The sequence below is a fragment of the Lissotriton helveticus genome, chromosome 3_1 (genome assembly GCF_964261635.1).
Source record: "Lissotriton helveticus chromosome 3_1, aLisHel1.1, whole genome shotgun sequence".
Lineage (NCBI taxonomy): Eukaryota > Metazoa > Chordata > Amphibia > Caudata > Salamandridae > Lissotriton > Lissotriton helveticus.
This window is the reverse complement of record NC_136061.1, coordinates 1229396417-1229468505: the sequence shown is the minus strand read 5'-3', so window position 1 is coordinate 1229468505 and position 72089 is coordinate 1229396417.

The following is a 72089-nucleotide window of genomic DNA, read 5'->3' as shown; positions in this document are numbered from 1 at the left end:
CTCATCCCCCGTGAGAGCTTGGTTTTGTCGAAAACGTACGAGGCGTGTAGCGTTCATATATGCGGGTGCACCTCGTGCAGCAAGCACCCGTTCACGAGTGAGCAGAGTTGGTGCATTTGAAAGCGTATATATATATATATATATGAGAAGCAGTTGTTGCCCAGATTTGTGTCGGCGCTCGTTTTTTCAAAACGTGGTGCAGTTTTTACGACTGGGCACGTCGTTTAAATATTGCATCTGATTCCCCGAGGGGAAATAAAACGCACTCACCCGTCTCAGTTATTTGACAGCGGTTTATTCAGCAACCAAAACCCAACGCGTTTCGCTTCCTTACAAAGCTTGTTCACGGGATGTCGAGTAGGTTTCTAAGTCCTCCTTTTAAACACAGCATCATGTGATTTCCTGTTTTAGCAGTTGATGCATTCTGGTTAATGTAGTGTCCACTACATTTTCATCACCAGTCCGCTTTTTTCTTTTATCATTTTGATAAATCAGGAAAGGAAAGGGGGAAGGGGGGTGAAGGATAGTGTTTGTTCTGCAGACTGTTTTTGGCTCATAGGTGAGTTTTAATCTTTTCTTTGCAATCACTTCTTTCATACTTTAGATTGCAGTCTGATGGTGTTACCTCATTATTGTTCACCAAGCAGGGTATTATTTTTCTTTGTACAGGTTAATTTCCTGGCGATTTGTGTATGGGTTGCCCTCTAGTGGGCTTATTCCATGTTTGTCAGGGATTCTTTATAAGTTACCATTTTCACAATTAGAGGTGTACATAGAGTTCTTCCGTTAGGTTAAGACCTCTGGGCTCCAGGGTTCTGAAATTTATGATGTGTTTCGACTCCTTGCGTCGTAGAATTTTCTGGCGATCGCCACCCCTTTCTGACTGCGGGACTTGTTCTATGGCACAGTATTTCAAAAGTTCCCAATTGCTTCCATGTGCCTGTTCCATGTGTTTCGCCACTGCATATGATCGGTCTTTGTTGCTTACGGCTCTTGTATGCTCAAGTATCCGCTTTTTGGCCTCGAAGGTTGTGCTCCCTATATATCTTCTTTTGCAGGGGCATTCAATCAGATAAACCACATGAGTGCTCTTACATGTCAGATGTTGTGGTATTGTCCATTTGGTCCCTTTTCGGATTTCTATCTCTTTCGTGGCCTGTGCGATTTTACATACTTTACAGTGTCTGCATGGGAAGAATCCCTTTCGTTGCAGCCAATCAGTTTTTGGTGTTTCTTTGTAGTGGCTGTTCACCAGACAATCTCCCAGATTTCTAGTACGTCTGTAAGTTATATTCGGGTGATCGCCTATGATTCGTGTTAAGGTGGGATCTGTTTTTAGTATTGGCCAATGTTTTTGTATAATTTTCGTCAGTTTGTTGTTTTCAGCACTGTGGGTGGTAATCAGCCGGATGACATCAGTATTCGTTGGTTCAGTCTCTTGTTTATGTAAGATCTTTTTACGATCTTGTGTCGCTGTTCTGTTTAGGCCTTTTTCCACTACTACCATGGGGTATGCCCTTGCTTTGAATCGAGTCACCGCATTTGCACTATGTCTTTCATACTCCTCATCCTACGACGCAAGGAGTTGAAATACATCATAAATTTCAGAACCCTGGAGCCCAGAGGTCTTAACCTAATGGAAGAACTCTATGTACACCTCTAATTGTGAAAATGGTAACTTATAAAGAATCCCTGACAAACATGGAATAAGCCCACTAGAGGGCAACCCATACACAAATCACCAGGAAATTAACCTGTACAAAGAAAAATAATACCCTGCTTGGTGAACAATAATGAGGTAACACCATCAGACTGCAATCTAAAGTATGAAAGAAGTGATTGCAAAGAAAAGATTAAAACTCACCTATGAGCCAAAAACAGTCTGCAGAACAAACACTATCCTTCACCCCCCTTCCCCCTTTCCTTTCCTGATTTATCAAAATGATAAAAGAAAAAAGCGGACTGGTGATGAAAATGTAGTGGACACTACATTAACCAGAATGCATCAACTGCTAAAACAGGAAATCACATGATGCTGTGTTTAAAAGGAGGACTTAGAAACCTGCTCGACATCCCGTGAACAAGCTTTGTAAGGAAGCGAAACGCGTTGAGTTTTGGTTGCTGAATAAACCGCTGTCAAATAACTGAGACGGGTGAGTGCGTTTTATTTCCCCTCGGGGAATCAGATGCAATATTTAAACGACGTGCCCAGTCGTAAAAACTGCACCACGTTTTGAAAAAACGAGCGCCGACACCAATCTGGGCAACAACTGCTTCTCATAAATGAAACTGAGTGTCTGGCAGCCTTCGCGATACAAATGGAATGCTGATCATTGGTGGTTAAGATACAACAACGAGAGACAGGCGCGTCTCGGACTGGAAGAGGAAAACCGGTGGCAAGTCTCTAACTCTTTAACCCGAACTCCTTGGAACCGCATGAAGTACAAGGGAATGTGTGGAATGCCTGGCCTCTCAAACATCATGATCGAGGTTCAGGACTGAGCAGAGACGTCCCCCAGGAATCAACCAGTCAACAACAAACGGCGTTATACCTGCACGACGGAACCGGTGAGATCGACAGAACCGGCAAGACACCTCTCGCATACAGTTCAAAGTGACGGCGTGTATCTAACCACAGAACCACAAGCATAAACATCGCGGAAAGAGCGCCCTAAGAGGTACGAGACCTCTTCAATCACACCCAAACCTTCACTAACTAATAAACAAGGTACCATCGTGAAGAAAATTCGCGTGGGCGAACAATCAATAGAAACATCCACGCGAACGGGGGATAAATGTGTAAGGGCCCGTCTCAAAAGACAGCGGTTAAGAATTAAAACATACAATAAATTAACATCACAACCATGGAGCAAAGAGAAGTACAGAGAATTGCAGACATAGAGGAATTATTCTCTGGTGTTACACCAACAACAACACGCAGGGAGAGAGGCCAGGCACCTTTACCAAAAAACAACAACAGAGACAAACTTAGACTTTGGGAACGCCTTTCAAAACGTGAAATTAACAAATGGTGGGAGCTACTTACTCTGAAAAAATATGTCGAAGCAAGACGGATACCCAGAGGACTGCGCCTCACACTCATGCCCAGTCATCAAGACACCACCTCTGAACTCCTACAAGACTGGGGTGAACACCTACTGAACTCGTCAATGGGGCTTATGACGATACTGATTAAACACCTGGAAAAGACTGTCAAACGGTGAATTAATAACATTGGAGAACGAAGTGGAATCACTGGTATTGGATGAAGATCTACTGAAATTAAAAGCAGACATCATTAAAAACCTAGAAAGACACGAAGGAAGGGTGAAAATGCGAAAACAATTCAAATTCCTACGTGACAAGGCAGACTTCGAGGAAGGACGTATCTTCACTTTTGGAAAGAAAACTGAAAAGGAAAAGAAATCAACTCAACGACAAGCAGAATCAGGAGATGACACATCCAGTTTTGACTCACTTTCAAGTAGAGAAATTAGTGAGACAGAAGGAGCAACAGCCCCAATAAGCACGGGCGAAAACCCCCCCAATTTTTTAATCGAAATGAGAGATGCGGTGGAAAGCCGCAAAAAGAAAATCGAACAACCACAGAGGGGAAGAGGAAGAGGAAGAGGAGGCCGAGGACGGGGAAGAGGAGACAAACGAGAAGAGGCCAAAGGGGGAACACACAACCCCACAGGAGGACACATGGTCGAGGAATCGCCTAAGACAACCACGCAAATAAATACAATGGGAGCAATTCCGCAAGAACCAAACATTATCAACCTCTCAGAAAGAGAACTGACAGAAACAGAAACAAACATCCTCACAAGAGGTCTCAACTTTTGTCCTACCTCTCATATCAACACAACTGAAGTCAGGATTGACATATACAAATATGTGAGAAAATTAAAATTGGCAAAGATCCATGCGGAGAAATCAAAGAAAGAAACAAAAAACACAAGTGCTAACCAACCTGGACAACTGCTGGTAGAAGACCTGGGTAGTTTGAACACACTAGTTACCAAGGGAGCAACCTCACTATCACAGGAGGAAGAAGCATCAAGAATCCTGGAGGAAGAGTTGCCAATCCATGGAGCCAGTGAGAGTGGCCTAAGAACAAAATCAAAATACAATCCGCAACTTGCTCCAGGTAACAAAATAGATCTCTTCCAGGAGCTGGTAGTAGATGACCTTTACAAATTACAGCCAAATAAAAACAAAACAAATCTGACGAAAATACAATTGGAACAACTGAAACAACTAGAAATGGATCCGAGTATAGAGATAAAACCTGCGGATAAAGGTGGCAACATTGTTATCATGGAGAAGACGGCATATGCAGGAGAGGCACAACGCCAACTTGGGGACAAAAACTACTATACTGAACTGGAACAAGATCCCACCAAGGAACTACAACTTGAATTACAAAAGAAGCTATCTACATGGCATGCACAGGGCCTCATAGATGACCGGGAACGCAAGTATCTGGACAATAGAAATCCAGTGACACCCACCTTTTACCACCTACCAAAGGTTCATAAGGATAAACAAAACCCTCCAGGAAGACCGATAGTGTCAGCCAAAAATTCAGTCATGGAACCGATATCAAACTACATTGATACATTTTTGGCACCCCTAGTGAAACAATTACCAGCTTATTTAAAGGACACGACGGATCTATTACAAAAACTGGAAACTGTAACATGGTCAGCCAATTATCTACTCATCACGATGGACGTGGTGTCACTATATACAAATATAGAACACCACGTAGGAACACAGGCTTGTAAATTCTTTCTCGCTAAACGGAACATTCAATATAAAGAGCACAATGCAATGCTAAATGAAATGATCCTACTCTGTCTGACCCAAAACATCTTTTTGTTCAACAAAAAAATATATAAACATACAAAAGGTTGTGCCATGGGCTTTTCTTTTTCGCCCAACTACGCGAACCTCACGATGGGATGGTTTGAACAGCATTTGGCGTGGCACACAAACAACTATCAATGGAGCAAAAAGATCATATTGTGGCTTCGATTTATCGACGACCTATTGATCATTTGGGATGGTTCAGAGGAAGACTTTCTCACATATTTTGACAAACTGAACAATACCAACACAAATTTGAAATTCACAATGGAAACCAGCACAGATAGGGTAACATTCCTGGATACAGAAATCTACATCAAAAACGGGAGTATACAAACCACCTTGCACCGAAAACAAACAGCCACCAACGCAATTCTCCATGGAGAAAGCTTCCACAACAGGAAATTAAAATGGAGCATCCCATATGGGGAATTTTTGCGCTACAGGAGAAACTGCTCAGAGGATGAGGAGTTTGAAAGACATAGTGCAAATGCGGTGACTCGATTCAAATCAAGGGCATACCCCATGGTAGTAGTGGAAAAAGGCCTAAACAGAACAACGACACAAGATCGTAAAAAGATCTTACATAAACAAGAGACTGAACCAACGAATACTGATGTCATCCGGCTGATTACCACCCACAGTGCTGAAAACAACAAACTGACGAAAATTATACAAAAACATTGGCCAATACTAAAAACAGATCCCACCTTAACACGAATCATAGGCGATCACCCGAATATAACTTACAGACGTACTAGAAATCTGGGAGATTGTCTGGTGAACAGCCACTACAAAGAAACACCAAAAACTGATTGGCTGCAACGAAAGGGATTCTTCCCATGCAGACACTGTAAAGTATGTAAAATCACACAGGCCACGAAAGAGATAGAAATCCGAAAAGGGACCAAATGGACAATACCACAACATCTGACATGTAAGAGCACTCATGTGGTTTATCTGATTGAATGCCCCTGCAAAAGAAGATATATAGGGAGCACAACCTTCGAGGCCAAAAAGCGGATACTTGAGCATACAAGAGCCGTAAGCAACAAAGACCGATCATATGCAGTGGCGAAACACATGGAACAGGCACATGGAAGCAATTGGGAACTTTTGAAATACTGTGCCATAGAACAAGTCCCGCAGTCAGAAAGGGGTGGCGATCGCCAGAAAATTCTACGACGCAAGGAGTCGAAACACATCATAAATTTCAGAACCCTGGAGCCCAGAGGTCTTAACCTAACGGAAGAACTCTATGTACACCTCTAATTGTGAAAATGGTAACTTATAAAGAATCCCTGACAAACATGAAATAAGCCCACTAGAGGGCAACCCATACACAAATCACCAGGAAATTAACCTGTACAAAGAAAAATAGTACCCTGCTTGGTGAACAATAATGAGGTAACACCATCAGACTGCAATCTAAAGTATGAAAGAAGTGATTGCAAAGAAAAGATTAAAACTCACCTATGAGCCAAAAACAGTCTGCAGAACAAACACTATCCTTCACCCCCCCTTCCCCTTTCCTTTCCTGATTTATCAAAATGATAAAAGAAAAAAGCGGACTGGTGATGAAAATGTAGTGGACACTACATTAACCAGAATGCATCAACTGCTAAAACAGGAAATCACATGATGCTGTGTTTAAAAGGAGGACTTAGAAACCTGCTCGACATCCCGTGAACAAGCTTTGTAAGGAAGCGAAACGCGTTGGGTTTTGGTTGCTGAATAAACCGCTGTCAAATAACTGAGACGGGTGAGTGCGTTTTATTTCCCCTCGGGGAATCAGATGCAATATATATATATATCTATATATCTATATATCTATATCTATATATATATATAGATATATATATATCTATATATATATATATATATATATATATAGATATAGATATATAGATATATAGATATATATGTATCAAAAGATTCCTCGCCACACGCCCAAGCGTTTCCCCGCAATTACCACAGGAGAAAAATTATGATGAGCAAAAACCCAGGTCTGGTGCAATTCTTTCAGTGCTTTATTTCGTGCATGAAATCATCAGCATGTCCGCCATATACATGTATATGTACACACACACACACACACAAATCAGTACAGGCCAGACATAGATGTAAGGCTGAAAGTTTACTCCTACTTTTGTGTCTGGCCTGTCCCAGTTTTTTGCTTCTTAAAATCTGGCCACCCTAACTTGTATGCCTCGCATACAGACAGGCATATGCGGTGCTGCTCTCATGAACACCATGGCATCCGTTTCTTGAGTGGCAGATAAAGTGACTTTGAAGACTGTCTTCTTTGTAAGCCTGTTCCCCATTTATAGATCCTTTGACATTGTTCCGCTCTTTTTCACTCATCCCCTTATTTTCTTTCGGAAATTGACTTTGATTTGATTGGAGTTGATTTACAGAACAGGATAACTTAAAACTCTAAAATTTCTTAAAGTGGAGACCTGTCAGTGCTTTATTTTGATGTCTTCCTCACAGGAACGAGAGCAAGTTTGATGCTTTTAAAGTCTACTTTCTGAGAATGGGAAGCATTTTAAAGGAACAGTGAAGTATGGCATCTGACCTTCTTACAAGGAAAAATCCTGCTTTGTCCTTATTGCATTTACAATTTGGTGAGACATACCAGAAGTGTTTCCTCAGGATGGTTAATTGGCCACTGTCTAACTCCCCTTCCCCATTAAGTATAATGTTTTTTTGTAAGGAAATGCCCTTTTTCCATGTTCACCCCCCACTTTTTTGGACTGATGCTGCTGTTTTTGTAACTCTGAGATTGCACTGAGGCCTGCTAATCAGACCTCAGTTGCAGTTTTCTAACCCCTTACAAAGTATATATCAAATTGGCTACCTCCAATTGTCACAGACTTATATGTTTATAAGTCCCTAGTAGATGGTACCCAGGGTAGCTATATCATGTAAGACAGAGTGTCCACCCAGGGCTGCAGCACTGATCATGTCGCCCTGTGTGTGACAAGATACTAAACAACTCCCAGCTTGTCACTGTAGACTGGAAGAGCAGTGGTAATACTGCTAATTTGACTTTGCCATTCAAACCAACGGCAAACAACCCACTTCCCTTGACAACATATGTAAGTCTCCCCTAAGGCAGCCCAATGGACTACTGAGATCAGTACTGTAAGGTATCAAATTAATCATGGCATTAAACCCGACTTAATGTCGGGGGGTGGAATGTAATGTCACAACTAAAGATATGCGACTTTTAGAAAGTTGCCACTCTGTGACCCAGTTCGTCCTGTGGTCTCATGGTCACTGGCTACCAGACAGCTATCTACCCTCCTGGGGAGTAGTGTGAACAACTTCCAGGCCTACAAACAATAGCAGTCTGGTACAGGTTGAGGTGTTATCTCCCCTTTGCAGAAGCCACACAGGGTGTTAGCCCAAAAGGTGAGCTTCAAAGGTGAAGCAGCCTTTGGTGTGCAAATGGAGATCACACGCTACAGGAGAGAGAGGATCAATACACAAGCTGTTTTTTCCATGGGCATGTAGCCCATAGGTAGCCACACCTCTAGGGTTGGCTACCAAGCTCCCAAGGAAGGATCCAGACTTCTTGAGAGTGGGCAGATTATTGCACTCTTGAATTTCTAGATGCTGCACATAGTCGGAAAGTCATCACCAAGAATGGTAGTGCCTGGTAACCGTTTGGCAAGTCACCACGTTATCTCCCCAGCGGCACATTCTAGGGAGAAATAGGACACTGGAACAAGGATCAAAGAAGAACTGCCCTGCTGATCCCTGTGCTTGGCAAAGAGAGGCTGCACCGCCTGCTAGACTGCACCTGCCTCACCTTGGGCTAGCGAAGAGAGAACTGTGCCTGTGGCTCCTGGCTGTGGGAAAAGTCCTCCCCAAGCCTCAGACCAAAGAGGTTACTCCAAGGGTCAGTCATCTAACCCCCTAGAACCTGCACCAGGGCCATCAAAGCTGAAGTAGCCCAACATGGAAAGTTAGTAGACACTTCTGGAGAATCACTACGGACTGCTGCTGGGAATCCCAAGAGACTAATCCTTGAAGGCCAAATGTTGCACCTGAGTCAGTCAGACACAGGAGAGTCATCTGAGTCCAGATTGATCGCCAAAGAGGGACACCCCCTCGATACAAGGATATTGATGGAACCACTGTGTATGGTGATCAGTAGCCCAACTGCAGCTGGCCTTCATCTGTCCTATAGAGGACTATAAGGGACTCCAACCTCTGTGGTGAAAGTTCCCCACCTAACCCATGGACCGAGAAATAATCAAAACGGCACCCCCACCGACCGTACAGCACCCGGAGCATCCTTAAGCATCTTTCATTTCCTGCATCAGCAGCATTAGGACCACTCCATTGAAGTCAATTAGAACAGGACTGGAAAATGATTTGGTGGCCAGGTAACTGTCCAAATACTTCTCATCGGACCCCCAGGCCTTCTCCCTGTCAGATTTGGTTGCCCAAGCTGTGCCGGAGTAGCCCAACTCAACTTTTGTAAACTTTAGAAAAGTTTAAAACTTTACTGTTGCCGGTTTTTGTTTGCTGTTAAACTGAGATGTACGTTTTCTTTAAAAATCAATATCTCTGGAACTCTCTGTTGGATTTTGCAGATCTTGGATCCTAAAAAAATCATAAAAATATTATGTATTTTTATAAATTGGTGTCAGATTTCTTTTGTGTTTTGTAGCTTTCTTATTCCATTTTGGTACTGTTAAATGCTTTACACTAGCTCTTTGTTTAAGCCTTGAGCTTAAGGTTTTACAAATGAGCCTTACTGGACACAAGACAGTTTTTGTGAATGCATTAAACAGTAAGGCGGCACATCCATGCCATATAATACACCCACATCCTCTCATTGTGCCAGTGTGAAACTCTATTATTAAAGCATCAAGCACCTCCATTCTTTCTATTGCCCCTTTTTTGGGAACGTTGAGTATTTTTCAAAATCCCCGGAAAGCGAAGAGTCCCTTGCTTGCCTAGCAGGAATCTCTAAATATGGGAAGAAATCCTTTTACAGGAAAGTGAGTCCACTGCAGCCACTGACCTGGCAGACGAGTGGGACCCCACCAGGCTCTAAATGAGACGAGCAGTTTTCTAATAATGATATAGGGAAATTGGCACCACGTAATGCCTCAAAGCGTTAATGCCACAAGACGTTAGTGACCATATGGTGACCTGTAGCTGTATACACCACATTGTGGCCTGCGGCAATAGACCAAACACAGCAACTGAGATAAATAGGTGCCTCGCAGTGAGCTGCAACAGTCACAGTGAGGAACAACACAAAATGACCTGCAGCAATATGCACCCCAAATTGACCTGCAGCGAAGAGATCCCATAATAACCTGTGTGAAGATATAGTCTCCTAAAATGATGTGCAGACATTGCCACCGCATAGGGACATGAAGCTATAGGTGCCCTATAGTGACCTTCAGCAGTAGCACCCTCAGAGTGACCTGCAGCAAGATGCACTCAACATTGACCTGGAGAAATATGTTCCACACAGTGACCTGCAACAATTGATAGATTCAGTGGTGTCAAGTGCTGAGATCTCCATAGTGGCATTTAGCAACAGCAGCCCCAGATAGTGGTGCAATGGCCCCCCTGCAGAATGAGATGAGGAGACTCTATGTTTCCATATCTCACAGATATTCATTGACATTGGGCTGAATGGTCGCCCCTTGAACGGATAGGGCCTCCGGGAGGGTGGGGCCCCGCCTGCCCCGCTTGGGGCCCCGCCTGCCCCGCTTGGGGTTGCAGGGGCATGTGTTACGCCCCTGGACCCAGAGAGATCTTCCTGCCACATGGGATCCCAATAATGAGCTGCAGCAATAAGTACCCAACATTGAAATGCAGCTATCTGTGCCCTCTGGCGACCTGTAGCAATAACCACTCCTAAGTGGCTTGAAGAAATTGGTGTCCTCGGGTTCCCATAGATGCCATCTTCTGAACATGCCCATCTGTTTCTTCCTGCCGCGGCACTGAGGCCCGACCCAAAGATGTGCCCATCACTCTCCCCTCCACCCTTTCCTTCCAATCACAGGCGCAGGGTCATAGCTTGTGAAAAGTAAAAACAAAATGGCGCGTGTGAAGTGTAGGAGCATTGATGAACACACAGTGACACACTATCACCCAACGTTCCCCCTGCCAGCAGTTCAAATCAATTAACTGTCCTAGAGCACTAACTGGGACAAGTGTTGCCAAACTTAGTGCTTCAGCGAGAGAAGAAATCAGGCCATCAGCTGTGGAAAGTAATAGCCTTCCTCTAGTACGGAGAACATGCCAGGCCTGACACGTGGAGAGCCACAAAAATAGCATAAGGTGATGACCGTCCCTCAATACTTTCACCACAAGTGCGGAATCTCTATCTCTCTCTCTCTCTCTCTCTCTCTCTCTCTCTCTCTCTCTCTCTCTCTCTTCTCTCTCTCTCTTTCTCTATCGACAGTGTCAGCCTTTCCTTGGTGTTCTCTCTCGCTCCCTCTTTCTCTCGACAGTTTCAGCCTTTCCTGGGTGTTCTCTCTTTCTCTCTCTATCTCTAACTCTCTCCCTCTCCAGTGTCAGCCTTTCCTGGGTGTTGTCTCTCTCTCTTTCTCTCTCTCTCTCTCACTCTCTCTCGACATCTCAAAATTGTCAGCCTTTCCTGGGTGTTCTCTCTCTGTCTCTCTCTCCCGACAGTGTCAGCCTTTCCTGGGTGTTCTCTCTCTCTCTCCCTCTCTCTCTTTCTCTCTTGACAGTGTCAGCCTTTCCTGGGTGTTCTCTCTCTCAACAGTGTCAGTCTTTCCTGGGTGTTCTCTTTCTCTCTCTCTCTCCCCAGAGTCAGCCTTCCCTGGGTGTTCTCTCTCTGTCTCTCTCTCTCGATAGTGTCAGCCTTTCCTGGGTGTTCTTTTTCTCTCTCTCAACAGTGTCAGCCTTTCCTGGGTATTCTCTTTCTCTCTCTCTCTCTCCCCAGTGTCAGCCTTTCCTGGGTGTTCTCTCTCTGTCTCTCTCTCTCGATAGTGTCAGCCTTTCCTGTGTGTTCTCTCTCTCTCTTGAGAGTGTCAGCCTTTCCTGGGTGTTCTCTCTCTCTCTTTCTTTCTCTCCCTCTCGACAGTGTCAGCCTTTCCTGGGTGTTCTCTCTCTCTCTCTCTCTCTCTCTCTCGACAGTGTCAGCCTTTCCTGGGTGTTATCTCTCTCTCTCCCCCTCTCTCTCTCTCTCTCTCAACAGTGTCAGCCTTTCCTGGGTGTTCTCTTTCTCTCTCTCTCTCCCCAGTGTCAGCCTTTCCTGGGTGTTCTCTCTCCCTCTCCCTCCCTCTCTCTCTCTCTTGACAGTGTCAGCCTTTCCTGGGTGTTCTCTCTCTCTCTTTCTTTCTCTCTCTCTCGACAGTGTCAGCCTTTCCTGGGTGTTCTCTCTCTCCCTCTCTCTCGACAGTGTCAGCCTTTCCTGGGTGTTCTCTCTCTCTCTCGACAGTGTCAGCCTTTCCTGGGTGTTCTCTCTCTCCCTCTCTCTCTCTTGACAGTGTCAGCCTTTCCTGTGTGCTCTTTCTCTCTCTCTCTTTTTTTTTTTTTCAAACAAACTGCAGGGCCGGCATTTCTTTTTCTAAAAATATAAGACTAACGCTTCTCGTATTAATGTATTTACACTTTTATGTACATTGAATGATTGAATGTTTTTTTGTCAAATGTTTTTTGTCAAATGTTTTTTGTCAAATGAAGCAGAAAATATGTATATGTTGTACTGTGTAGATGTAGTGTTTTTCTCATGCAATTAATGTCTTAAGTTGATGAGATTTATTAAAAAAAAGTAAATGGTTTAAATAAATCAGACCATACAAATCAAAACAAAGGTTTGGTTTGTTGCTTTAATTAAGTAGCCATCAAAAAAACTGCAGGGCCGGCATTTCTTTTTCTAAAAATCTTTCTCTCTCTCTCGACAGTGTCAGCCTTTCCTGGATGTTCTCTCTCTCCCGACAGTGCCAGCCTTTCCTGGGTGTTTTCTCTCACGACAGTGTCAGCCTTTCCTGGGTGTTCCCTCTCTCTCTCTCTCGACAGTGTCAGCCTTTCCTGGGTGTTCCCTCTCTCTCTCTCTCTCTCAACAGTGTCAGCCTTTCCTAGGTGTTCTCTCTCTCTCTCTCTCCAGTGTCAGCCTTTTCTGGGTGTTCTCTCTTTCTCTCTCTCTCTCAACAGTGTCTGCCTTTCCTGGGTGTTCTCTCTCTCTCTCTCGACAGTGTCAGCCTTTCCTGGGTGTTCCCTTTCTCTCTCTCTCGACAGTGTCAGCCTTTCCTGGGTGTTCCCTCTCTCTCTCTCGACAGTGTCAGCCTTTCCTGGGTGTTCTCTCTCTCTCTCTCTCTCTCCCGACAGTGTCAGCCTTTCCTGGGTGTTCTCTCTCTCTCTCTCTCGACAGTGTCAGCCTTTCCTGTGTTCTCTCTTTCTCTCTCTCTCTCAACAGTGTCTGCCTTTCCTGGGTGTTCTCTCTCTCTCTCTCGACAGTGTCAGCCTTTCCTGGGTGTTCCCTTTCTCTCTCTCTCGACAGTGTCAGCCTTTCCTGGGTGTTCCCTCTCTCTCTCTCGACAGTGTCAGCCTTTCCTGGGTGTTCTCTCTCTCTCTCTCTCTCTCTCTCCCGACAGTGTCAGCCTTTCCTGGGTGTTCTCTCTCTCTCTCTCTCGACAGTGTCAGCATTTCCTGGGTGTTCTCTCTCTCTCTCTCTCTCTCTCTCTCTCTCTCTCGACAGTGTCAGCATTCCCTTGGTGTTCTCGCTCTCTCTCCCTCGACAGTGTCAGCCTTTCCTGGGAGTTCTCTCTCTCTCTCTCTCTCTCGACAGTGTCAGCCTTTCCTGGGTGTTCTCTCTCTGTCTCTCTCTCTTGACAGTGTCAGCCTTTCCTGGGTGTTCTCTCTCTCTCTTTCTTTCTCTCTCTCTCTACAGTGTCAGCCTTTCCTGGGTGTTCTCTCTCTCTCTCTCTCTCTCTCTCTCTCTCTACAGTGTCAGCCTTTCCTGGGTGTTCTCTCTCTCCCTCTCTCTCTCTCTGGGTGTTCTCTCTTTCCCTCTCTCTCTCTCTTGACAGTGTCAGCCTTTCCTGGATGTTCTCTCTCTCTCTCTCTTTCTCTCTCTCTCTCTCTCTCTCTCTCGACAGTGTCAGCCTTTCCTGGGAGTTCTCTCTCTCTCTCTCTCTCTACAGTGTCAGCCTTTCCTGGGTGTTCCCATCCTCTCTCTCTCTCGACAGTGTCAGCCTTTCCTGGGTGTTCTCTCTCTCTCTCTCTTTCTCTCTCGACAGTGTCAGCCTTTCCTGGGTGTTCCCTCTCTCTCTCTCAACAGTGTCAGCCTTTCCTGGGTGTTCTCTCTCTCTCGCTCTCTTTCTCTCTCGACAGTGTCTGCCTTTCCTGGGTGTTCTCTCTCTCGACAGTGTCAGCCTTTCCTGGGTGTTCTCTTTCTCTCTCTCTGTCTCTCTCTCGCTCCCTCTCTCTCTCTCTCTCTCTCCAGTGTCAGCCTTTCCTGGGTGTTCCTTCTCTCTCTCTCTCGACAGTGTCAGCCTTTCCTGTGTGTTCTCTCTCTCTCTCTCTCGACAGTGTCAGCCTTTCCTGGGTGTTCCCTCTCTCTCTCTCTCGACAGTGTCAGCCTTTCCTGGGTGTTCCCGCTCTCTCTCTCTCGACAGTGTCAGCCTTTCCTGTGTGTTCTCTCTCTCTCTCTCTCAACAGTGTCAGAATTCCCTGGGTGTTCTCTCTCTTCCTCCCTCGACAGTGTCTGCCTTTCCTGGGAGTTCTCTCTCTCAACAGTGTCCACCTTTCCTGGGTTTTCTCTCTCTCTCTCTCTCTCCAGTGTCAGCCTTTTCTGCGTGTTCTCTCTCTCTCTCTCTCGACAGTGTCAGCCTTTTCTGCGTGTTCTCTCTCTCTCTCTCTCGACAGTGTCAGCCTTTCCTGGGTATTATCTCTCTCTCTCTCTCTCTCTCCTCTCTCTCTTGACAGTGTAAGGCCTTTCCTGGGTGTTTTCTCTCTCTCTCTGTCTCTCTCTACAGTGAGAGCCTTTCCTGGGTATACTCTCTCTCGATAGTGTAAGCCTTTCCCGGGTGTTCTCTCTCTCTCTCTCTCTCCCTCTCTTCTCTCTCTCTCTCTCTCTCTCTCTCTCTCAACAGTGCCAGCCTTTCCTGGGTGTTCTCTCTCTCTCTCTCTCGCACTCTCTCTTTCTCTCTCTCTCTCTCGCTCTCTCTCTCTATCTCTCTCAACGTTGTCAGCCTTTCCTGGGTGTTCTATCTCTCTCTCTCTTTCTCTCTCTCTCTCTCTCTCTCTCGTCAGTGTCAGCCTTTCCTGGGTGTTCAGCTCAGTTGCTGCACTTTAAGGAAAGGATCCTGGTGGTGCACTGGGGTTACACACACACACACACACGCGTAAACATAGGCACACATGCATACACGCACTCAGACATACTAATGCCTACATGTATAATCATACCACCTGCACACTTAGACAAAAATACCCACGACACTCACACACGGTTACACACATTTAAATAACAGAAATAGGCAAGAACAGATGAACACACACTCACTCTCAGGCATCTGCATGCACACACAGTTTCTTTCACACTGCAACACTCCTATACATGCATACACATGCATAAAGTACACACACACACTCAGACATGCATGCACATACCTACACACACTCACAATTTTAGTTTTACTCTCACAAATATCCAGACACTTGCAGTTACCCAAAGGCACAGTTGCACACATACAGTTACACATTCACACATGCCTGCACACAGTCAGACCCTCCCTTACCACCCACACGCCCCGCCCTGAGTTGAGTTGACAGCTTCTATTGGGTGGAGATATTGTAATCCTGAGGTTAGCATTCGATGGCTTCTGTTGTCACCATGAAGTCTGCATTCTCACAGGATCTCCTTCCTCGAGAGGGGGGCAGCCATCCTAACCATTGCTGCTTGTATATGGTTAGAATTGGGAAATCACTCATCTCCTGGCTCAGAACACTGACTCCAGACCCTCTCTGAAGCAAGAAAGACTTAGGGGCAGATTTATCATGGAGTTGCATTGCCCTTGCACTATGCAAGGGGGTGCAAGGGCAACACAACTGCTAAGTCAGATTTATCAAGCCACGCAAGGCCACCTTGAAATGGCCCTGCGTGGCTTGATACATCCAGGGTAAAGCAATGCTGCACAAATTGCTATGTTGGGTTACTCATCCTCAGGGAGACATTCCAAGGGTGCTGCGTGGGTATTCCCAGGCATCCAGCCACAGATTTTAGTGCATTCACAGATTTACCATTACTGGTGACCGAGTAATGCATCAAAATGCTACACATTCCCAGGTGGAGCTTAACCTCATCGCTGCTTGAGTTTTTCCCCTGCTGTGCTGGAGCTTAGCTGAGCTTGTCATGAGCATGGAAGGGGTTAACAAGGAGAAAATATTTTTATTTCTCCTTGTGTTTTACTTCTTTCTATGTGTGCTGTATTCAGTAGCACACACAGAAAGAGGAAAATGCCTCAAAGGATTATTTTGTGCAGAAAGTTTTCCCTTCCAGCACAAAAACAATCCTGCTTTCAATGCAGGCACCCTTGCACCACGGCACAACAGTGCCTGCATTGGCGTTAGACAGCACATTATGCACCAGTGCAAGGAAAAGACAGGAATGCAGAGTTACATATTATATATGGTCCATCCTTGCCCTCTCCCCGCTAAGGGGTAGAATCACAGTTCAGAACCCTCCTACCCCACTTGATGATGACGTTGAATAGCCTACCAAATTCTCACTATGGAACCCTGACTTTGCCGTAAAGGCGGGATATGAGTTAAAGCTCCTCTGTTTCCCTTATTTCTTCATTAAAGTTGTACTCCTGCCTCTCTAGGCCTTTTCTTTCAAATGAGTGAAGATATATTTATACCAGGGGTCAGATCTTTTGAAAAGTAGTCGAATTTGTATATTTTTTCAGGCCTAGATAATATATATGATACCAAAGTGGATTATGGACGGAGCGTTTGAGCAAATCAAACACTCACCCCCAGTCAACTGATCTGGGTTTAATCCATCATCATTATTTAGCTCATTCCACCACCCCAGTTCAGACATGGCCATATGCAAATCAGTCTGACCCTGTGCCTTTTGGGAACAGTCCAGCCCGTACTGCCAAGCCATGTCTTCCCTGGACCGGAAACAAGCATCCTGGGACCGGTTTCGGTTTCATAACCCTCATCAGCCAGGCTATCTTGAATCCAGTGACAAAATGAGCAAGGGACCAAGGGGATGATGGACGGAGCGTTTGAGCAAATCAAACACTCACCCCTAGTCTACTGATCTGGGTTTAATCCATCATCATTCTTTAGCTCACTCCACCACCCCATTTCAGACATATGCAAATCAGTCTGACCCTGTGCCTTATGGGAACAGTCCAGCCCGAACTGCCAAGCCATGTCTTCCCTGGACCGTAAACAAGCATCCTGGGACCATGAGGCACAGGGTCAGAATGATTTGCAAATGGCCATGTCTGAACTGGGGTAGTGTGATCAAATTTGGTATGTTTGGAATAGTGGTAATAAATGCTGCGTTTTGGTGTTCACAGATTTATTATCACTATTGTAGAAATGCCACTTTTAGAAATAGGCATTTCTCTGTGCTATGTGTCTTTGTGTCTGCTTGTTGTGTATTGACTGTCTGGCGTTGATGTGACAGGGGCTGGAGAGGTGCAGTTGCTCCAGAGAGTCTGGATGAGTCAGCGCTAGGCTGAATAGGCCTGGTCTGCATTTGGAGTGGTGGGAGGAGTAGCACATGCATATGAATAGGGCTGTGCCTGCCTTCCACATTGACGGCTTAGCCCTCATGGTGTGTCTGGGGTCAGGGCTTACACTTACAATGGGGAGTGTTGTGCACTTGCAAAGTGCCCCCAGGAACCAGTTTGGACTGGGTACAGAGCCCTCTACCAGAAGAGAACAAAGACTGTAGTACTATAAATATTGGGGCTGTGACCCCATGTCGGGGGAGCTTTGTGAACTCTTGAACTGACTGGAACTGCACCTGGCCAGAAGACTGCTCTGTGCCAGGAGGTACCACCACCCGGGACTACCTGCTGCCTGCTGGGTGGCTGATAGGACTGCCCCTCTGCTAGGAAACCCTGCGTGCTGGCCTGCCTGGGCCATGCTCTCTGCCCCAGTGACCTCTCAGGGCTTGGGATCCTACCCTGCAGTACTTAGACAACTTAGCACTAGCTGAGCGCTTGATTCAATTGGGGTACCTCCCCTTGCTTTGGGGAAGCTCTGACAAGAGCTCGCTCTGCTCCGTAACCCATGCGTGTGGAGCACTTAATTCTTCTGTCCTCAGAAGCACTGAGCCTACAAGGCAGGAGATACTCCATGATGGGGGCTTGAATTGGGTGTTGGAGCCTGAGATGCAGGCTCACTCTCTGAAGTGTGGCGGGTGCAGAGGAGCAAATTTGTGCCATGAAGAAAAGCACAGGGTGGAGCTGCCGCAGCTGGAAGCCAGGCAGTGGCTAAGCCTGGTTTAGGGGTGGGGCCGGCTGCTTTGACGTGTCAAGCGGGGATGAGCAAAGCCGACAAAGACTTTGCTCTGTGGAGAGAGGCCAGCCCCGCCTCCCTAGCGGAGCCCCACAGGCCATGTGAAACTCTCCCAGTAAAAGAGGGCCAGTCGCCGGCACCAGCCAGGAGGGCGGCGCCGAGAAGAGAGCTGCAACGGAGCCCGTCTGGGCCCAGTTGCCCCACAAGGAAGACGATTGGGTGGCGGCGCTGAGAGGAGGCGCCTCAGGCAACTGATAGGACACAGGGACGAGCCTTTGGGGAGAGGAGTGCTCCCACCATGCTGGAGCAGTGCGGGGGCCTCCCTCCCTTGCTCATCTATACCGGGGGCACCGAGAAGGATTGTTGGGGGATGGAGTGGAACCTTGACGGAGGTCTTCAATTCCCCGCATCAATCCAACGCATTCCTTGCCATATCACAGCTGGGCCGCATGGTTGTGGACAGCTGCACGCTTACCTGGTATCTGGTATTACCGCATTCTATGGTAATTATGGACCCCTGGCAATGTGGTCTATGTGTTATGTGCATTTGTATAACACATGCCCTGAGGTTGTGATATATGTAGGTTTGCATTGTTAGGATTTGTATAACATGCTCAGCACATGATTTACATTCTCCCTAATCTGCTTGGGTTTTAGACCCTAATGTGTGCACTGCGCAAGTGTATTACCATGGTGCACTGGCGCTGAGGTTTGTGACAAAATGTGTTATGCTGAAAGTTATCCTGCCAGTAGATACTGGTGACTCTAAATGTGATGTTTATGACAATGGCCCGATTGGCCAAGTGATTTATGTAATCCCTGTGAAGTCATGGCTAGTGCCAGTGGCATAGTGTAATATATGTGATTGTGATCTAGTGTGTTTTTATGGATAATATAAAGGCTATTTTTATACAACCTTGTGTGAATTTCTTTTTAGGTGTGCCTAGTATGTCGCTGCTGTGTGAGTGTGTTGCGCAAACACTTTACACATTGCCTCTGGGATAAGCCTGACTGCTTTGCCAAGCTACCAAGAGGCGGACAGGGGATATCTTTATTGTGTAACTCCTTTGCCCTGACTAGAGTGGTGGTTTCTGCCTGGCCTAGGCGCATGCCCTAGCCAACCAGGAATCTTCTTCAGCACAAAGGAAAGGGTATTTGGAAAGAATCTGACCAGTTTTGTGGGCTACTCTGAACTGAATCACATTCCATGCTCTGGCAAATAGTCGCTATATGGTGTGGCCTGTGATAAACCTAGGCTGCCCTGGTTGAGGAGTCACGAGCAGGCATGGCCGGCACAGGTAAGAATGCTGGGGCGTGGTGGGGGCGAGTCAACAGATGACGCAATAGGTAAAATAAAATAAATAAATAAAAAAACACGTACCTTGCGCTCACCACATCGATCGACTCTGTGATGCGACGAGTGCAAGGTAAGTGGTTTTATTTATTTATTTTATTTTACCTATCATGTTGTTTGACGACTTCGCCGCCCACCCCTGCCTCACCACTCTTACATGTGCCGGCCGTGCCTGGTCACAAGATATCTGCAGGTCTGGTCTTGGGGACCTTTAACCTACACTATGGGTGAACTTCACTTGGATGATTCGTGAGGGTAGCATTTGTATCCCATCCTCACACTGGTTCTGTGTCAGAATATCAATAAGAAAAATATTTTAATGTTAACATTGTGGTCTAATCATCAATTAATAAATATTGCTTTGTGTAGATTTTCTGTGCTCAACTTCAGTGAGGCCATGCTTTTGGCCAGGACAGTTAGGACCCAATAGTTTTTGCAGGCGATATTTAGGCTATGATATTCTGGTACTACACGCTCTATCACTAATGTACTAATTAGCCAAACATAACAGAGAACACTGCATCAAAGTCACACAATGGACAAAGATGCCTGGAAGTGTTAAATCCACCCAAAGCTGAGCCATAGGCGGTGGTATGCCATGAAAAGAAGTGCACGCATGCAGTGTCCTTCAGCCCACACTGTTCCAGACCAATCCATAAAAAGTTCCAGCTGTCAACTATGCCGTTCAATCTGTCGCTTAACAATACCTATTCTATTCCAATCTCGCTGGTCAGCCTCCAATATGACTTACCTAAAAACAAACACACACACAAATATAGTGGCAAAAGAGAACTTTTTGACTGCAGTCAATGACTAAGCAAGGGAGCTAAAATCGCCCAGATTCTGCGACTGGAACCCATAAATGACAGTAATGCACAAATGCACAAAACATAAATAGGCAATTTCCAACATAGGCATTCCATTTTCACCAGTCACAGCGGCCTTCAATGCCCTTTATGTTCCAATAGCCTCGCAGGACGTGACATCACATGACCTTTAATCCTGCTGTTAAGGCTTTGAGACAGTTTGTTTAAACTGTCTCAATGAGTTGAATGCCTTCTGACATCTGCTGTGACCCATAAGTCAAAAGTGTCAATCCCATCTAGGCCATTTCATCCATTCCATCCTTTTAAGACGGTAAATTGAGTATTCCTAAATTGGAAAGCAGTAATATCTGATATTTTCTGGGTGAATAGATGGCAAAACTGTGGTACGAGGTACAGGATAAAAATAATGACTCATTTTAAAACTTGAGGCTCGAGCATCTTCACAAGAATTGATTATTGTCGATAACACCAACAACTAAAAGTAACAAAGGATAGTTTTAGAAAAGATGGTAACAAGCGAAATACAGGCTTATTTATAAACTAACCACCTCTTGAACTCCTACCAATTAAAATTCTGAACGTGTTGACTATATTTGACACTATAAATAACACATTTATTATAAACAGACTACAGTCACGTCTGACCGCAGACAAAAAGTACCAGCATTTGCAATGCAATAGGTTTCTCATTTGCAAGAGTTTGAGCTATTGGCATTGTAAATGACAATACCTTTTATTTATGTTTTTTTTTAAAATAAAAGGTATTGCAATTGATCATGCCAATAGCTTAAACTCTCGCAAATGTGAGACCTATTGCATTACAAATGTCTGTTTATAATAGCGCCCCAAGCCGCGCTTTCATTTTAATGTTGACCACGCCCCTTTCTTCAGACAACCCTCGTCAAGTTGACAAACAAATGATTTTTTTTTGTAAAAGAGCCCTATACAGCGTTTTCACTTTTTATTGTCAACCACACCTCTTTCTTTAGATGTTGTTTGTGTAAAGAAAGGTGCATGGGAGATATTAAAGTGAAAGCGCTGCGTGGGGTGCTTTAAAAAAAAAAAAGCTTTTGTTAAGCAGCATAGCACGTGCAGAAGTGCAGATCTGTGCAGGGTCCATGATCGAGCGCCGTGCTGTCAGGAAACAGGGTGGGTTAGGGAGAGCCTGTCGTACCTGCAACAGCAGCTAGAATAGACATTAAAGAAAATAGTGCTCACAGACTACACATAAAACAGACTGTGTAACAATACAAGTAAAAAGTCCAGTCCTTATGGGAGGTTACAAAGGCAGGCAAGGCAGTACTAAGGAGGCTATTCATGAATCAAAAACAACTATTTAGAAAGGACAGTAACAGGAGCATATTGAAAAGATGGGAGGAAAATGGGCAGAGCTGCAAGTCCATACCTGAATACAGCATGCCTCGCAGAGCAGCGCTCACAGTTTCTGTAATAGATTTCATTTGATTTAAATTTGCAAAATATAAACTGCAATAAAAGAATATTAAATATAATGTGTGAACTATACGAGCCACGTGTGATCTGTGCCCTTTGTATATGTACAAAACATAAAATGACCATTCTGCACCCAAGGAAATGGGCCATGGATCGTTTGCTGGGGATAGTTATCTATAAATACAGTTTATATAACTTGAATTAGGAAGAGAACGGGAAAGGAGATTTCCTGATGGTTTGGACCGAAGACAACCTGGACGATGTACTCTTTCCTGCATTTAAAGCAGTAGCATTGTGAAGGGTAGGCCAGTGTTGTCAAAAATAGCAAGCAGTTTAAAGTGATAAAAAAATGTTTAAGAATGACAAAGTGCTACTGCCCCTCTTAAACCCTACACCTCCCCTCTGCATCTCAAACAATTTACTCCAATTCCCAGAAGGAAACAAAATGAAACGGCTGAGTGTTTGGTTTTTAAAAGAAAAATTATGAAAATCTGCAACAACAAAAAAGAAAGAATGCAGCGTGTGATTGACTTGCAATCCAGACATTTTGTCAAGCATATTCATATTTAACATAAATGTTCGTTCAGAAAGTAAATATGCGGTATCTAGCTGAATTTACATCACGCACCTTTGACCTCCCTAAAAGCATCTCTGAGTTGCCCTCTTCTGTCTCGAAGTGTGTGTGTGGGGGGGTTGCAAACCGAAGGTAACAGAAGGAACACAGATGGGGAGGGTGTTAGGAAGCAAAACTGAGGGTGCAGTGTGGGGAAGCAAAAATGATGGTGCGGTGGGGCAAGAGGCACGAAGGGCATAGGGAAGCAAACGACAGACAGAGCGATGTGGCAGACAGGAGGAGAAAAGCAAATTAGTGAGAGCAACGTTAAGCCAGGGGTGAAAGCATTCCCTTTACAGGTGATCTGAGCCCAGGAGCAGCCACGGCCGGCAGTGGGAGTACCTGCAGGGCGGTGACGTGGGGAGGGGCAGGTTGGGGGGTTGTAATGTATGGATTACGGAGTTTTACAGGTAAGTAAACATTTAAATAAATAAAACGAATTTCGCTGCGCGCACTGCATCGCATTTGGGGATGCAGTGCACTCAACGAAATTTGTTTTATTTATTTAGATGTTTACTTACCTGGGAAGCTCCGTAATTCATACAATACTACCCCCCACCCTGCCCCTCCCCCTCCCCACGTCACCGCCCTGCAGGTACTCCCACTGCCGGCCTTGGCTGCCCAGGAGAAAAGCGGAGCGAGCTGCCACTTTGGAACTGAGAACTGCTCAGTAAAGCGGTCCAATACCTTCGGGTCGGGTTGGGAGTTGCTGGAGAATGTGTCCAAAGAGACATTTGCAGCCAAAAAGTTTCTTTCTTTTTTGGATCCAGTTCACAGAGGAACAAATCAAGAAAAGAGGTTAATAGCCATTTGTTGAAGTCATGGTCTTTAGCAAGTGAGGGGACGAGCACACCTAAAGCATATTCATGTCTAATATAGATGTTAGTACAGAAAATAAACACACCAGATCTAACGGAATTTACATCATGCACCTTTGACCTCCCTAAAGGCATTGTTGAGTTGCCCTCTTTTGTCTCCCAAGACCCCTGAAGAGCTCGTTTGCTACGAATTAAAAAAGCCGGTGTCACAACTGCACATGAGAGACCCTACTACCCTCCTGCAGTAAGAGAAACTCATAAAAAAAATAGTGCTTGCAGACTAAATAAGACGTACCGTGTAACAATCGGACCTGGGGATCTGGGTTCGAGTCTCGGTAACGACGCCAAAAAATCCCCTGTGATTCTGGGCAAATCACTTAATCTCCCTGTGCCTAAAAAAATGAAAGTGTGTCCTCATGTAACGTAACTGGTGCTATGTAAAAGCGCTCTGATAACTGATTCGGTTCGGTTCTAGTTCGCGCTATATATAAAACTCCGAAGGAAAAAAAAAAAAAAAAAACGAAGTAAAAGGGCCAGTCCTCATGGATGGTTACAAATGAAGACAAGGCGGTACTAAGGAGGGAATAACAAGCCTATTAAGGAAACGGAAGCCTGTATTTATGAAGGTCAATGAAACAATCTAATGAAAAATATAGGAGGAGAGTGGGCGGGGCATCAAGTCCATTTTCCAATACAGCATGCCTCGCAGAGCAGCGCATGCGCTGCCCAGGCTGGACCTGAAAACGTGGACACCTATCATCACCAACCACCACTGAGGCTTCCCACTATGACCTCTTCTAATCATCATATACATTATGCCCTTAATGAACATCCTCTTGGACCAGTGACCACCCTTCTATTCCTAAAATGAAAACACCCAAATCTGCTTCTTAGTGTCCTGAGAGACTGACCAGTCTGTGACCATATCCAAAGACACCCAGTCTATTAATCTCTGGGTGGATCAAAAATGTCTCAAATTCAATGGCCGTAGAACGAAAAACCTGGCCCTTGGCCCTTCCATCTCCACAAGCAATTTGATTGTCCAGGCCCCTCTACATTCTTTGGCCAGATAGTCTCCGTCAAATCTGAAATGAAATACTTGAAAGTCTTTGGGGATGAAGACCTCAGTGCAGATTCACAGATTGAAGCAATAGTGAAACTCCTATTGTGATTCTATTCCGACAGCAGTACTTTCAATTGAAACTACTCAAAAAACTCGACAGTCCTTTCGCCAGAAAATAACAATATTAGTTGTATGTGCTCTTCTTAACTTGCTCCTTGATTGCAGCAATGCCCTATATGTTGGAATCCAATCATTCCAGACTTAGGCCTCATTTACAAGACACTAGCGGTACTTATGCACCGCTGAAGCATCACTTTTTGATGCTCTGGTGGTGCAATGTACCACAGCATAGTCACACGGCCACGCAAAGCCACTTTACGTGGCTTTTCAAGGCCTTGTAAATTTGTGCCAGTTTCACACAAAAACACTGTGTGAAAGGGGCATTTGTTGGGTGTTGCTGTGGGTGCTACTACGTAACACCCATGGATTCTGAGGAATTCCCAGATTTAAGAGGAATTGTAAACCAGGGAATGAGTCACAATCCTATGCGGCGCAACAAGGAGAAATACTTTTATTTTTCCTCTTTTTTGCTCTTTCTATGCATGCTGCATTCAATAGCAAAGCGATACAAAAGGGGATGATGGACGGAGCGTTTGAACAAATCAAACACTCACCCCCAGTCAACTGATCTGGGTTTAATCCATCAGCATTCTTTAGTTCACTCAGCTACCCCAGTTTAGACATGGCTAAATGCAAATCAGTCTGACCCTGTGCCTTATGGGAACAGTCCAGCCCGAACTGCCAAGTCATGTCTTCCCTGGACCGGAAACAAGCATCCTGGGACCGGTTTCGGATTCATAATCCTCATCAGCCAGGCTATCTTGAATCCAGTGGCCAAGTGAACAAGGGACTCACATCTGAGTATACCCTGCTACACTTAGGGCGAACAAAGCGATACAAAAGGGGATGATGGACGGAGCGTTTGAACAAATCAAACACTCACCCCCAGTCAACTGATCTGGGTTTAATCCATCACCATTCTTTAGTTCACTCAGCCACCCCAGTTCAGACATGGCTATATGCAAATCAGTCTGACCCTGTGCCTTATGGGAACAGTCCAGCCCGAACTGCCAAGCCATGTCTTCCCTGGACCGGAAACAAGCATCCTGGGACCGGTTTCGGATTCATAATCCTCATCAGCCAGGCTATCTTGAATCCAGTGGCCAAGTGAACAAGGGACGCACGTCTGAGTATACCCTGCCACACTTAGGGAGAACAAAGCGATACAAAAGGGGATGATGGACGGAGCGTTCGAACAAATCAAACACTCACCCCCAGTCAACTGATCTGGGTTTAATCCATCACCATTCTTTAGTTCACTCAGCCACCCCAGTTCAGACATGGCTATATGCAAATCAGTCTGACCCTGTGCCATATGGGAACAGTCCAGCCCGAACTGCCAAGCCATGTCTTCCCTGGACCAGAAACAAGCATCCTGGGACCGGTTTCGGATTCATAATCCTCATCAGCCAGGCTATCTTGAATCCAGTGGCCAAGTGAACAAGGGACTCACGTCTGAGTATACCCTGCCACACTTATGGCGAACAAAGCGATACAAAAGGGGATGATGGACGGAGCGTTTGAACAAATCAAACACTCACCCCCAGTCAACTGATCTGGGTTTAATCCATCACCATTCTTTAGTTCACTCAGCCACCCCAGTTCAGACATGGCTATATGCAAATCAGTCTGACCCTGTGCCGCTATCCAGGCTGAATGAAGGCTGATAGCCAGAAACTGGTCCTTGGCTGCTTGATTCCGGTCTGGGAAAGACATGGCTTGGTAGTTCGGACTGGACTGTTCCCATGAGGCACAGGGTCAGAGCTGATTTGCATATAGCCAGTGTCTAACCAAGGGTGGTGTGGAGTGCAAACAAACGATGGATTTAGGCCCAGATCCTTGTACTGGGGTGAATGTATGACATTGTTCTACATTCTGTCCATCAACTGTGTTTTTTGCAATTTTCACCCCGAGTGGGCTGGGTTTGCTCAGACGTGAGTCCCAGGCTCTCCACACCACTGGAGTCAAGCTATCCAGGCTGAATGAAGGCTGATAGCCAGAAACCGGTCCTTGGATGCTTGATTCCGGTCTGGGAAAGGCATGGCTTGGTAGTTCGGACTGGACTGTTCCCATGAGGCACAGGGTCAGAGCTGATTTGCATATAGCCAGTGTCTAACCAAGGGTGGTGTGGAGTGCAAAAAAACGATGGATTTAGGCCCAGATCCTTGTACTGGGGTGAATGTATGACATTGTTCTACATTCTGTCCATCAACTGTGTTTTTTGCAATTTTCACCCCGAGTTGGCTGGGTATGCTCAGATGTGAGTCCCAGGCTCTCCACACCACTGGAGTCAAGCTATCCAGGCTGAATGAAGGCTGATAGCCAGAAACCGGTCCTTGGATGCTTGATTCCGGTCTGGGAAAGACATGGCTTGGTAGTTCGGACTGGACTGTTCCCATGAGGCACAGGGTCAGAGCTGATTTGCATATAGCCAGTGTCTAACCCAGGGTGGTGTGGAGTGCAAAAAAACGATGGATTTAGGCCCAGATCCTTGTACTGGGGTGAATGTATGACATTGTTCTACATTCTGTCCATCAACTGTGTTTTTTGCAATTTTCACCCCGAGTGGGCTGGGTATGCTCAGACGTGAGTCCCAGGCTCTCCACACCACTGGAGTCAAGCTATCCAGGCTGAATGAAGGCTGATAGCCAGAAACCGGTCCTTGGATGCTTGATTCCGGTCTGGGAAAGACATGGCTTGGTAGTTCAGACTGGACTGTTCCCATGAGGCACAGGGTCAGAGCTGATTTGCATATAGCCAGTGTCTAACCCAGGGTGGTGTGGAGTGCAAAAAAACGATGGATTTAGGCCCAGATCCTTGTACTGGGGTGAATGTATGACATTGTTCTGCATTCTGTCCATCAACTGTGTTTTTTTGCAATTTTCACCAGTCCCATGCTCTCCACACCACTGGAGTCAAGCTATCCAGGCTGAATGAAGGCTGATAGCCAGAAACCCGTCCTTGGATGCTTGATTCCGGTCTGGGAAAGACATGGCTTGGTAGTTCTGACTGGACTGGTCCCATGAGGCACAGGGTCAGAGCTGATTTGCATATAGCCAGTGTCTAACCCAGGGTGGTGTGGAGTGCAAAAAAACGATGGATTTAGGCCCAGATCCTTGTACTGGGGTGAATGTATGACATTGTTCTACATTCTGTCCATCAACTGTGGTTTTATGCAATTTTCACCCCGAGTGGGCTGAGTATGCTCAGACGTGAGTCCCAGGCTCTCCACACCACTGGAGTCAAGCTATCCAGGCTGAATGAAGGCTGATAGCCAGAAACCGGTCCTTGGATGCTTGATTCCGGTCTGGGAAAGACATGGCTTGGTAGTTCGGACTGGACTGTTCCCATGAGGCACAGGGTCAGAGCTGATTTGCATATAGCCAGTGTCTAACCCAGGGTGGTGTGGAGTGCAACAAAACGATGGATTTAGGCCCAGATCCTTGTACTGGGGTGAATGTATGACATTGTTCTACATTCTGTCCATCAACTGTGTTTTTTGCAATTTTCACCCCGAGTGGGCTGGGTATGCTCAGACGTGAGTCCCAGGCTCTCCACACCACTGGAGTCAAGCTATCCAGGCTGAGTGAAGGCTGATAGCCAGAAACCGGTCCTTGGATGCTTGATTCCGGTCTGGGAAAGACATGGCTTGGTAGTTCGGACTGGAAAGTTCCCATGAGGCACAGGGTCAGAGCTGATTTGCATATAGCAAGTGTCTAACCCAGGGTGGTGTGGAGTGCAAAAAAACGATGGATTTAGGCCCAGATCCTTGCACTGGGGTGAATGTATGACATTGTTCTATATTCTGTCCATCAACTGTGTTTTTTGCAGCATTCAATAACAAGCATTGAAAGAGGAAAATGCCATCAATGATTGTTTTTGTGAAGGAATAAGTCCCTTCCTGCACAAATAAAATATTCCCTGCAATGCAGGCACCCTTGCAACATGACACAAGGGTGTCTCAGTTGGTACAGGGCTGCTGTTTGCACAACAGTTCAAGGGAGGACAGGAACGCGCCGTATCTTGCATATACAGCACATTCCAACCCTTTGCTTTTGGCGTACGGCAGCACAGCAGGAAGAACTGCTGTGCGACAAAAGTTTGTAAATAAGGCCCTAAGAGACTACAAGAAAGCCCAAATTACTGCCTGCTGCCTCATATAAGGACTAAAAAAAAGAAATCTGTGTAAGCCTGTGTAAGAAGCATTTCTTGGCTCCCTGTGCAGGAAAGAATCCTTTTAAGAATCCTTTTAAAAACCCTTTGACTTACCAGGAATGCAATGAAGGGTCTGCCAAGACATATCTACTGGATAAGTTAATTATAAAACTACCATTCCTCCTTCTCTGCTTCACCGATGAAACTTTGGACTCATATCAAATTCAAGAACCAAGAGCAGGGCCTCATGATATTCTGAATGCTGGCTCATTGGCTAGATATCTGCAAAGCTCCTTACCTCATTCTCTTGAGAGGCAGACTCAAAATGCCCCTTTTCCTACTCTAGTATAACTGTGACTCCAAGTTTTTGTTGCAACATTCTGTAGTGTTTCTCTAAAACATACGATTCATTATAGATCATAAGATATCTGTAAATATGGGCCACATGTATCAAATAAGCATTTTGCAATTTGCAAATAGCCATTTTTACTGATTTGCTATTAGGTAATCGCAAGCTGCTATGTATGTAAGGAATCACCAAAGATTTGGCGATTCCTTAATATTACCTAAAAGCGATTCGGTAAATAGTGAATCGCTATTAGATAACATTACTCCATTTGTTTTTATGAGCCAAAAGACCGGTAGGTGCAAATGGTTTTGCATTAGCTAATTTGCGATTACGAAATTGGTAATCATAAATTAGGTAATGCAAAGCCAATGGTGCCAGGTGGCCTAAGGCTCCCCAGAAGCACCACCAAAAAAATAAATGTGCACATGTAAAGCGCACACATGCCCTAGAGGCATGCACACATGCCCTAGAGGCATGTGAGCGCTACATGGCACTTTGAAAAATGCATTTTTGTGTCTTTTTCAAAGTTTAGACAGGCTTAGCATCGACTTAAAGTCAATGGAAATTGTACTTTCCTAAATGCACAGTTTGCCTTTGGAAAATGCTTCATAAATGTGCTGAGGGAAACGCACTTTATTATTCCCTATTTGTAGTCACAATTTTAGGTAATCACAAATTTTGTATTTGCCTAAAATTGCAACTACAAAGCCTCTCATACATCATCAAAGGCTATTTTGCAATCGCAAACAGACTATTTTACTGAATTGCGCCGTGTGTGCATGCAAAAAACCTTCATACAAGTGGCCAATGGGTATTTAACTCAGAGACATTAACTGCTCTAGCTCTCTGCTTCTTCAATGTAGCTGCACCTTTACTGCTGTACTTCCTTCTAACAGCTGGAAGTGATGTTGTTATAAAGTAATCCATCAAATGAATAAACAAAAACATATGACAATTTAAACTTACTTTACATGACCAATAGATCTGTTGGTTCAGCCCTAAAAGTTGCAAAGTAGTCCACAAGAGTTACAATTACTAACATTGAGGTTTTGGCTACTAGACCAAGGTTTCTCAAAATGATACCTCTGGCTTCTTGTGAGAATCATAGTATTCTAAAGTTCCCCAAATTCTGAAAGAAGGTGACTCGATACAAATGTGGACATGCGCTCTACTTGCGCTCCAAACTTAGCATAAATCCTGAGGAGCCTGCCCACTTGTGTGTACTCTGAATAAAGTGCAAAAATCAATGAGAATGCTCTTTTCTTCAGTTCCTCAGTTCTGAAGGCACTCAGAGCAAAAAGTGACCCAGCAATGAGGTCCAAAGCATACTTGTTTTTGGAGGTGAAAGAAAGAAGGCAAAGGGAGGGCTGTAAACTGTGCTTGTTCTCAGGGGGCGTTGGTATAAATTGATTGACAAACCTCGATAACAAACTTAGCGTGGAAGGCCATGTAAATAAAACAACTGCAACTTGCTTTGCGCTTCTGGAAACTCTTTGGAAGATCCTACCATTACTTCCATCCTTTTCTAGAGCTTTGGTTGTCCGTAGTGTTGTCCATAGTCGTCTGGACGACTGCAATGCTCTTCTTTTGGACGCACCTGATTATTTTCCTGTAAACCCAAGTGCTTACCGCTTCTACTTCTGTATCACCTTAGCGCTGATATGCCCAAGGGTAGTCACGCGCTTTATAAATCCCATAAACATAAACATCTCTTCTTGCGTCGCCTGTCAAGGGTGCAGATGGCAGCCGCTAAACTTGCTCTGAACAGATCTGAGAGAGCCTCTGCATCTTTGGCTTGAAAGGAGCGTCTATGGCTGCCAATTAAGCAGAGAATCCAGTTTATCTCTTTGTCTGGCCTTCAAAGCCTTTCATGGGCCTTTGCAAAAGAGGCTGAGAAGATATGTTCCTAACAGATCTCTTCATTCTGCATCCACTGACTTGTACTGTGAGCCCAAGTTTAGGAAATGCAGGCAAGGTGGCAATACGTTTACGATCCAGGCAACTAAGCTCTGCATATTCCATTCCTTCCTCTCTAAGAGCTATGACTGACTTGTTAAAGTTTAGGAAAGCGCTCAAGAACGGCTGTTTCCTAAGTAACTATATTGAGCCATCTCTTTCCACATAACTTTGAGTCTTGTTCTGTCCTATGGTCCCTTCATTTATCATGCCCCACCTCTAACCGGGTTGGCCAACGCCATGTTACCAGTTGGTGATGGAGCGCTTTATAAAAACTATAAATAAATTAAAATTAAAATAAATAAATTGTTCTCCTACCCTAGAATGGGGCAGCTACCCTCTAGTGGCACAAAACACACGCTCGTCTTTGGAGAATAAATCCTCTCAACGCGTGACTTTTTTTGATCCAGGGTCACACTGGCTCTGGTCCAACTTGTTCCATCTGAATGGTGTCTTTGAAACAATGAACTTCCTGCAGCCCTGCTGTGACAGGCAATGTTCAGCCTACTGCACACACCAGCAACCCTCCATTGTGTGCCTGTGGGAAATGAACCCAGGTTCTGAGTTTGTTATCTTAACCAGGCTTAGCGTGCGGCTTCTCCATGGTGATCTGCGGAGTATGATGGAGCTGGAGCGCGTGGACAAGTTCAGCGAAATATGAGTGCAAGTCAGAGAGCCAGAATCTACCTAAAAATCAAAGATCAAACTGAAAATAACAGTGGATATACACAATGCATTTATCACATTCATCAGTATAACCCAATAATGAGAAAAACGCTTGACAAAATAACTTGATTCACCACAGAGAATCAAAATCAAAATTCACAATTGGCCAGAAAAAAAATAAGTAAGGACGAAATTGGTGCTCAGATTCTAAAAGAATGTGCTATGCAAACTCAGATAATGTAGTGTGTTAATGTAGCATGTACAGTAAAGGGCCCTCATTAAAAGAAGCGTATTCTCTGCTGCTGTCATCATCTTTGGCCGTGGTAGTGGGGAGCCCCCACTGCAACCACCACGTAAATTAGGCACGTTGGCCAATATTTATGACCCGGTTTGCATCATTCTTGCGCCACTCAATGTGGTGCAAGAGTGATGCAAACCATAAGTCAGATTTCTTAAACCACCCAAAGCCACTTTGCGATGCTTTGAGTGACTCTAAAAATATAGAGTAACACAACGCAGCTCAAATCGCTGCATTGCATTAGTCTGCCCTGGGTAAGCATTGCATAGGTGTTTCCACGGAACTCCCATGGTTTTTGACACATTCCCAGATTTACACGACCTTGTAAACCTGGGAATGCGCCAAAAAGATATGCCTTCCCAGAGGAGGCATAATGAGAAGAAATATGTTTGTTTCTCTTAGTTTTTTTTACTTTTTCTATGTGTGCTGCATTTTGCAGCACACATCGTAAGAGGAAAAAGCCTCTCAGGATTGTTTTTGTGCAGGAAGGTGCAAGGGTGCCTCCAGTGGAGCTAGGTTGCCAAAACAGCACCAGTGGAAGGGAAAAGGACAGGAATGTGCCGTAGTGGAATCATGTGGCACATTCCTACCCTTTCTCTATGATACAGCGCAGCTCAGCAAGGTGAGTTGCTGTGCTGCCTTGCGCCACTAAAGTCATAAATATGGCCCTATACCTTTTAAAAGCTCTTACTTATTGGTAACCTATCAAACATTGATGCTTGATTGAAGGTGCAAATGTTTTGCTAAGAAAGAAGACGCAGGGGCACTATTTAGTATCTTCCATAACGCAAAGGATAGTGCTCCCACTAAACATGACTTCTACAACAGGTTGTGTTATAGTGGTTCAGATTCACTTTAAAGCATCTCTATTTAATAATAAATACAATCCGGATTCAAAGCACCTTAAGGTTTAATCTTTACTTTCATGTGACCAGTTTTCTTGAAGTTCGTCTAATGGCTGCATCAGCCATATGGAGATGGGGTCCTGGTGGGCCGGGTCCATGTCTGATTTTCACATTTTCCACACAAGATAAACTGATGTGCAGAGAGACGTTTAAGGAATGGGCAAAGTAGGCAATTGTCAAAGTACCCCACCATCCAAGGGGTCCTCTGGTAAACTGAACCGTGCTCTCCAATTGACTTCTATCTATTCTATTGGCCTCATTTATGAGGCCGTGCGTCACTTTAACGCCGCCGGTGCGCCACTTTTTGTGACGCATCAGCAGCGTATAAAATGTACCTTGTTGCACCATATTTACAAAGTGACACATCTAGGTAGATGCGTCACTTTGTAAACCCCTGCGCCACATTATACCTGCGCCAGGTATAATGTATGCAGGGGGGGCGTTCTGACTCAAGAAAGGGTCATAGAAGTGACATAGTGAAATCTATAAAATTTCAGTGCGCCACTTCTAGGACACAAATGCATCAATTTCTTACGCCTGCCTCACAGCAGGCGTAAGACTGACGCAGGTCCTTTCACATGTCTCTATCTAAATCTTTCTCTGCCACTCTGCCTACCTCTACCTTTGGGTCCGTCTCTCTGCACTGTGTCATCTTAAGGATTTTTGGGGTCACGGGAAAGACATATTTAAACTGTTTTTTCTGTGACCCTGTTAACAATTAACTTGTTAAATGGTATTGTTTGGCAAGCTTGAATTTACAGTTAATGAGGAATACAATTCAAAGTGTGTCCTCAAAATCCTTAAAATGAAACTGCAGGTACAGTAATTCCAAATTAAAATCATGTATGCATTCAGTGGTTCTTTTAAATATCTAGCATAGACCAATCTCTTGTTGAGTAAAGTTGGAAACTCTAGAATAAGCAGTGGACAATACAACTAGGTGGCATGAGTCCTAACTTCAATCTTCACCAAATCTGTGTGATCCTGAGCAAATCTTTGAACTCTTGTTAAGAAAGGGCAATCACAAAATGGCATCTTTACCCTCTAAAGACTATGAGCTCGATTCATGAAGGCATTAAGGTTGGCAATCAACATTTCTGTACGAAAATGGGCTCATTTGTTCTTGGTGTGATTCCACAAGAGTATACCTGGCAGGTGTAATTGATTTTACTGCTGGGTACTTGTACGCCATGATTGAATACAATTATGCAGTCATAAAACCTATGAATAGGATGGGAAGTGCCCTATTTAAGAGGAGCTTTGAAATCGAAGGGCCTCATTTATGAGGTCCCTTGCGCCGCCGGAATGTCACTTTTTGTGATGTTCTGTGGCGCAGGAGCCTGCTCCATATTTACGAGGCAGCACTAAGCCACTTTTTTTGGATTCACGCTGCCTCGTAAATATAGTTCCCTTTAACGCAGTTTTCTGCATTGAATGGGCATGTAATGGGTGTTTTTGGGTGCGGCCCAGCAACATCCATGGCTTTTTGGCACTGCCCCAGATTTCTGAGAAATTGGTTATTCTGTGGCAGTGCCAAAAACGTACACCTCCCCAAGAGGCATAAGGAGGCACAACGAGGAGAAATATCTTCATTACTCCTTGTTTTTCATTTTTCCATGTGTGCTGCAGCACACCAAGAAAGAGGGAAAAGGCTCTTGTTGATTGTTTTTGTGCAGGAAGGTTTTCCTTCCTGTACAAAAATAGTCATCCCTGTGATGCAGACACCCTTGAACCATAGTGCAAAGATGTATGTGTAGGCGCACGGTAGCCGATTGGGCAACACGCAGGAGAAAAGGACAGAAATGCGCAGCATCTGATAGATACGACGCATTCCTGCCCTTTTCTTTTGCCGTAGGGCAGTGGAGCAGGAAGGCCTGCGGCAGTGCCCTTTGGCAAAACCTCATAAAGGAGGTCCAGAGTTCGTAAACTCCCACAGATTTGTTAGTTTGTTGGCCTTCATTTACTCTGCGTTTTTTCCTACTCTATGAATAAATCCTCCTCCGGGGTGAAAAGGGAAACAGAGCACCACTCAGGTCTTTAGTGACGTCTGACAAGGCCTTTCCCCATGGGAAAAAAATGAGTGCTTAATTTGTACCATAGTGAGTGCCAGTGCTCAACGCACACACAAAAGACTGTGGCTGGTGCTATTAAATGTCCCTGCACAGAATACCAAGGCCGTGTAGTCCTGATTCCACCTCATACCTCTTTAATCCACTGTCAGACATTCCCTGTCCCGTTATCTGACTTTTGCCGTCCCTGCTTTCTCCCTTATTGAAGGTTTTTCCATCTTCTCTTCTCTTTCCCTTTTGTATGTTTCCCCTCTCTTGCTCTAGGTGCCGGTGGGCTCCTAAGGCCCCAAAAATGAGTGACGATGTGGCGAGTGCCCTGACAGCCAATCACCGGCTCAAATTAAGCACTGAGCAATGTGAAAAGTTGCAGCTGGTGCTTATTTCTATGAGCATTTTGTTATGAATCGGCCAAAGGGTCGGATTAGTTAAAAGTGTGTGCAAGTAATAAACACACTTCTCCGCAAGTCCCAAATGTGTTCAGTAGAAATGCCTTAATCCCTACCCCTTCCTTTGCCTTTTACAGACGAAATCCGAAAGCGTAGGACTAGCCCTGGACAGACTGCACCGTGCCCTCCCGTGACCTTCAGTGACGTGCCCTGAAAGGTCAGAGCTGCCCTGTCAGTATTGCCCAGCTGCCCGTGGAATATGACGACATATGGTGAATCCTGATGGCGCCAAGCTCCCAATCGATTTCCGAAGTCTCACTAATCAATTCAATACTTGGAAGCACTTTAACCAAGGCGGAGCAATCGATCCCTATGAATAGGATCCCTGCCATGGATAGGGGCACCCGCCAGCCACCTGGCAGCTTCCCAGGCCCAGCCCGGCTCCGAGAGGGGACTGTCCAGCTGTGTCCTCATCAAAGCGTCGGGGCCCTCTCGAGCAGCCGCGCGCTTCATAAATCCTCCTTGATTGGTTAAAAACTCTGGCATTGGCTGCATAGGGTAGAAGTGGTTTTGTGAAGGGCGAGGGGCTCAGTCATATTCAAGGACTCCGACCGCGCGCGCCAGTCACAGCGCCGTGTTATCTGCACCGGGCCCCTCATTTCCTGACTCCCATCAATAGAAATCTGAAGCCTCCGGGAGCTAATGGCCGCCGGTTTCATTTGTCGAGAGAGATATGAAATAATTATTTCGTATCTCCTCTAATTGCTAATCTCTGGTCCTAATAAATTCCTCTGTTTCAATCATTTTGTTACAGTGCGAATAATAATAAAAGGCTATTATATTTTTCTTTCTCTTTTTTTCCTTTCTCTGTCCGTCCCCCTCCCTTCCTCCGTGTCACGTTATTACTTCCATTCTTCCTCCTTTCTTTCGTCCTAATTGTATTACTTCTATTTATTTCTCTATTTTTCCTTCTCCCCCGACTTTTCTTAACTCATATCTTTCTCCCCTCTTCACTTCTTTCATTTTACCTTTTTTCACCTTTTAGTGCTTCCTCAATCAATATCAGCTCGCTCGCTCTCCATATAACAGCTATCCTTCTTCCTCGCTTCCCTACTCTCTATCTAGCTTGCTCTTCTTTTTTCTCTTTCTGTGCTTTTTTTTAGCACCCTGTCATTTCCCATCGTTCGTCTTTCTATGTGCTCCATTGTTTTCTTTTTTTTACATCTACGTTTAGCTTTCTACTCTTCGCAGTGTACGCTGATCATTTGACCCATGAACCTCAAGGGAGCCCTATACAAAATTCACATTTCTACCTTCCCCTAAAAGTTCAGAGAGCTAAGATGTCCGCGGCAGGAAGAACATCTTTTGGATTGTCATCGTCTAGACTAGAGAGTCAAGCAGTCCATTTCTCAACTGTTAGCTTTTTTGCACTTCGAACTCATCACCTGTAATCTGCAGGAAGCACGACTTTTCATTGACAGACTTTCCTGTGATTCTGACGACTTAATTTTACATTTTGCTTGGCATCCACATTTAGATGGGAATAATGGTGACTGTCACGGCAGGGACATCTTAAGGATTTTGGGGCTCATGGCTAAAAGTATTTTTGGCAGCCCCTCTTCGGAACAGGTTTGAATTTATAATCCAACTTCAGCTCTTTCATGCCCTATTTGGCCCGGTCACTGGCAGTGCACATCCTCCGAATTCTAAAGGTGTTAACATCTCATATTCAGGGAGAGTGACAATATTGAAACACAGTAGCAGCTCACTAATAGTACTGCAAATAATCTCTGTGGCAACCTCCCCTTTCTCATATGAGAGGTCCTGTTTTGACTCAAAAGAAACTTTTTTAATTTTTTTATGGATGTTGCATCAAACATAAACATTTCTCTGCAAAATGTCAGTAATAGACTAGCACACATCAACCACATTAAAAATATATTAAAGGAAACCGGTATTTAAAACAATCTGTTTAAGAATTATTCAAGGTTATCAGGACAAGACTCTCTCGAGAACAGAGCTGGCTCTAACAGTGGGCCCCGTGAAAGGCTGGGGCCCTGGGCCAGAGACAACTTTGCACATGCCTTAGAATGTCTCTGTGTCACTGGGCTACTATGCTGGGACATCCATAGATTCTGGCATGACACACTTCTCAATTACAAGTTTAATTTTTAGGTCTAGGCATATTTTTTACTTTTAGTGTGCTCGGAGGTCACACATTACTTACTATTGGATGACTCCAGAGCCAATGTCAATTGCTTGCTTCCTGCTGTCCAGTTCTGAGGTGGTCATTTCCCTCTTCTTGCATGTGACCCGGTCCTGGAGCTTGGCCCAAGTACTTGTGTCCTTATACTACATGCTCTTTTGGGAGCTAGTTTTTTTATTTTTGTTGAGCCACTCTTCAGAGCGCATCTATCGTAGCTGGCTTTGTCGTCTATGTTTGCTTGTTTCCCCTTCCTAATATTGCTGTGTCCCTATCCAGCATGATAGATGAGACAGAAGGCAAGATGCTTTTGTCCCATCCTCTGACTTTTGTTCTGCTCTTCCTCTGTTTCATAGACTTTGTTGCAGCATTCGATCATGTAGACCGAACTAAACTCTGGCAAAAACTAGATGACTGGGGGATTCCGTCAAACCTCCTACTTCAATTAAGGAATCTAGACACCAAAACATGGGTCAGGATAAAGCTCGGCGACGGTCGACAAATATCCCAAAAAATTCCCACGTCAAACGGACTGAAACAAGGGTGCGTTCTAGCCCCTACGCTATTCAATCTATTCCTAGCGGACTTACCAGAAAAGCTGAATAGCTGTGCAGCTCATGCACCAAAACTTGGGAATGCTACTTTGTCAAACCTGCTTTACGTGGACGATTAAGTACTGATAAGCAGGACCCCAATTGGTCTCCAGCACCTACTGAATGTTACCCATACATACTCACAAGAAAACGCTCTAAAAATAAACTATAACAAAACAAAAATAATGGTAGTTAATAACCACAAGAAGAAACATCTGAGCTGGTTCCTTGATGGTCATCGCTTGGAACATGGAGCAAGCTATAGATATCTAGGGGTAATATTGGACCAAAACAATTCATTCAAACCACAGTTAGATTCCCTCCGGAGAAAGGGTGCAATGATCTACCTAGCCATAAAGCCCTTAAAGAAGCTTTTACCGGACATGACATTCGACCCTCTAATAAGGGTCCTACAAGCAAAACTCCAGCCAACGATTACTCACGGGAGTGAAGTGCTTAAGGGAAAAGATTCATTAACCCTTGATAACATAATATCTAAATCATATCGCGCAATCTTCCAACTCCCCGGAATGGTCTCCCCTGCCCAAATACGATTGGAATTTGGTCTACAAAAACAGTTCTTTCAACGCATGGGAGCATACGTGAAATGTTGTCATAAAATCAAAGGCGATGAAAAGGGAACCCTGAACGAGCAACTTTGGATGGAGCTCTCGCACCCAGAAAAATCACCAGCGAGCGTTTACCTTGAGGAATCTATTAAACATCTAGGTTTAAGAGAGCTGTGGCACGCCCAGGTAAACCATCTAACATTAAAAAAAACAGTGACAAAAGTAACTTGCTTACTATCCGCAATTGAGAACAAGAAAACCTTAGCCAAACGATCACACGGCTGGATGGTTCTACATACATACAACAAACTAAAACCCCAGCTCTACCTGAATATGGGATTAAAAATTAACATCAAGGAAAAATTCCTAAGACCCCGACTGGGGGTAGGCCCCTTTAATCGATTCCTGCCTCCTTGGGAGAGAAAGGAAGGAGTCCAGCAGTGTAGTTTATGCGGCAGCGGTATTGAGGACGCAATCCATGTTATATGCATCTGCAACATGTTAAAAGACATAAGGGTTATTCTGTTAAAGCCAGCATTCAAACAGCACGGTGCCAGATCATGCAGACAAGCGTTAATGATGTGCTTCAACCCCGACTTGGTTCAGTTAAATTGCCGGCTAATTAAATTCCTTGAAATAACTGCAAAAAGATTAAAACACTGGACTGAGTGGCAAAAAGACTAATTACCACACTAACCAACTGGAATGTAACAGGAACAGCCATAGTTAAAACAATATTGGTATCGAACATGGCTAATGTATAGAATGTTTTAATTATTCGTGCTATATTAATATGATGTAAAACCATTTATTATATTTTTAATACCAACCATGAGAAATGTTATCTTTTGTATGCAATGGTTTTAATTAATCAAGCATAATAAAAATAAACTTCAAACTTCTTCTTGCACCTTTTATATATAGCGCAAACTCCACTCGAAGGTGTTGAAATGCTTTACACAAGGACACATTCCTTTTGTGTAGGCATGGGAAAACTAAGTGACCTGCCCAGAGTCACAGGATGTTGAGTCAGCGCTGAAACTAGAACCAGGTTCCCCAGCTCCAATGCAGCTTTGGCTGTTATGCCACATCTTCTCCCCTGGCTTGCTTGCAAATATCAGGTGGCAGATAAACAAGTTTACATTGCTGACCGTATTTATTTTGTTACTGGGAAACCGTGCATTTGAATCCACCCCCTCCTGCGCCATCCTCTTTCTTCTTCTCCTACCTGACACTCCGTCCCTGTTCACTTCACATAATTCCACTCCATGCCCCACAATGCCACTACACATAAACTAACCCCGCTCCATATCACATAATTAAATGCCACATAATTCAACTCCACATAATTCAACACAATGCCACACAATTATGTGCCACGCATTTCCACGACACACAAAGTCACACTGCATATTTTCACCACACGCTGCACACAACACATTTCAACATTTCCACATCTTACAATTCCACGCCATACAACTCCACACAATTCCACTTCACATCATTCCACTCCATGCCACCAACAAATTCACCTCCACATATTTCCTCTCTGCTCTATGCCACATGATTTCACTTCTCATGATACAACTCCACAACTCCACTACACATAATCCCACTCCACTCCAATCCACATAATTACAATCCACACAACACAATTAAATTCCAGGTAATTCCACTACACACAATTCCACTCCACGCCACATAATTACACTCTAAATATATCCACTCAGCTCCACACATATAATGGCACTCCACAAAATTAAACTCTGCACCATACTACATAATTACACTCCCCATAATTGCACTCCATGGCATGTCACGTAATTCCACACAATGCCACACAATTCCACACCACACAGTTCAAAACCACACAATTCCACACAACACAACAAAATTACACTCAACATAATTCTACTCCACACCACACGATTCAAATCCACATAATTATAATCCATTCCACATAATGACAGTCCACATAAATACACGCCACTCCTAGTAGCAACACTCCACATAAATACACTCCACACCATGCAATAGAGTTCCACTCAACATAATTCCACTCAAGGCCAAACAAATCCATCCTAGACACTTCAACTCCACACAATTTCACTTCACACCACATACTTTCATAACATACCACATAATTCCACTCCACAACACATAATTTACCTATACACCATATACTTCCAATTTTCACCACATAATTTCACACCATTCCACAGAATTCAACACCACACCACATAATTCAACTCCACTCCATGCAACTCTATGACACCAACTACCACTCCACATAATTACACTCCCTGACACACAATACCACTCGAAATAATTACCGTCCCTGACACAAATCCTACTCCACATAATTGCACTAGACTACCACATAATTGCTATCCACACACTTCCACTGCACACCATGAAACATAATTCCACTACACTAACTCCATTCAGAGTCATACAATTTAAAGCCACAAAATTCCACACAACACAATTCCATGCAGTATGATTCCACAACAAATAATTGCATTCCAACCCACATAATTCCAATCCACACCATATAACTGCAATCCACACCATATAATGCGACATCATGCCACATAATTCCACTCCTCGTCACACAATACTACTCCATGTAAATCCACACCATACAACATAATTACACTCCACATAATTCCACTCCGCACCACACCACATATTTACACTCCACATATTTCAAATCCACTCCACATACATCCACTCCACTCCACTCCTAAAAGACCTTGAAATTGAAAAAGTCAATAGCTCTCGGACTGCCGAGTCCTATTGGCTTTGCCAATGTTTGTTATGACTGGCATAAACAAAGACCTTCTGACTTTAATAAAATTATGCAGCACGTAATATAATTACTTGCAGGAGCTTTCCTTTATCCCTCTTCACCAGTGGGTCTGTAGGCTAACTTCATTGTGAGTGGTGACACTATTCTTTCAGAAGGAGCACATCCGCACACAAAGTTCTTCTTCTGCAGCTGGGATTGCTATGGAAATGTGTGCTTTTTGAGGCCAAAAACAAAAGTGCTATGACGGCGTTAATGCTGGCTGCCTCATGGCACAATGTTTTTTTCAATTAAGCCATGTTACACAGCAGCTGTGCTACTGTACAATATGGCCAAAAACATAAAAACATGGACAAAGCCAATAGATCTGGCATATGTGAAACCCTATTAGCCGTGCCAATGCTTGTTTAGCCACTCCGATTTAAACTTTCAATGAATATACCAGCTTGGCCCATTTAACATCACCACCTGTGAAATTTGGTAACATTTTCAGAAGAAAGCTTCTCAACAGTACTTAATAAAACCAAACTGCCTATAATATATTGCAGCATATATATTTATATATACATATATGTAAATGTTTTGGAACATAATAGGGGGCACTGCCTTGTTTCTGACACACTCACAAAAATGTAAATCAAAGGGAATAGAGGAACTGTAACGCACCGTCATTTCAACAATGGCTTTCAAAGTTGCTCGCTATATATACTTTGGAGAAAGCTCTGTATGCGAAAAAAGGCTGGAAGGCGCGGCAATTAGGAAAACGGGTCTGGGCACCGGTTGAAGAATGGAAATCAAAGTTGGATGAATAATTATAAGATTAAATGGAAGGCTGGTTTTATATAGATCAGATAATATGTTGCTCCCTTAAAATATCCTTTTTTTTCTCTAGCTATTATTTATTTCTCCAGTCTTTCTTTTCTTTTCATGTATATATCCTCATATCCGCTTCCGTACATGGTTGTATATCTATGTATTTTAATATTTAAGTGGAGGATACATGTTGTATTGTATATTTACATTGAAATGTCTAATTGAAGAAAATCCAATATCTGATGATGAATAAAAAACAAATAAAAAAAACAAAAAACAAAGGGAATAGAGGTAATTAAAGCCAAGTGATGACTTCGGAAATCAACCACTGTGATTCAACAAGGGCTTTAGACTGGGTTGATAATGTAGGGGTGCCAGAAAGGCTAGTTTTTGCCCGCAGAGTTTGATTTGTGCCATTTCCAAATGAAGCGTCACAGTTTTCTTTGACTATGCATAGTGATGGGCCCGCAGAGGGCATTCTGTTTCTGGTGACAGAAACCACCCAAGCCAAATATGACAGAGTGCTATCCACGCTACCTGCACATTTGCACCATATTCCCATGATGAAGAATGTATGCTGCCTTTTGCAGCAAACGTTTTGCAGAGCTTTTTAAAGCACATTGGCATTGCAGAAAAGAAATCCCAGTATATAAAGGAAGATACGTTTTGTTGTCGGTACCCATGAGGACTGTCTCAGTGCTGTGCCCATTGTGGAATACGGATTCGGAAGAGTCAAGTAGGAAGTTCCATTCCAGGGCTGAGGAGAGTTGTTGGTTGATGACTTTTTCTAATTGTCCAGGAACGGGAGCAGGGAGATCGGTCAGTAGTTGTTGAGTTTGCTGGGGTCTGCCGATGGTTTCTTTTGCAGGCCATTGACTTCTGCATGTTTGCAGTCCTCGGGGAAAGTGGCGACCGCAATTGAGGTGTTGAACAAGGTGGCAAGTATGTGGCTGAATCTGGCTTCGTCAAGGTTGAAGATGTGATAAGGGCGTGGGTAGGTGGTGCCCCTGAATGGAAAAGTTCATTATTGAGGCAGTGTTCTTGGCTAGGGCTAGCTCCGTTATTCAGAGGACTGTGGTGGTATCATGGTTGTTGTGTTACATAAAGAAGTCAGTGGCCGTGGGATGTTGTTTCAAGTTTCTGTAGATGAAGACGATCTTGTAGTGGAAGAAGTTTGCAAGGTTGTCTCAGAGTTTCTGTGAGGGGTAATGTTGTTAGTTGCAGCTGAGGGGTAAGAGAATTCTTTGACGATGTTGAAAGAGTTCTTTACTGTTAATGGAGCTTGATTTGATGCGTAAAGCTAATACCTTTTTTTCAATTCTCTCAACTGTCTGTGGTAGAGTTTGAGGGATGTTGCTAAGGTGATCTTGTCTCTCGTGTCCTTGCTGGTGCGCAATCTCCTTTCCAGTTGTTTACCGTGAAGTTTAACAATTCTGAGTTCTTCTTAGCCTACTTGGTGAAGCTTCTGTGGGTGTTGTTGCAGATGGAAGTGATGCTGTTGGAGCCGTTGGTGATCCAATTGTTGACGTTTTTGACATTCTAGTCCAGGTTGTTGGAGGAGATGGGAAGGATGTTGATAAGGAAATTGATCCATGTGTTCTTGGAGACTGTGCTCCAGTTGTGATGGGGGCATTGGGCAGACTGGTGGTAGAGGTCTGTGAGCCGGTGATGTTGAAAGGGATGAAGGAGTGATTGATCCAGGTGAGTTACGTGGTGTGGCGGTACCTTATGCATCGCTGGAGGTGAAGATGGGGTCTAGCGTGTGGCCTGTAGTGTGTGTGGGGTGGTGGATGAGTTCAATGTTCATGCTGTCGAGAAGGATGGTAGTGTTAATGTCATTGATGTCGAAATTGAATTTGAGGTCGCTGAGGAAAATGTAGTTTTTGGAGTCTATGGTAAGAGGAGCAATGAAGACGGCAATATAGTTGCAGAAGGCTGGGTATGGTCCTGGAGGACGGTAGGCGAGGGTGCCACTGATGGTGATATTGCTGTATGTTTGAAGTTTGGAAATTGAGGTGTTCCATGGATGGGTGACGTTGTCATTTGTGGTGGTGCTTTGGATGGATTCCTTGTGTATGATGGCAATCCCTCCACCAGCCTTGTTGATTTGGGTGTGGTGGGTGATCCTGTACCCTTCTGGTATTGCAGTGGTGATGTCAGGCACGGATCTGGAGTTGAGCTAAGTCTCTGTGAAGAAGAGGACATTGATGGTGTGTTTGCATAGTGAGCTTATTTTGAGAAGGACGAATTGGAGTTTTTGTTCAGGTGGTGTCTTTGGTGTGTTCGGGTGGGGCTGGCAGGTTGACTGGTGTGTGCTGTGGTAGGTGAAGTGGCACTGGGTACAGGTGAAAGGTCCTTCCTTGGAGCTTGGGTCGACGCGGTGTTCATTGTGGAATCCAGTGTTGAGGGTGTAGAGATTGATGATGGTGTATCTTTAGGGGGTTGGAGGGCGAGGGGTCTAGGCGCTGGGCGCGCTCCAGGCGCAGAACGGGCGCAGACAGGCTTGCTTGTGGCTCGCTGTCCTACACAGTCATGTTGCGGCCTGCATTAAGTAGGTCCTGGGGTGGGCGAGGCTTCTATGGGTGGAAGGAACACAAGCAGGAAACCCAGGTGGGAAAATCGGGGCAGTGGCGGTATCACTGGATCAGGCTAGTACGAGGAGGCAGTGGAGTCCACAGGCAAGTGGCAGACTAGGTGTCCAGTTACCTACTGATGCGGTCACGCTGTGGCCTGCATTAATTAAGTCCTGCAGTGGCTGGGGCTTCTGTTGGTGGGAAGAAAAGTGAGTGGGAAAAGGCAGGTAGGGAAACCCACCAAGCAGTGGTGTTACTAGATCAGGAAATGTAGGACACCGGTAAGTGACAGGCACCTCACCTGATTTTCCATCCCCATAATGAATCAGGACTTCTAATATTACTGCGCACAAACACCTTCAGCTCATGTCAGCATTCTCTTTCACAATGTTTGCAGTCACTGGTTGGTGGAATGCTTAGGCCCATCGGGTGAACAGCCAGGAAAAAGACAAAAAGGCGTCTGGAGGGCACGCAGGCTCCGGTGATGATTCACTGTCCAGCGACAAATGTACTCTCACCTTCAAGTTATTTGAACACAATAACTATGGCTCCCCTGGCCCCTCATACAAAATGTAATCATTGCTGCTTGTGCATGGGTCTGTAAATGTCCACGGTTATGAGTTGACTGTGAATCGTATCCCTCTAGAGAGGCGCTTCTCTGCAGCCAGCGCCTGCAGGCTGCTGATGTGTCTGGCAACAAAAGAATTGATGCAGGCAACTCTGAGATATCACCCCTCCCAGCAGAGCAGCAGCATTGTGTGAGTGTTGGTAATGGCATCGCAAACACCATGAATATTCAGGTATTATCCGCGCCCAGAATGAGCTGATGTTTTCATCGTTTACATATGTAGAGGTGGGTTATTCCTGATACCAGACACAGTTCACTGATGTGCTCTGAGACTCCTACAGCAATTTAGGTTCCTGTAAATGTTAGACAATGGTAACCATGAAAAATAAATACATAGGAAAAACATGCACTCTCTGCCTTCACCTATCTAAGTGTTTTTAACCAGGCTCTTTGCTACGTTCATAAACTAGACTTGTTGACCATAATTTTAACCCTTTCTATAGCACTCACTACTAACTGAGGTTTTCTTAAGCCCTTATATAACACCAGGCTCTATTGCTAAATTACTCGCATGTGCTTATTGATCACTATAGCAGGTGTGCGAACTTGTTGATGGAAAGACATGGTACTATTTTTGACCTCTTGTCTAAGATGTCCTTGTCTTGGTCTTAAAACAGACCAACAAGTGCTCCCCCTTGACTCTCACCTAACTGGCTAATCTAGACATCCCAGGACTGAGGACTCTCAGAGTTTGGCATAGAGGGTAGGCCATCACGATGGTGCCAGAGTACCCTCTCCACCAATCTCATTGTCCACCCATTTAATTTTGGGTGGACCAAAAGCATGCCAACAACAAAGCCTTCTCTGCGTCCGTAACCAATAAACTCTTCTGACTGCCCGGAGTATGGGCCAATGGAGGTTTAGCCATCTGATCCTCCATCAATTTAGAGTGGATGGTTGGATGGCTTTTATTTTATTGTACATCACTTCCTGTAAAACCTGGCGGAAAGGGAAAGTAAGAAAGAATTACTCCATGGCCAGACATCGCTGGGAAGAGGGACCTGTGGTGTGGTCTCCATGCGCGTCATGTTCTCGGAGTCACCAGGCATGTCCTTGGTGAGGTGGCAGCCTGCAGATCTACTAGCTCTTCTCATTGATTGACCTCCAATGCGAGTGAGGTGGTTGACAGGGAATTTGAGCGGAGCACAGGGCAGAGGTCATGGATCACGCCTGTGATGAAAACGGGCACCACAGTGACTAACCCTCCCCCTTCGCTGTCCCGGCATTTGCTGCTGCCCCTTTCTACTCCAGTGCCTATGGCTGTGGGAACTGTGGGACACTCCAGAGGAAGACACACAGCAACTGAGATCACCAGAGTCGGGGCAATGACCTGCGTCTTTAGGACTTCAGCAGAGAGGGCCCAGGTTGGCCTAGAGGCCTGCAGCAACCATGGCTTATCGTGAGCTGGACCTGGGGGTCGGGAAGAAGCTTTAATCCTGCCTGCTGTTCCTGCAGCTGCCACAGGATGCGGGGCTACACGCTGCCTTATCCTTCTTTCTCCCCATTCTTACTTCACTCCTGTCTTGCTGCTGTGGTCATGCCCTGGGTACATTGAGTGATTGGATCTGGGTGGGTGTTATTAAAGTGCCTGTGTGTGCCAGGACTTCAGTGCCTTTGATGATGCCATACTCCCCCAGTGTTACACTTTGGAGCGGAGTCGACTGCTGAGGGAGTAATCTCTGCCTCATGTCTGCCACCTGCTTTGGGGCCTGTTACAGCTCGAGAGGGGAGAACCCACCTGTACCCGCTGAGGTCTACCCAAGCCACAACTTTCCTGCTTTGACCCTTCTCAGGAGTTCTCTTTCTGCAATGATGGCGGGCTTCTCTCCATGACACCAGGGTACTTCTCCGAACTCCCACCTGGATGGCACTTCTTGCTTCCTTTGTTTGAGAGGTGCCCAAACTTTCCACAAAGGGACTGCTTCTTTCTACGTCAACTTCCCAGACACCATGCATTGTAGACTGTGCACCTGCGGAGTCGAGGACTGGTCCTGCCAACATCTCCGGATATTGAGGGCAAGCTGGTCAGCGTGCTGGAGCCAATTGAGAGATCCTTTATCTCCATGGAAAGCAAAATACGTTTGCTGGCAGTGGATTTCATCATCTTTCACGATGACCACACAAAGCTAGCAGATAGAGTGACTGTAGCGAAATGCCAACTGGCTGATCCTCAACCAGTGTCGGCGACTACCAACACAAGCCTCTAAGCATTGCAGGACCGTTTTAAACAACTGAAGGTTCGAGTGGACGATGCAGAGGTTCACTTGTGCAGGAATAATCTGCTTGTGGTGGGTCTTCCTGAAACTGCAGAGGGATGAGGCATGGGAGATTGGCTCTGATCCTTCACGACCCTCTGAAGTCCTCTCCCCCTTTTAGTCTATCTAGAGGACACACAGTGTGCCTGCTCAACTGCATCTGCTGGAGTCCCCCCATGCCTGGTGGTCCTAAAGCTCCTTTACTTTAAGGACAGAGATGCTATATTCCAAGCAGCTTGCACCATGGACAATCATCGTGTGATGCTGTTCCCAGATTACACTCTGGCAGTGCAGTGCCAGAGGGCAACATTCCAACAAATCAAAAGCAAGTTTTAGAAACACCATCTCCTTTCTGCCTGTGTACTGGTGGTCCTGGATGGAAAATCCCACTTCTTCACTGAGCCGGTGGAGGCCTGGGACTGGGCGGAGAGGCACGCCAGTGTAAAACTTGGCTTCCCCACTGCCTGCCTCAGACTGAGCCACTGTATCCCGCAAGCACCGGCAAGTGTGCAACCGATGTGGACCTTCCAGCAGCGATGATCACAGAGAACCTTACCTGGAGCAGGTGATCCATGAAAGGAAACAGGCTTTGGAGACACCAGCATCCATCCATGCAGCTAAATGGGACACAGACTTGGACAATAGCCCCTGGCGCTTCTCCAGGAAACACAGTGGCTTGTCACGATCCTGATCCCCCTCACAGGACTCAAATTACTCTGCCAGCAGTTGTACCACAAACGGCAGATGATATCCTTTGACTTCATTACATGCTCTCTCCCCCCTTTACTGCCCCTCTTCTTCTCTTCTTTCTCTTCTTTTCTCTTTTTTTATTGAGCAGAAATAGATATATATAATAGCAAAAACCAATAAGGCAATTTTTACAGAATATAAAGAAAAAGACTGAAAAGCAGCTTCCCCATTTGTTTTCTAAAAATACAACTCCATGAATCGATTTTAAAACCAAAATGCAGCAGTGCCTAAATCACCCTGCCCTTAGCAGGCCAAAAAAGAAATACCAAATCACATATTACCATGACTTGACGTGACTTTAGTAAAAAGTGCATAATGTGCATGAAAAGTGCAAAATGCAAGAGACTTAAAAGTATAGGCGTCACTGTTTTAACTGTTTTCATATTTTTCACCCATCATTGGAATTCTAAATAAAGTGAATATCTGAGGCTAACCCCCCACCCTTCATAACACGGCCTTACGTGTTGCATGGATGGAAAGAAACTCTCTATTAAATGCCCTTGAGTTGGTGCCATATGGCAACAAACCACCTATAACCCCCATACGCTTTGCATATGCCTCTTCAAATTTATTGTGCGTACCCTTTTTTACTTCCAGCCCTGGATTTTTGGTATCCAGCTGGTTATGCAATTTTGAAGAATGAAGGAACGAGCAATTGTAAGTGCCATTGAGATGAAAAACTGCTCGCCCTTATTAAACTTCTGACTTTTCTTAGAGGCTCTAAACAACACTAAATTTGCTTCTGGGACTAACCTAGACTATAAAGCCAGGGGGAGGCAGCCTATATCAGTTAACTATCTGCATCAATTTGCTTTTTCCAAGCATACGAAAAACATATTGAGTTCCTTGTCCCTCCCCATGGACAATGCCTGCCAAACAAATACTTATCCGTCGAAAGCTTAGAAAAAAGCATTTACACGGATCCACACTTCTGGAAATAAGTTCCTCCCATGTAATACATTTACCTCTTTAAAAGAAACTGCTAACCACTTAAAACCTAAAGGATTCTAGAACTTGGTCTCCCTATCACATATAGACAATCCTACAAACTGCCCTTCCTGGAGTTGCAGAAATTAATAATCAATTAAAACCTGATAAGATTTACAGAGGGTGATCAACCAGCCTTTAAACCGCTACAGAGACTTGTACCTGGTCTTTTTGGGTAATTTTGCTGTTTTAATAAATGCTAGTGAGCTAATTGCAGACTCCTGCACCATTTTACTTAAGAAAAAAATCACCCAATACATTGCTGCCTATTAATAATCTCGCTAAAATATCCATTAAAGCTGCCTGATAATAAATCTTCATATGGGGGAATGCCAAACCACCCTGAGCTTTATCTAATTGCAGAACACCTAATTTCACCCTATTAGCCCTTTTGTTCCAAATGAACCTCTGTATGGACAAATACAGCTCCTGGAAAAAGCTATTGCTGACTTTTATCGGTAAATTAGAGAAAAGAAATATGAGTGGTGGTAGGACAGACATTTTTATAAGAGCAACCCGCCCAATTATTGTCAGAGGGAGAAGAAATCATCTTTCAACTAACCCATTAATTTTCCTGAGCCTTGTCTTATAATTCAACTGAAACAGCTGAGTAATATTGTTAGAGACATATATCCCTAGATACTGTATGTGATTTTGCAATCTTGCTTGTGGCTGTAGATAAACTGGAAGATTTGCAGCTGATATGTTGATGAGCAAGACTTCAGTTTTACTTCGATGTATCCGTAAGCCACCAATACCTTTGAATTCCTCAATCAGCTTAAGGGAGAGGAGTTGGCCTAGCGGCTAGGGCGGTCGACCTCGAATCTGGGGAACTGCGTTCGAGTCTCGGTAATGACGCTATGTAAAGCACTATCATACTCGGGGTACGATGCATGTGGACAGCGTCCCCCCACACTTATTTTACGGGGTGGATGCCATCTCCCCTGCTCAAAAGCGGAGCTTTTTAGGTCTCGTGACCTACAATGCGCGCAAGCGCATTGAGGGATCGAGAATTCAAGTGCTCGAAATCCTCGTCAAACTAAGGGCTTCTTGCACTGCGGTTTTCTTACAGTTCACGTAAATTACGTGAACAAACAAGCACGCGCATTCACGGCCGCACAGCACATCAAAGGGCTTCGCCCAGCGTGCGCTCTGCGGCTTCTCCTCCCCTAAGGCTTCTCCTCCCCTAATTAATCATGGTCGGCTGGCCGGCCGGCAGGCTGGCCCCCATACACCATCCCCCTCCGCTCTCTCCCCCACGGATTGCTATTTCTTTTTGCCCTTGTTGTCTGCGATGTCTCCTCAGTTCTTCTTTTTTTTATACATTCAGTTTCCCCGTGTTACCTAACTAGTCTGCTCAGTCATTCAAACGGAATGTGTTTCCGAGCCAACATAAGTGCTGTTTCCACACTCCGAACTCTTAGTCTTCAAATATACGCACAATTTATCTTCTACATCTTGATCTCTACATCTTAAAGCTTCTAGCGAGAATTCCCATTAGAAGTACATCTGTTATGACAGCATAAACAACACACTTCAGCCCGATGCAGTAACTATCGAGTGAAAACGTATTTGGCTCCTGACGACCATCTCAAGTGAATTATCAGCACAGACCACTGCTGTTCTTCAATCTCCTCGCTCAATCTCTCTCCCTCCCCAGCCAGCTTCCCCCAGGCCCTTGCTGCTTCACACCCTCATTGCAGCTCGGCCCCCTCCCATGCCCGCCGTGTCGCATTTCTCCTCCCCCCTCCTCTTCTCTGCCTTCCCTCCGTCTTGTTCACATTGCAGCTTAATTCATATGGGAAACGAAAAATAAAGCGACCATTACCAAATAACATTAAGTCATGAGAACTGCATTAGCCCAACAATACAGTTTTTATTAAATACACCAATTGCCAAGAAGCGAATCATCGAACGAACCAGTGAAACATTTCTCATCAGCCGGATCGGTTGCCACAGTAGGAATGTAAAAAAATATGAGGGCCAATGTTAACTGCTGCATGATGTAGTGTAGCCCTCATGTTCCACATAGCACTTGGCAAGCGCGGCGCTTCACGTGCTTGTAGTTACGGCTCATTTCATGGAAACAGAACCTAAGACCACAGGGCCTGAATTATTGATACAAAATTAAAGCTTCTAGCGAGAATTCCCATTAGAAGTACATCTGTTATGACAGCATAAACAACACACTTCAGCCCAATGCAGTAACTATCGAGTGAAAACGTATTTGGCTCCTGACGACCATCTCAAGTGAATTATCAGCACAGACCACTGCTGTTCATCAATCTCCTCGCTCAATCTCTCTCTCTAAATCCATTCACCCTCTCTTATTTTGCCTCTCTCTACGTCCCTCTCTTCCGACTAGAAGCACCCCTGCGCCTGCTGCAATTATCATCGGGGAGCTGGGGGCGGGTAGCTAGAGACAAGGGGACCTTCTTCTGTTTGCACACAGTTCTTGTTGTTCCTTCGCACTTTTTTCTTCAAATAAGCGGTTTGTGGCCACCCCATTCCTAACTCTTAATCTTTGACAGCCTTCCCTCCTTCCAAATATTTGTTTTAATTATAACTTCCTGCCAATACAGCGCAAGTGTTCGGAAATAGAAAACACTGTGAAATATGCAATGACCCAGCCCAATAAGAGCTTGCAAAGAAAACTGCTGTTTCCGCCTATTCCAGCAGGAAAGGAGTTTATACAGCGAAGACGGAGCGAGTAGGCAGGATTCCGCGGTGTACATTATCTGGCATAAAAGCGGCAGTCATGCGCGGGCGTCGGCGCGTGGTGAGGCAGCAGACAGGACAGTCCCCGGCCTTCCTTGAGCGCGAGGTGATGTGCAGGCGCTCGCGCAGCGCCTCAGCGAGCCACCAGCTGACTGACAAACTGGCTGACGGCGCGACAGTGCCGGGGAGGGGGCACCGCACACACTCCGAGGGACTGCGGACATCCGCTCTGCGCTGGCATTGGCAGTGCAATCTCGGTCACAAATTCCTGCAGACTCATGACAGTTCTATTACAATACGGGGCCCGCAGCTCGAAAATATATTATAGCACTGAAAGAGGAGGTTATAGTTTACTAGATGTAATAATATGAATATTTAAATATGCACTGTTCAATTCATTACATTTTTTATGTTGATTTTGCTGGTATTGCGCATACTGAAGAATTAAATTGGTGCTCTGGAAGAGGCACAAAAATGGTATAAACTTCGAATGCAGTCACCGGAAATATAGCCGGACTGAACAGTACAAGCTGATAGGAGAGGCCGGTAATGGCGACAAGTAAATAAGAGCTTGCATAACTGTCGAGGGGGTCTACAGAGTTACAAAGGTCAGGACCCCGTCCATGAGCTGCAATAGCTAAGAGGATTCATATGTAGTGCCCCTAAGACACTCCCTGAGCAAATCACACTAACAGAAGTGGCATGCATTAAGTATAATAATATAGACAAAATAGGACGGCCATAAAAGAGGTGAAACATGGGCCTGCAGAAGAAAGGGACGAGTATCTTCAGTAATACCAGTGGAACTGTTTCCCATATGAAATAAAAGACAATCATTTGCAATGCAACATGTCTCGCATTTAAGTGAGTTGGAGCTATGGTCATTGTAAATGACAATGCCTTTATTTATGTTTTGGTTTTTAAAACAAAAATAAAAGGCATTGTTATTTGCAATTGTAATAGCTCCAACTTTCCTACTGCGAGACCTATTGGCAACGCCAGTGCTTGTTTAGGATGGCGTCCCTTACCCGTACGGCCGTCGCTAACTTTCTTAGATGGGGGCCGTTGACGATCTCCCAACGAAAGTTAGCGACAGCCGCGCGGGCAAGTCACCCTCATAGAAAGCTCAGGGGGGACGGCTTTCCTATCCTCGCCTGCTGTTTGACCTGCCTGACCTCCCCGAGAGTGAAGCGAAGGAGTTAAGATTTGCTGCTGGAGACTGAAAGTATTTTCGTCTTGGCGAAGGACGGACGGTTTTGTGAAGTTCATCACAAGTTAAGGGATTTGCCAATCAGCTAATAATTTTGGACATCAGTTCTAAACTTAAGGGAAAGTCGGTGGGTTAATGCTCCTGTGGAACAGTGTGCGCAACTTCACTTTCACAGGCTAAAATTGTACTGGCTGTAGTCAACTGGCTGCTGTCCAGTCCTTCAGAGTCATCTCACAGAGGTAATGTCTCCTGCAGACTAAAACCTAATTAATATCGAAGAACACAAATCTCTGTGCTATTTCTGTTAAGCGTCGTTAACTGCCTGTTCCTTCCAAAGACAGCAACTAGGAATGTGCAGTAGTCACTAGAAGGTGCCTTTCTAGGTATAAAATCAAGCTTTCAAAATCATTTCTATCACAATCCTTGTATACCAGGTGAAAGCTGTAGCCTCTGTGTGCTATACGCTTTAGATTCTTTAGAGTATATTCAGGTGCCCAACTCCCAGGGGCTGTGATATAGTTACTTTCACAATTGGAGTCCCTTTGATCTATGTTAGCTCCCATCTACCTGAATTTGGCCACATATATGTTGAGGAAACTACAAATTGTTTAAAATTCGGCTGCTAGCTTGATTTGCTTTGCTTTATTTCATGCATTTACCTTGTGGACATGAGTCTAAAGTTTAAGACATGGTTCATTAGTCTGTGGTACCAGTTTGTTATTTTTAAAATGTAAACTGAGCCTCTATGAACATACAGGACTTCTGCGCCGAAGGAACCAGGGGGCATATTATCAAGAACGGCGTTAAAATTATCGCCGCTTTAGCGGCAGGAAACTGCTGCTAAAGCGGCGATAATGGGCTTGATAATATTCCCTTGTGAATTACTATAGAAGCCCATGTTCACACCTGAACATGGGCTTCTATGGGAATTCACAAGGGCATATTATCAAGCCCATTATCGCCGCTTTAGCCGCAGTTTCCTGACGCTAAAGCGGCGATAATTTTAACGCCGTTCTTGATAATATGCCCCGAGGTTTTTAATGATAGGTTCCTTTTAATTTAGCACTGAATGTCGACGCTCTCTTACTAAGTGCTGTAAATAGCACGTATCATTATTATTACCCACGTGATTGGTACTCAGTTTACCGGAACTGGGAGGATTAGTTTTTTGCCATGATTTGAACTAGTAAACTACAGATTACTGTGTATCTTGAATGAGTAGTTGGCTCGCTGAGCAACCCTCCTAGTGAGTTTTGGAAGTAGGCTAGGATGAAGAAGGTTGCACCTTGCATTTTTGTAATCATGGTCACAGTGTACTAAAATTGTCAGTAAATTTAAGTGTGGTGTCCTAGGTAACGTAATACATGTTATAGTTTTGATAACCACTATTGTAGTTTCTAGCATGTAGTTTTCTTTGTTGTTTTACAAACGCGCAAACTCTGCTTTTGTTCATGGTGCCATGTTTTAGTATGCCTCACTTACAGCACTTAATGTCTTTACTAATGTAGTTGTACACCAAACTTCATCCACATTTGAGCTCTTAATTCCTCTTTACAGGGACCTTAAGTCACAGGTTTAAGCACTGAGCAGCTTCAATAGTTAAATCTTGCAATACGTGCAAATGGTAGATCTGCTGCACATGTGATGTCACTTCCTGTTGTGATGTAACTTCCTGTTGTTATGTCACTTCCTGTCGTGATGTCACTTCCTGTAACACCACCTAACTTGGAGAGTCCCCCCACTTCTTTTTTTAGGACTTGTGCCCTGATGATACCTGATTCGGATCAAGTTTGTGCTATATAGAACTTTTTTAAAAAAAAGCTGTAGAGCCCCCTGTATACTCTGTTCATCTGATGTTCTCTATAAATAGCTTGAGCCTGGCCACCCCCTCAAAAGGTGCCCTAATGTTCCCACTGTGTAGATTTTCTGCCAGAGGCTTGTAAGCTTTTCTGGCACTTCACAGTCCGTTTACCACTCTTTAAATAACGCTCTCGCCCCAAGTAATTGCGTTCACTTCTTTATTTGCAACTTTTCAACAAAAAGAAATAATGATCAAAATAAAGTTTGAGCCTTCTAGAGTATGTCCGTACCTTCAGTAGTCAGGGCTGTAAGATTATTCTTCCTCACCTCCACTCTGCGCTGCTTTGAGGCTGGACCAGTTTGTGCCAGCCCCTCGAAAAGAAAGGTCAAAAAGGGATATGGGATCAGTCTTACATTTAAGTGTTTAGGTATAAATTTCCCTTCACCACATCCATGAAGTTTGTTAAGTGCCCAACACGCTTCAGTGGATTGCAGTTATAGTGTTTAAGTGTCACTAGGTGTAGCGCATACTCTTGCCCAACACCTCTTAAGAATGAAAAAAGGCATCTTTGCCACTTGCCTGAAACCACAACCCTCCTGGGCTCTAGCGGGTGAGTCTCAGCGTCTGTGTCTTTAGCTGGACTTGAGTGCATTCCTCGTAGAGCGGATTCCGGTCTCTGCCATGGCAACGTCTTCTCTGTGGGCCAGTCTCCTGCGAGGCACTAGGCGGTTTGGACCTGCTTTCTGGTTGATACCGTTGTCTGTATTCCACCCCGCGACTTTTCCGTTCTCTGTGCTCTTTATTTCTTCCTCCAGATTTTCATCTTCGACATCTTCATTCCCAGGTGAAACCTCCACTGCGCCGATAAACTTGACTCTGCCTTTTAAATTTTGAGTACCCCACGATAAGCTTCCAGGTTCTCTGGGGATGTTAGAGCCGGTGTTTTGCTTCCTGTTTGGCAGGATGTGGTGGCCATATTGGGTGTACCATGATTCATCTTGGATGGATCAAATTGCTCTCCCAACAAGAATGGCCAAGAATTAGGGAGAGGAGTTGGCCTAAGGGCTAGGGTGGTCGACCTCGAATCTGGGGAACTGGGTTTGAGTCTCGGCAATGACGCTGAACACCCTGTGATTCTGGGCAAACCACTTAATCTCCCTGTGCCTAACAAAAAATGAATGTGTCCTCATGTAACGCAACTGGTGCTATGTAAAGCACTCTGATACCCGATTCGGGTCAAGTTCGCGCAATATAAACTCCATAAAAATAGAAAAAGTTTTAAAAAATGGACATGAGGGCCATTCAGTTACCAGATAGCGAGATAAGAAGTCTGCATTAGATTGAAGTTTCCCTGGAATATGAAGGGTTCAGAGTGAAAAAGGCTGCAAAGCAAGGAATCAACTGAGAATTTTAAGGTTTCAGTCTTTATGGAAAGCAAGCCATGTAAGAGGAGCATGATAAGTGGGTAAAATAAAGGAACGTCCTAGGAGGAAGTAGTGTAGTGCTTCCATAGCCCATTTAATTGCAAGACATTCCTTTTCAATGTTGGCATACTTAGCTTACATAGGGAATACTGACCTGCTGAGGAATAATAATGTTGTCTGGTTGAGATAAAACCGATCAGAGAACCCGACCAAAGGCGTCAGTTTGGAGGATGAATGTCTTTTTAAAATCAGGACACATGAGTACAGGGGCTTGACAAAGTGACTCTTTTAGTCATAGAAAGCTTCTTTCATGGTTAGTAGACAATGGAATTTGTTTCCCTGGGATCGTTTGCACAAGCAGGTCTGTGTGGAGGCTTGCTTTTTCCTCAAATTGGGAACAAAGCTTCAGTAGCACCCAATAAGTCCCAAGCAGGAATGTATGTTGTTCTTGGTAGAGGGCTGTGGAAAGTTTAGAATAGCCTCTACTTTGTTAATTTGGGCCCAAAGGATAACGGCTAGGATATCGAACCCCACGTATTCTATGTGGTTGGTACCAAGAGTAGTCTTTTCAGGATTTAGGGTAAGACCTGCCCGCTCTAAGGTAGGTAAGACCTTTCTAAAAGCATAAGATGAGTCTCCCAGTCGGAACTATGAAACATGATATCATCTAAATAGGCAACTGCGTACTTATTGTGTGTGCGTAAAATAATGCCCATTATCTTTGAAAGGTGGCCGGGGCACCATGAAGGTCGAAGGGGAGGACCTTAAAATTATAGAGTTCAGTGGGGTTAGAAAGGACATTTTGTCTCGGGCACCAGGGGAAAGGGGAATCTGTCAATTCCCCTTTGTGAGGTCAATTGTGAACATATTTGTGGCATCTCCTAACCTTTCTATGAGTTTGTCTACCCGGGCATAGGGTTGGCGTCAAAACGGGATATACCATTTAATTGGCGGAAGTCAATACAGAATCGAAGGCTCTCATTGGGTTTGGGTTCAAGGACGGCTGGGGAGCACCAGGCGCTTTGGGAGGGGTCAATGATGTCAACCTTTAACATGGCTTCAACCGCCTGCTCTACTGCCTGCCTCCTAGCAGATGGAAAATGAGAAGGGCGGAGCTTTACTATTTTTGACCCTTCAGTAATAATGTTATGTTCAACCAAAGAGGTATGTCCAGGGATTCTGGACAGAAATGTAGGATATTTATTCACTAGTGCAATCAGCTTTTGTTTCTGTTCAGTTGTTAAATTATCTCCTAGCTTAATTGAACCCTCTGTACTGTCAACTAGGGGCTGGATAGTAATTTCAAGAGGTCTGCCTACACTGACATGGTTTGCATTGACATCCTCATCCAAGGGGCAAGTGGATGACTCCTCCCAGGCTTTTAGAAGTTTCACATGGTAAACTTGTCCTATTCGTCCTTTATGTAGAATGGATAATTTTATATGTGACAAGAGTGATCTTCTCTAGAATTTGATAGGGACCTTGGCATGTTGCTAGTCATTTCTTTTCAGTACTTAGGAGTAGAACTAAAACCTTGTCTCCCACTGAGAATTCCCTTAACTTTGTACCTTCATCATAACACTGTTTCAAACGGCTTTGGGTTTTTTCCATGCATACATGGACTTCACAACATAGGGTGGGAAGGGTCTCTTTCAGAGCCGAACTATAGGCCAAGAGGGGTTTACTTTCATCCTCTTCCTCTCTCCACTGTCCTATAGCCATGTCTAGGAGAGTACATGGTTTTCTACTGAAGAGTAGTTCAAAAGGTGAGAAGCCTGTGCAACTTTGCTCATGGGTGCGAATAGCGAACAGTACTAAGTGGAGTTTCTGGTCCCAATCTCTCACTGATTTATGGATAATTTTCTTGAGCATTGTTTTAATGGTTCTATTATATCTTTTCATTAGGCTGTCTGTTTGGGGATGGTACACTCCAGTCCTGATTTGTTTAATACCCAAAAGACTATCAGGTAGATTCATCAAGCTTAAATCCGCTCGCAAAGGGGAAGATTCTCAGAATCTGCCCCTTTGCGACCGGTATTTTTGCATTTGGGATGCATCATCCCAAATGCAAAAATCGCTAATTAAGAATTCGCTAAATTGCGATTCTTTGCATGTAAGGAATCTCAAAATGAGATTCCTTAAATGCAATGCATGAAAGTGAAAAAAATAGCGAATTCGCTATTAGGGCACGCAAATTACCATGAAGTACAACTTTGTGGTAATTTGCAAAAACTTTGAAAAATGCACTAAAGTGCATTTTTCAAAGTTTCATGTTGCGCACACACATGCCCTAAGGGCATGTGTGTGCGCAACATATGTGCACACAACAATTTCAGGGGTGCAACAGGGTGTCCTTTGGACACCCCTGCACCCTTGAAATCGCAATCTCAATTTGCGAATCGCTAATTGCGATTAGCAAATTGAGATTGTCTTTCCATTCATTCCAATGGGCCTCTAGGCCCATAGGAAAGAATGGGGAGATATTCCTTAATTGCGACTCGCAATTTGCGAGTCGCAATTAAGGAATTATTAGAAGTCGCTAGTTTTTGAGTGATTTCTTGATGAATAGCATTTTGCTATTCCTTAATAGCGAATCGCTATTTTTCGCTATTAAGGAATAGCAAAATGTGTTCTTGATGAATCTGGGGGTTAATATCTGTTTCATTAGGCATGATATAAAGGGGGTCTTCTTATCTGCTCATATCTTGCGAAGAACACCTATGCGAGAGAAGAAAGAAATTATGGCTTGTGCTACTGACATGGTAGTCATGATTGTTGAAGGCAGAGCTTCTGGGTATCGTGTTGCGTACTCCACCAATACTAAGATGTATTGGTGTCCATGTGCAGATGTTGTTAATGGGACTACTTGGTCCATGCCTACTCCCAGGAAGGGTATGTCTAGAGTGGCTGTAGTGGGCACGGGGAAGTGTGGGAGTATTAACCAACTGGCATCTGGTACAGGACGCACAAAACATAGCCAGTTCCCTGTATACTCCAGGCCAATAACATTTTTCTAATAAATATTTCAATGTATGTTCCTGACCATAATGATGACCTCCTGTTTGACTATGAGATAGGTATAGAACTTGTTCACAAAATGCTCTTGGTACCAATAACTGTTCTCTTGTGTGTCTGCCTTCTCATACAATTTCGTACAACAAGCTTCCTTTTACGCAAAAGAATGGGCCTACCTTCTCAGGTCTGTCTTCCTGTGCTTGCTCCCAGTCATGAGTTAAGGTAATATCATCCTTAGTTAATTTTTCCAAGAATTACCATTGGCAATGGTTGTTGGTGGAGCAACCAACCCCTGCACTTGATGCAGCACCTTAAGGGAACTCCGTACGACCTTTGACTGATGTCAGTAACAACCCCATTGCTGTGAATTTGCATCTCGTGCCCCGCAGTGCTGTGTAAGCACTAAATGCAGTTCTCATGTGGCTCCTGGGTCAGGTCAAATTTAACTGACTGTTGTGGCCTGGTTCTGGGATCCAGATCACATTCACACTGTAAGAGCTCCATGCAACTCAACCTGCAAGTGACCGATTGTCACTAGGGGTTTTGCCCAGTGACTGCAATGATAAAGTGTTGCTGTATTCTTTGCTACTGAAATCCATAACTCTGGTTATTAATGTATTCCATTAATATTGGTGTCATTAAGTAAGATAAAAATAAAACTTTATTTTTATAAATTGGTGTCGGATTACTCTGGAGTTGTGTCAAATAGTTATTGTCTATGTTCGTACCCTGAAATGCTTAACACATATTCCTCAAGCAAAGCCTGACTGCTCTTTGCCACTCTACCAAGAGTGAGATATGGATTTATTATTGTGAATCCAAGGATCATCTTTGGGGTCTGTGAGAGTGCTGCATGGTGAAGCCTAACTAGCATCACCCCATAATACTCCACCTTTCAACACCAACTCTACCATAGAACGCAAGTACTTTGGCACTGGCAAGCAGGGGGGACTTGCTATAGTCCTATTGCCAACAAAATTGAGTTCAGCAAAGTAAAGGGATAAAGGCAAAAAGTTTGGGGGAACACCATGCCAAGGATGTCAGGTCTAACACCCACCACTTCTCTCTTAATTTCCTCTCAGTCCTTGCGGCTTGGGTGCGTCTGCTCATGCCTTCCCCATTTATTTCTTCGTTTCAACCGTTCTTCTCATTTTCACTTTTTACCTCTTCCCACTGCAATTTATCATGACTCGCCTGCATCCAGCTTTTTTCTCCCCTCTGCTCTTATCCATTATTTCCCCCTTTTGGCATTGTTCTTTTCTTTTCCTCTGCTTTTCTCATCTCCCCTTTCTTGTTCTCCACCTTATTTTTCTTCAGTCAGCCTTTCTCTCTTATCTTTAACCATTTTCGTTTCTGGTCTCCCCAATCCATTTCATTCTCTCAGCCCTTATCTTTCTGATTTCTCACTTCAGCTTTTCCTCCTTCTCTGATTCCTTAGCTTTTCCAAAGGCTGAGCAGAGGCATGTTTTGCTCACAAACCATCTTGAAGGCCTCTTACAAACACCTTAGTATATACAATCATCATAAGCTGTTTTTACTTAGGACCTATTGTTTCTCAGGACTCATTCCATGCATCGAACCATTAGAAGACATTCATTTTTGGGGACTAGGAGACACAAAGCACCTTTTTGGGGTTTAGTGCAATATCACCCTCCTCTAAATCAGTTTCATGGACTTTATAAAAGATAAAACTCTGTAAGCACATTGAGTCTATCAAGTATACACCGTACCCTATCTTAGTTCGAATCTCTGTACCAGCCTCATGGAATAAACTTTGACTGCTTCCTAGCACTACCCTTGGAAGGTCAAATGTAGAAAGGAATTTACTTGGTTAGCCAATTAGGCCATGGGGCACCATTCAGATTAATGCACATCAACTACCGATTTACCCTAGGGGCCAAGGGAAAGGCCTTCTCTGTGCTTAATTTGAGCCGTGGTTTCCGGTTCTCCCCAGAGCACTTTATTTTCAACACAAACAATCATGATAACCAGCCACATGGTGGTGTTGTTTGTCTAATTTTGTGAGGAGCACAACAGCAGTTGTTTAATAATTAAATATACATTAAAATCACTAATTCCTGCCACCCAAAACTATAACAAAATAGCTTAGCCAGCATGTTTTAGTCGTTTTTAATGAATATTTAAAGTCTAAATTGTCACACCTGTATGAGTTTGATGGTTAATTGGGATGGTACTGCCACTATTAGCGTTAGTGAAGTCAATGGATGGTGTAAGCTACAATGGTCTCCTGACAAGGGCCCTGGCACTTACGATTTTTACAAATTAAGCACTGGCCTCTACCTTTCTGCCATTGCCTACAAACATTGGGGGCTCTTAGACACACCCTCGGTTAAATTCTGGCACTGAATATAAGTAAGAAAAGAAAAAAGCTTTGACTCCCTCTCCCAAAAAGAGAGCAATTCACTAAGAAGCAGGGTTTGGGTGGCAGAGGCCACAAGATATGGACATACACCACCACCTCTCCTACGACTAAATATGGTCCAGCAGGTAAGACTTTAAACATGGGTCAAAGACTTCACATGTAGATCTGGCTTCACCACTTCTCCAAGGTATGCTTATAATAAACACTGCATTAATGGCCAGATGAACGACATTTTTTGCGTGTGCAAATGTGTTTTAGACCCGTTTCCGCACGCAAAAAACCTGCGTCACATGTACTAACCCTATTTCACGAGTCGTTAATTAAATATCGACTCGCAAAATGTAGTAATGTTTTGTGGGCACAATTGCGGTCGCAAAACACTCGCAGTTTACCACCCTCTTCAAGAGAGTGGTAAACCATTCGCTAACAGGTCCCCTTTCCCCTTTGTAAATGGGTGCGCAAACATTTTTTCAGAGCAGGCAGTGTTCCAAGGGACCACTACCGGCCCTTCAAAAATGAATTAAAAATGTTGATTTTTTTTTTCCAATGCATCTCGTTCCTTTAAGGAAAACGGGCTGCATTTAAAACAAGCATTGGCATAGCCAATAGGTCTCGCCTTTGGGACCTTTTAAGTGTTTAGCCATGCAACAGTTGATGTTGTTGCACCAAGGATATTGTGCTGCATAACTAAATGCTTATAAGGTCCCAAAAGCTAGACCTATTGGCTATGCCAATGCTTGTTCTTTGAGTTCTGTGGTTTGTAGTATTGGTTTTATAATGTAATAAATAAAGACTTTTAGACCCAGAATTCAAAGAAAGAAAAAACAACCTGTGTAGAGCTACGCTTGGCATCCGACCTGTATTTTAAGTCCAGGCTGGTAAAAATATTAGAAAAACAATAAAACCCTGTACTTCCCCCTTCTGAAAGCTACACCTAAAACGGAAAACACATTAAGAAATCCGTTTTAAAAAAAAGTAATGTCTAGCCGTCTAAATCGTATCAGAATGATTATTGAGCAACCAGAGAAATCCTGATAATGTTTCACAATTTATTTTTTATCTGCCACCTCCACAGTTCCAGAATAGCAAAAACGTAAACGAATGGCTATTATTTTTTCTAACAAAATTGGCAACCCTTACTAGTCACGCAATTCCCGCTCATGCTGCTGTACTATGAAGCAAATGCATTTTTGCTCGCAAGATTTCATGCCAAATGTAACCTATTCGATTTTAACATTCAAAGAAACACGTAAAAATACAGTGTTCGTAACGAACACAATATTTCCTCCATTGATAAAACGACAGGTGAAACAATTCGATATTTAGATTTTGATTTAAACGAGCTTTTTCGTTCTGAGATTAAGAGCCGGAGGGAGACACTAGAACCACACAATGGGATGGCAAATGTGAAGTCAAGGTTGAAATTTGCCAACCAGAGCAGGAAGTGACATGGATGAGAAAGGCATTGTGGGTCTTCCCATAGAACAGGAAACAAGCCGGTAGAAAGAACGCGTCTGACACTGAGTGGAACAGCAGAGGGCTCTGAGCATGGTTTCTTTAACTGGCTGCAGGGAACCAACACCGGCGCGGATTTCGCAGTGACCGCTCTTACCCCGTGAAGCAGTTTGGGGCTGGCAACAGCAGGCATCTGGTATGGATAGTTTAAGTTATTTCGGATTTAGCGACACGTGCAGGATGATCTTGAAAGGCACGCTGCAAAAAAGCGCCAGAAAATAAGTGCAAATGAAAGATCTCAGTGAGTAGCTGTGTGCCTGGTGCGGTTCGTACGTTCATCCCTTTGCATTGTGGTATTTCTGTGTGTACTTTCCCACTATAAATGTATACGTACAAAGGCCAGAAAAAGGGAAACTTTCCAGATTGCTCACTTGGCACCTGCGTCTGTGACACTGGTCATACACACAGGCATACTCGGCGAGTGTGGCATTCACGCAGCACAGCGGAAACACCAAATCGAGATGGACAGTGTGTCTGCCACCAGGGCTGTTGAATACCTGCCCTGGTAGGGATGTCACTCACCAATGGTGGAAGAATTTACTCTAGCAACAAACTTAATGTTAAGATAGTTTAGGGAGGTGAGGTTACTCGTTTGATACTGGTAACTCTGTGGTTAGAACAACTGCTTAGATCTGTATGCAATATTTGGTTATAGCTTTGAATCATTAAATAGCTCAGAGGGTTGATGTGCCTACTGCAAAAATCTGCATGTATCCTGTATGGTATAATTTTTAATCCTTGTGGTTTTTGTAAAATATTTTATTGATCTTTTACAATGTGAAAATTTCCAGTCAACATGACCTTGTGGATTTTTAACTTAATTTTTGTAATGCAAGTTTGATTTTTGAATTGCTAAACTGGGCTTGGATGTTAATGATGGTAGTACATATTATGGTGTGTATATATCTTGGAAACTTGTGAAGTGACATTCAAGTGTACCTTTGTCTGTTGCTGAATCTGAGAGGAAGGTTCCACCTCCGCTGCTCTGTTTGACACCCAGCTGCTCCCAGCGGGCAGACAACTCGAACAGAAAAAGTTAATTATTGTCGGGCGATGGACAGTGCCTGCCTTCAGGATGCACTATTGAACATCAAAGTGAACTGAATGTGCATGAACCCTCGAATGTGTGGTGGTGTCAGGCGCTGGGGCATATTCGGGAAAGATCTAGTGCAACCAACCTGAATTCTGGTCCATCGCTGTTCCTGAACTAGAATCGTGCTGGTTCACAGTCTGTCCCAGCACTGGTTGTCCCATGTGATGTTTTTATAGGGACAGTCCTTACTATTGGGGCAGAAGGGAGAGGATGTGTCTAAATTGCTAACGTTCTAAACCTGGCACTCCAGTTTGACCACGCTTTATTCTACTGAGCGTCGTGTTTCTTCTCGGTGTGATCAGTGTGCGCACAATAGAAACAGGAATAGTACAAAGCGTCGTAGAAACGGGCACCTGTAATGTTTGCCTTTTGTATATTGCATTCAGAACATACAAGTACGAAGCCACACATACAAGAGGCACACAGAGCCACACACCTACAGACATCGATGATTCTTTAAACTGCTACTACTACAAAAACAAAGGTGATTGGCCCATGCTGCCGTTTTTGCTGGGGCCACGACGCACCCTGCAGTTAGAAATGATAGCGGACCAGAGAGGGAGCATGTCTAAAAGGAGTACTGCATCCTGATTGGCTGAGGAGCCGACGCGGGAATCGAAACTAGTGGTGCGCGCGCACCAGAGGAGCGGGGGCAAGGGAGCGCGAAGACGCCGAGACGAGGTAAGGGATGTGTGTGTAAGCGCCGGGGGTTCTCTGTGTATGTGTGTGCGTGCGTGTGTGTATGCGGGGGGGTTCTGTATGTATGTATGTATGTATGTGTGTGTGTATGCGTGGGGGGGCTGTATGTGTGTTGTGCATGTGTTGTGAAGAGCCTGTTGATGCGCGCGACCTGATCCCGGCAGGCTGCTGCTGCTGCTGCTGCGTGCGCGTGACAGTCTGTTGTCCTCTCCGGCTCCCTTTGAGTCCTTGAAAGCCGGAATGATAACAATAGTCTCGCTCTGCGACAGCAGGCCTTTGGCCTGCAATCGCAGGGCGAGACCTAAAAAACTGCATTATTTAAAAGCAGCCCCAGGCATGGAGGTCTGCTGACCCCAGCATGCCACCATCCCTGGGAGGGCCAGCCATTCCCAATAGGGTCGCAAATTGCAACAGCCTCATTAAAATGCATGAGGCATGCAATTTGCGACCCCACTGGGAATCACAAACAATGTTTCAGACACTGTTGTAGATTAGAAATTGTGACTCGCAAATTGCGACTTGCAATTTGCGAGTCGCAATTTCCAATGGTCGTACATCTGGCCTTTAATGTGTTGGCAATTCCCCCCAAGACAGCAGAATTTCTCTGACAACCCCAGTAGAGGAGTATCAGCATCAAAACCATCCCCACTCAAGCTGTACTCTGGTGAGAAGTTGAAAGCTGTGGAACCAGGAGAAATGGTATTAGCAAGTGATCAAATTCTATGCTGTTACTCAACCATATTCGAACGTGTTCCTTTGCTTTCTTTTTTTTGCAAAAGGTGGCCATACTTAGAATCAAACTAAACACTGGTAGTTAATGTGTGATCAATTTGCTTGACTGTAACCTAACACACAACGGAGTTTACTCAAGAGGGAATAGATTTCTGCCTCATAATTTGCTCACTTAAATGTGGTACAGCAAAAGTTACAGGCCTTGGAACAAGCAAACCTGCATGACAGTCTCAGTTCTAATTCACCAGTTTGTTTGATCTTGTCAAATCATATACTGCCCATGCCTTTCTTCTCTATTCCCCTTATGTTAGAATCCTATACGGTCTCATTACTCAAAATGGAAACGGAGGGCATATTCGTAGAACACGACAACAAAGCAGTTTCCCTTCAACAACATTTTATATGAATATTTTCATTATATGCTCATTGCCAACTGGCTATAATTACAATGTAACAACCACTTGGTCTGCCATTATCACTGTTAGGTGAAACGTCATGTAACTATGTAGTTGTTACGTTATTATTACTCAGGGCCGTATGCTCGGAGGAGAGGGGGGTTGTTGACCCCCCCACCCATACATGGATTATCTAGTAATTAGTTTGGGACAGGTGCTTTCTCTCGGGTATGGTGAGGTGTCTGTCGGATTTCATCTGAGAGTTGTGCATACACACACGGACGAAAACGCACACACATACACTCTCTCTCCTCGCTGTTTTGAAGGTCTTGAAATATTGCTTATTTTGCAATATATTGTGCTTTAAAACCCCAGACCATCCCTGCTCCTCTCCCCTGCCTCCAAAGCCCCCTCATGGCCTACTTCTCATATAATATTAATTTTAACATGATATACCAACCAGCGTGCTTGTTGGGAAATCTGAAGTGAAGAACCGGGTTTTCTTAGAACCCAGCGATGCCAGGGACACACCCGAAGTCTTCAGATTCTCCTGTCTTGGAATACAGAGACACGGAATACTTCTGGATGGCGTCAAAGATCAAATTTATTATCTGCAGCTAGTAACAGTGATCCAAGCAATACAACACAGTGTACAACTCAGGAAACTGCTTATATTTTCGTAGAGCAAGACATCTCTTTTTATACACCATATTCCCATTATAAATGTACACCCACTGCGCAAAATTCTGACCAATAGGACACATTTTCTAACTGAGTATCACATTAACAAAAACCCAATTTACAGTAACCCAACCCAAAAGTTAATTATTAGGAATGTCCCAAATTCAATCTTTGCAAGCCGGACAAATTTATAATTGAAAAGCACAACCTATGTAATGTCAGAACATAAGGGAAACAGTAATAGATGCTGAACAAGATAAAACATGTGCAAGGAAACTAAAGGTTAACGAGGTCCTGAACATTAAGTGGCAATTTTAGACAAGGATCAAACCAAGGGAAATTGGCTTTGCGAGGTCAGTTTCAGGTGAAGAGGTCAGTTTCTCTCCAGTTCTTTCAGAGTCGAAAGAAAACTAATTAATGTTTACATGAACTCAGAAGGCCAGGCCACTTGTTCGCCGGGCCTCTTTCACAGCCCTACGTGAGGGCAACACAAAATGGAGTCAGGCTCGAGAATTACAGAACCTCATACCCTCCTTTTGCCATTACGTAGGCAATAACCTAAACTCATGTCAATCTGAATCCAGGTCTATGTCTATTCTCATCAGGTCATCAAGGTGTTGCTGTAGCATCATCTTATTATCCTTTGCTTCTCTCGGGATGGGTCTCCTAACGCACATAGTAGCACAAAGACTACAAATGGCGGGACCACACTGGATGCAAAGACAACAAGAGAAAAGGATAGCTAAAGCCATACCAAGGAACATTAGAATCTTCCATCCCCATCTGGACAACAGTTCCCAAAACCATTCCATCAATGACCAATTCCCTTCATCTACATGTATAGACTCAGCGAACTTATTAAACTTCAAGATGGCTTGGTACACTGTCGGGGCATTATCTGGTATGAAAACACAGCAACTAGACCCATCATTTTACATACTCCACCTCTATCTGCAAGTATAATATCTAAAACTATACGATTTTGTAATGTCATAAGACGATCCGCTTGAAGCTCAGCTGTAATATTGCTAAGGGCACCAGCAGTTTCATTTATAGTGGCCTCAACCACTCTCGTAAGCTGACGAATATTCCTACTATTAGCCATAGGACCCCAAAAGGGCACGAAACCCTTAAAGAAGTCTCCAACTTCTTGTGCACCAGTGTCTCTCGCATCGATGACACCTCTACCATATCTTGTCTTATGGTAATTGAAAACAGCAGTGTATGTAAGGGGAAGCAAAAATGGCACATAACATGTGCCTGAAAAATCAGGAGGGAACCATGTATATGCTCTGTCGTAACAAACAAAATACGTGCCTTTAGCTGGTACGAACGGTGGAGATTTCTGGGATGTATAGACATAGGTGTACACACACACACTCTTACCAAGCTGAGCTCTCGGATTCTGACCATTACCTTGCAGACAAAATGACCTCGGTGGGGTACAATCCAAATAGGGGGAGACCTTCTCTCCTTCTCTGTCAGACTAATACTATATCCAGTCTTGTTCCAACCAACATATGCTCGTACCTCATCTTTAGGGATAGCATTATACGCATCAATATCTCTGATCATATCTACTATTCCCTGTATCAAGGCATTATTACTCGCATTATCTTTGACGGAACGTACAGGAGATGCTTCATTAGCATAGATAAACATTGCTTGGAGTGCCCGTACTGACCCATTAGGCGAAAAAGGCAAAAATAAATATGGCATTCCCTTATCTGTCGTATGTGGAATAAGACCACAAACCCAACAATTTGTGGTATTTACGACTAGCTGATGCTGATGCAACATCTGTATAAACGAATTGTTCCCAAATTCTGGTCTTCGTGGCTGTTCATGTTCAGGAAACGTATGAAACTCATGTGGGGAGACAGTAGGAAAAGAAAGAGTAGGTTGGGATGTAGATGCAAGCGTATGTTGTATGGCATAAACAATCCAACCACACATCCCAATATAATATTCAAAAGCATCAAGAAACACAATATCAAAAAACATTTACTACGGACCAATGTACACATTTTCTTTTTAGCATCAATTCTTTCAACAGTCTTATCAGATCCAAAAGACTCCATCCTCTAATGTGATGCTCACGGCTATTACCTTCTTCACTTAAGTGTGCGTCAAGATCGTACTAAGGACCATGAACCACAGACCTTTCGTCAATTCGCGGCTCACCCCTTAAGGCTGTACCGCGACCCTGCAGCTGAGTCCGGATGGTGACTCGAAAAAGGAAAAAAGATAAAAAAAAGTCTCTTGATCTGAACAAGGTGTAATTCACTACATAAAAAATTCAATTTTTATTTGTCCATTGATTCATTCCCTTCTCGGACTTAGATTGTAGCGCTCTTTACCAGGCACAGTTTGCTCTTGAAAAAGGATTTCCGGATTCGTTGTGTCCAGTCTCAAAGGCAAAGGCACAGCAGCTTGCAGTATGTCATCCTCGCGTTCTGACTGAGTCCATGTCAAATGTGCACCACTAAAAGGTACGAATCTAGGAATTCTTTCACATTCAGAGTCAGCTATACCATCCCTCACCCACTTATCATACGGTAGGGGCAAAGGAACTTTTTTTATAATGGGTGGCATGCACCCAATTTTTTTTACCAGCTACCCTAACTGCAGTCCTAGTGGCCAAAAGGATCAAATGTGGTCCAGTCCATCTCGGTTCCAAGTTCTTAGTTCGTTTAAAATTCTTCGTCAAGACAAAATCACCAGGTTGAATCGTATGGCCTGGATCTGCAGTAGCTGTCGGCAAACTGTCATAGACCTGTTGGTGGAGAACACGTAATTTAGCAGTCAAGTCATGTAAGTAATCCACCAACATAGGGTACTCGATGTCACTATACTTCTTAGGCCTTGGCACACCCCAAACATTGGCCGGACGACCAAAGACGATTTCGTATGGGCTAAGTCCCACACGAGAATGCACTGTCGTCCTTGTTGACAAAAGAGCCAACGGCAAGGCATCTGGCCATGTAAGACCAGTGCTCGCTTGTATCTTAGCTAGCTTCAGCTTCAAGGTGCCATTATAGCACTCGACACGTCCAGCAGACTGGGGGTGATTCGCAGCATGGAATTTCTGATTGATACCCAAACCCGCACACACTTTCTTCATGATTTGACCCACAAATTCACACCCAGTGTCGCTCCATACAATTCTTGGCAAACCATATCTAGTGAAATACTCTTTGAGCAAAACCTTGGCTGTAGACAAGGCAGTATTATCCTTTAGGGAGTAGGCCTTTATCCATCTGGAAAAGGCACAAACAACAACAAGGACATACTTTAGATTGTTGCATCTCTCCATGTGAATGTAATCTAGCTGTATCACTTCAAACGGATAAGTTGGAGGAGCAAAATGACCAGCTGGAGTTGGAGTTCCCTTTCCACGATTGTACTTCAAACAAATCATACAATGTTTCACCACATTCTCAGCACATTTCGGAATTCCAGCATTCTGCCATGCTGGGGCCAACATCTTGCATATCCCTTTCGAGCTAATGTGAGCCATTCCATGAGCCATAGTAACCACTGGGAACACATACGCATCTGGCAACAACCATCGCTGGTGTTCTGACAAATCAACCCAACAACCCGTTGGATCCAACATACCCGTAGTTTCTCTCCACACACTCACTTCTTTTTCCGTAGCTTCAGCCTGAATAATCTTCACACTTTCTATTGTGTCTTCACACATTCCACCAGCCATAACCCAATTAGCAGGGCCTGCAACATACATGCGACTCATCATATCTTTTGCCGTTTCCTTCGCAACTTCATCCGCAAACGCATTTCCTCGGCCCACATCATCCACAAGCTTCTTATGCGCACTACACTTCACAATTGCAATCTGCTTTGGGAGAGTAAGTGATTCAAGAAGCTCATTCACTAATTGCCCATGCTGTATTTTCGTACCATGGGAAGTAAGAAATCCTCTCTCTCTCCACAAACGCCCAAAACTGTGGGCAACACCAAACGCATACTGGCTATCAGTATAAACATTCACTCGCTTTCCCTCTGACAACACACACGCTCTAGTTAATGCAATCAACTCTGCTGCTTGCGCAGAGTTCTGTGCTATACGTGCTGTTTCAACAACTGTATGTAAAGTTGTGACAGCATATGCTGCAGTCGTCTCACCATTCGGAAGCTTGAAACACGAACCATCTACCCATAGGGTACCATCAACATTCGTAAGAGGAGTATCTTTCAAATCAACTCTAGCCTTCGTTTCTTCCTGTGTCCGAAGAAAGCAATCATGCTGTTCTTGAGTATCTGTCTCTACAGAAATCAGCAACAACGTAGCTGGATTCAACACATTACATCTCTTAATGTGAACATGGCTAGCCAAAAGAGTCAGCTCATAACCTGACAGACGTGCACTAGTAAGGTGCTGAGTCTTAGTCCTATTCAATAAGGTATCCACTGCATGTGGGACCATCACAATCAACGTGTTATCCAATAGCAAACCAGCAGACTGTCGGATAGAAACAGCCGCTGCCGCTGTAGCTCTCAAACAACTCGGCAATGCTCTAGCTACCGGATCTAACGCAGTTGAAAAATACGCACATGGACGCTGCTTGTCTCCAAATTGTTGCGTCAACACTGACAATGCACAACCTTCTCTCTCGTGAACATACAACGTGAAAGGTTTACTGTAGTCAAGAGTACCCAATACCGGAGCAGAACATAATGCATCACGTAATTCAGAAAAACTTTTCTGACAATCATCAGACCAAGGGAGAGGATGCGGAGTATCTTTAAGAGTCAAAGCCAACAGATGTTTCGCTAGCAAGGAAAAGTTGGGGATCCACTGCCTACAATACGAGGTGATACC